General features: G+C 44.2%; 1 protein-coding gene across 1 annotated transcript; it reads right to left on the bottom strand.

The window, feature by feature from the left end:
* Positions 1–1,590: 1,590 nt before the first annotated feature.
* TCEA2 (transcription elongation factor A2) lies at positions 1,591–38,675 on the bottom strand. The gene is made up of 10 exons (XM_070940153.1): positions 38,502–38,675; positions 35,299–35,361; positions 32,519–32,624; positions 29,607–29,694; positions 19,254–19,387; positions 16,138–16,194; positions 13,463–13,617; positions 6,536–6,682; positions 5,841–5,912; positions 1,591–2,417 (listed from the first exon to the last, which is right to left on the bottom strand). The coding sequence occupies exons 1-10, from the start codon at positions 38,571–38,573 to the stop codon at positions 2,409–2,411; spliced, it is 903 nt and encodes a 300-aa protein (XP_070796254.1). The 5' UTR covers positions 38,574–38,675; the 3' UTR covers positions 1,591–2,408.
* Between the last annotated feature and the right edge of the window lie 33,414 nt (positions 38,676–72,089).

A 72,089-nucleotide genomic window follows, 5' to 3' on the forward strand; every position in this document is an offset into this window, starting at 1 on the left:
TCTATTATCAGTGTTTACATAATTCAGTGAGCCATAAGCTTACTACAGGTAGTCCTCGACTTACGACCGCAATCGAGCCCAAAATTCTGTGGCTAAGCGAGACAGATAAGCGAGTTTGACCCCATTTTACGACTTTTCTTGCCACAGTGGTTCAGGGAATCACTGCACTTTTTCAGTTAGTGACACGGTTGTTAAGTGAATCTGGCTTCCCCCATTGACGTTGCTTGTCAGGAGGTCGCAAAAGAGGATCACGTGACTTGGGGGACGCTGCAACCGTCATAAATATTAGTCAGTTGCCAAGCGGCCGAATTTTGATCACGTGACTGGGTATACGGCAGCGGTCGTAAGGGTGAAGTACAGTCATAAGTCACTTTTTCCAGGGTCGCTGTCATTTCGAACGGTCACTAAACAAATTGTTGTAAGTCAAGTATTGCCTGTACTATAAGGTAGATTGAGGCACACACACCAAGACCAACCATGGTTAAAACCAACCAAGGTTAGGGAAAGCATGCTGGGTAACCTGGCAAGATTTGAAAGGAGTGGTAGTTTAGGCAACAGAAAAGTGGACATCAACAGAAAAAGCTCTGCTTTTTTCCCCAATTTTAATGAAAAAATAATAATAATTGACTGGCACGGCGGGTGCGCTGCATCGAAAGCAGATGGCTCTGTTCTTTGTGAAGGAAGTTTATTGTTTTGCATTTGCGACTGTACATGGAACACACAAAATAAAATTTAAGGTGAAATAAAACGAGAGAGGGCCCGATTACGAGATGTGGCAGCAGAGGTACAAATCCCAAGTTCCTTTGGGCGAACCACCTTTCCCAAAACGTGAATTGATTTTTCAGGCTTTCATTTGCCTGGTAAACTTAGCTACCTTGGATGACCGGAGGAGAAGATCTAAAATGATATTTCTCAAAGTCGGCAAACGTTCTGACAGGTGGACTTCAACTCCCAGAATCCCCCAGCCAGCTATGCTGGCTGGGGAATTCTGGGAGTTGAAATCTACCTGTCTGGAAATTTGAGACACGCTGGTTTAAAATCATCTTTTCCAACCCTTTTCTGAGAACTTACACAGTATTTAAATACCACCAGCCTAAGCAAACTTCTCCTTTTTCCTTCCCTCACATCACCAGGAATTTTCATTTAACAAACTCAAAATACTTTTGTGTTAGTAACACTTAGAGGCTGCCGAAGAGGCCTGGGCATGCAGGCCAAATTATCCACTTCAAGTATAAAACGGCTCTCTTTTCATATTTCATATTTCATATTTTCATATTTGTGTGTATCTGCGTGAGTTCATTTTCCTATGTGGAAAATGGGAACTGGTACATAGGTGCGATTAGCATGTGGCAGTTGTATTCCTGGGACACACAAAAAAACGCAGTGAAGTGCGGGATTTCAGACACAACAGTCAAGATGGATGCAAGCTGAATTGTCTCTGTTTTACGCACGGCAGTTCTCCGAAGTCTGCAAGCTGCAAACTTACAAGGAGGCTGAAAGATTGCAAGAAATTCATATCTGCTTTTTTTTTTCCCCCGCCCTCCCACTCCATTGCAGAGAGTCTGCTGAAATTAAAGCTATTTTCCTACAAACACTTTTGAATTTTGATTTTTTCCCCTCCCCTCTCCTAGTTTTCTTTCAAAGCTCACATTTTTCACCTCGTGGCCAACTTTTCTAAGATTATTTGGCTTCACAACCCAGGCACGGAAGATTCTATATCATATATTTCAACCGATTTGAGAAGAAGAAAAAAACCAACACTTTTAACTCTTATTTCCTATTCTTTCCAGCCCCCTCAAAACAGAACGAAAGCAGGACGAGTAATAATACTTATTTCGGTAGAGGGGCAGGGAGGTCTCGGATCGAAAATTCCTCAGATCCCCACTTTGCACCAGCTTTCAAGCCGGGCAGGGTTTGTGCAATGGAAGCGATAAAATGTCATCCTGCGCAATAACAAAAGGAGCCTTGAACCCGGAATGAGGGAGTCGGGGTTAATACTGGTTGTAGCTTTTGAGAGTCGCACCCGGAGCCAAGGAGAGAGTCGCAAGAAGCTTCTGTACAACTTTGAGGCTCGAAGCCTGGCCGTTTTAAGAGAAAAGAAACGAAACAAGAACCAAAAAGAAAAGGAAATGAAAAGAAAAAAAAAGAAATTGCTGTCCCACATTCTCACAATAAGCTGGCTGGTCTCGGTAAACTTTCCATCCGGTGCCATCCCGGTGGCCTCCGTTCCCAGCCGCTGCTACTTCCTACAGGTGTGCAGGCAGCTGGGTCCTCCTGGATGATGTACAGAGCACAAAGCAAACTTGGCGACAAAACAGGACAAAAATCTGCTGGCGGTACTTGCGGGAGTCCGTGGCAGAACTTGCGGGGCCCTGAATCGGCTGTGGCTGCTCCCCTCGGAGACGTTTTCAGCAGAACTGTAAGGAGGAGGAAGGGGGTTTAGAGACAGAATCGGCTGTACTGGAAAGGCTCTTCTGCTGAATGGGAAGGGGGTGGGGGGTCCCCACAGATGCACCGAGCGGGTGTGGGGTTTTTTTTTTCCTTGTGGAATGCTGGGCTTGTAGTTCAGTTGTGGTGGTGAAGGACTGGTAAGAAAAGGATGGAATTCAGGATGGAGAGGGAAAGTTAGCCAGGAGGTAGTGACCGGATCCTTTCCTTCTTTCCTTTCCTTTCCTTTCCTTTCCTTTCCGTTCCTTTCCTTTCCTTTCCTTTCCTTTCCTTTCCTTTCCTTTCCTTTCCTTTCCTTTCCTTTCCTTTCCGTTCCGTTCCGTTCCGTTCCGTTCCGTTCCGTTCCGTTCTATTCCTTTCCTTTCCTTTCCTTTCCTTTCCTTTCCTTTCCTTTCCTTTCCTTTCCTTTCCTTTCCTTTCCTTTCCTTTCCTCCTTTTCTTTCTTTTCCTTTTCATCTTACTTTCCTTCTTTCCTTTCCTCCTTTTCTTTTCTTTCCTTTCCTTTCCTTCTTTCCTTTCCTCCTTTCCTTTCCTCCATTCCTTTCCTTTCCCCCTTTCCTTTCCTTTTCCTTCTTTCTTTTTCCTTTCCTTTCCTTCTTTCCTTTTTTTTTTTAAAAAAAAAAATTGATTTATATGCCGCCCTTCTCCGGAGACTCAGGGCGGCTTACAATGCGTTAAGCAATAGCCTTCATTCTTTTGTATATTTTATACAAAGTCAGCTTATTGCCCCCACAAACTGGGTCCTCATTTCACCTACCTTAGAAAGGATGGAAGGCTGAGTCAACCTTCAGCCTTGGAGAGATTCGAACCAGCAGTAAATTGCAGGCAGCTGTGTTAATAACAGGGTGCATTAAACCACTGTACCATCAAGGCTCCTTTCCTTTCCTTCTTTCCTTTTCTTTTCCTTTCTTTCCCTTCTATTTTGCTTCCTTCCCTTCCCTTCCATTCTCCCTTTATAACTTTATAATTCAAGGCAGTGAACATATTCAATACTCCTTCCTCTTCATCTCTCTCCCTCCCTCCTTCCTTTCCCCCCTCTCTTCTTTCCCTCCCTCTCTCTCCGTCTTCCTCCTTCCTTCCCTCCCTCCCTTTCTTTTATTCTCCCTTTATAATTCAAGGCTGTGAACCTATCCAATACTCCTTCCTCCTCCTATTTTCCCCACAACAAAACCCTGTGAGGTGAGTTGAACTGAAAGAGAGTGACTGACCCCAACTTAACCACCTGGCCTTTATGCCTAAGGAGAGACTAGAACTCACTGTCTCCTAGTAATTGTCTCAAAGTCAACCAGCCAGCTTTCATGCCTAAGGCGGGACTAGAACTCATCATCTCCTGGTGATTGGCCTAAAGTCACCCAATCAGCTTTCGTGCCTAAGGCAGGACTAGAATTCATCACCTCTTGGTGATTGGCCCAAAGTCACCCAGTTGGTTTCTATGCCCAAGGTGAGACTAGAATTCACCGTCTCCTAGTTTCTAGACCAACACCTTAATCACTGCACCAAACTGGTTCCATTAATGAAGCTCAATGACGTGTCCTTGGCTGAAATTACATATATGACATGCTGAGGCCATCCCAACAAAGTGATTCATAATTCTACCCATTTTAAAGGTAAAGGTTTCCCTCGCACATATGTGCTAGTCATTCCTGACTCTAGGGGGCGGTGCTCATCTCCGTTTCAAAGCCGAAGAGCCAGCGCTGTCCGAAGACATCTCCGTGGTCATGTGGCCGGCATGACTCAACGCCAAAGGCGCATGGAACGCTGTTACCTTCCCAACAAAGGTGGTCCCTATTTTTCTACTTGCATTTTTTACGGGCTTTCGAACTGCTAGGTTGGCAGAAGCTGGGACAAATAACGGGAGCTCACCGTTACGCGGCACTCGGGATTCGAACCGCTGAACTGCCGACCTTTTGATCGACAAGCTCAGTGTTTTAGCCACTGAGCCACCGTGTCCCTTTTTAGGAGCCCTCAAAATGTCACCAAGGAAGATCCAAGCATTTGAGTTAAAAGGTCCTATTGTAATACAACCGTTAGATACACCTGCCTGAAGATAATCAGCCAACTCTGGAGACTTTGGTTACTGGCATTGGTACATCAATACTGTGCAGTTTTCCCTCCATAAAAATTAAGGTGTGGCTTCTCCGTCACAGCTTCAGAGCAGGCTAACATTTACATGGACTTCTCGGATTCCTTTTTTAATCCGCTTTGTAAGATTGAAAAACGAAACTGACTGCCTAATTCAGTACAAGAATGGAATTGCTGCTGTTCTGACCCGGTTTCTGTGATCCGCGATCGCACGCTGCCTCCGCAATATCATGACAAACCCTCTGACGTGAACTCAAAGGATTCCTTGAATTAGGAATGCCGGCAGCCCCGGCAAAAAGTTTCTCTCACAGGCTAACAAGTCCGGCTGGCCGAAAGATGAATAGTTGTCTGCTACACCTATTCATCTCTCTAACCCTAACTCTGCCTTTTATCCCCAGAGCTGGGGTGAGGCCTCACTAGCAGTGGTGGCTCTTCTGTCCCAAGGACCAGCTCATAGATTTCCACTGCTCTCCTCTCCTCTTGTTGTGACTCCGACCCCCGAGGCCGACTTATCGGAGGGAGAAGGCTCCGAACAGGAAGGAGAGGAGTTGGCCAGGCCTCCCTCTCCAGGACCCTCCTCTCTGGCAATGCCTCAGGTGTCTCCCGAAGGAGAAGAGATCGGCCAGGAGCTAAATATCTCCTCGCAGTCGGACAGTGACGGAGATAAGTCTTGGCTGGATCCACGCCAGCGTCGGAGAGACAAGCGCACGCAGCAGAAAAGGAGGTGTGCCAGAGATTAAGCTGAGTCACTGGACCACACCCCACAGGGGATAAAAGGGGGTGAAGTGGCCATTCAGACTCTGTGACGGACAAAACTAAACTACTAGCGAGTCACACTGTATCTTTGAAACAACGTTATCTGCCTTGGATTTAATACGGACTGGACTTGACAATTCTTGAACTGTGTGTATCTTGTTTGGGTTTATCTGATGGAAGAACAACCCCTCCCTCTATGAGTAAAGTTCTTGGCAAGCAGCTACTGGGTTGCTGCCAATCCTCTTATCGAAAGAATTTGTTGTCTGCCAGTTTTATTTAACCCCTGGCTGGCTGTGTGCGTGTGTGAGACGGGGACAGAACACCTCTGCCTTCTGGACATCCGGGCATGAGGCACTGGACCAGCTGTTTCTCCTCTTCCTCATCAGCGAGAGGTTCTGCCTGTCTCTCTCTCTCTCTCTGCCAGCTCCATTCTCTCTTCCCCCTCAGAGCTCCCAGGTTGCCCTGATGCCCACCCTGACTCCCACACCTCCTCCTCCTCCTCTGATTTAGCTGCTGGAGGGGCCGGCGGCCAACAGGCCACAACAATTGCTTACCTTCCAGCGATTTCCACATTCGTTACATACCACAAAGGTTGTCATTGGCTCATCCGAACTGCGGGTTTGCACCTGTGGGAATCAAAGACAGGATAAGCCTCCGCCAGGTTGCCGATCTCCAAAACTGTCAAATCGTCATCTTTCCTCACCCCTTCCATGTATCACAACTACAGGTAGACCTCGACTCACAACAGTTCGTTTAATGACTGTTCAAAGTCACGTCGTCACTGGAAAAAGTGACTTACGGCCATTTTTCACAATGACGACCTTGGCAGCCACAATCATGTGATCAAAATTCAGACGCTTGGCAACAGGTTCATGTTTATGACCGTCGCAGTGTCCCAGGGTCATGTGATCAACTTTCGTGACCTTCTGATAAGTCACGTCAGTGGGGAAACCAGATTTACTTAACAACCGGGTTACTAACATATCAACTGTAGTGATTCACCTAACAACAACTTTGTGGCAAGAAAGGTCGTAAAACGGAGCATAATTCGCTTAACAAATGCCTCACTCAACAACAGAAATTTTGTGCTCCATTGTGGTCGTACGTCGAGGACTGCCAGTATTCCTGCCCCATTTAAGATTTTTCAATTCCATTTTTATGATTTTAACTTTTATAATGTTTTTTTAGCATTTGTAGATCGCCCAGGATCCCTCTGGGGAAGGGAGATTTGAACGGTTTTAAATCTCACCTGAGTGTAGGTGCAGTTCTTTTTCTTGCACTTGCCACAAGTGAAGAGGTCTGTCTGGGTCCCTCCGGTTTTGGCCATCTGATGCTCCCGGATGGCTTCCTTGGTCATGGCTTTGCGGATCTCTTTCAGTTCATTGCTGGCCATTTCCTGTCCAGGAAACAACGCAAAGGGTCACTTCACTACACGGCAGGCAAAAACAGGGCAGCAAGCTCCAAAGCTGGAAACACAGAAACCCTTTCAACATTTGCTTAATTCAACACAGGATTATGGGGCTGGAAGGGACCTTGGAGGTCATCTAGTCCAAACCTCTGCTCACGCAGGAGACCTCATGCCATCCTGGATAAGTGGCTGTCCAAACTCTTCTTAAATATCTTCAGTGATGCAGCACCCACAATTTCTGGAGGGAAATTGTTCCGCTGATTAATTGTTCTCACCGTCAGGAAATTTCTCCTTAGTTCTAGGTTGGATCTCTCTTTAACAAGCTTCCATCTACTGCTTCTTGTCCTGCCTTCAGGTGCTTTGGAGAGTAAGTCAATCCTCTCTTCTCTGTGATAGCCCTTCAAGTATAGTGGTACTTTGGTACTCATCCTTAATTGGTCCTGGGAGGCACAATGAGTACCAAAAATGAAGAGCACCAAACAAATTTAATCCATCAGAAATAATATAGTGAGCCCCAAGGCAGCTGACAGCGGTATATTGTAGCTTGTGAATTGAGTACCCGGACAAAATGTTCATGTCAAAATGCATTGAGTATCAAATTCAACAAGTTTCAAAGCTGTTGAGTACCACGGTACTGGAAGTCGGTTAACATGCCCCCCTTTAATCCTTCTCTAAGATAGGTTAAACCAGGGATCTCCAAACATGGCAACTTGAATAGAATAGACTTGAATAGAGAATAACAGTTGGAAGGGACCTTGGAGGTCTTCTAGTCCAACCCCCTGCTTAGGCAGGAAACCCTAAACCACTTCAGACAAATGGTTATCCAACATCTTTTTAAAAACTTCCAGTGTTGGAGCAGCCACAACTTCTGGAGGCAAGTTGTTCCACTGGTTAATTGTTCTCACTGCCAGAAAATTTCTCCTTAGTTCTAGGTTGCTTCTCTCCTTGATTAGTTTCCACCCATTGCTTCTTGTTCTACTCTCAGGTGCTTTGGAGAATAGCTTGACTCCCTCTTCTTTGTGGCAGCCCCTCAGATATTGGAACGCTGCTATCATGTCTCCCCTAGTCCTTCTTTTCATCAAACTAGACCAGTGTTTCCCAAACTTGACCCTTTGAAGATGTATGGACTTCAACTCCCAGAATTCCTCAACCAGGCATACTATTCCTCAACCAGGCATACTGGCTGGGGAATTCTGAGAGTTGAAGTCCATGCATCTTAAAATAGCCAAGTTTGGGAAACACTGAACTAGACATACTCAATTCCAGCAACTGTTCATCGTATGTTTTAGCCTCCAGTCCCCTAATCCTCTTTGTGGCTCTTCTCTGCACGCTTTCTAGAGTCTCCACATCTTTTTTACATCGTGGCGACCAAAACTGAATGCAATATTCCAAGTGTGGCCTTACCAAGGCCTTATAAAGTGGTATTAACACTTCACGTGATCTTGATTCTATCCCTCTGTTGATGCAGCCTAGAACTGTGTTGGCTTTTTTGGCAGCTGCAGCACACGGCCGGCTCTTCTGGACTTCAACTCCCAGAATTCCACAGCCAAATAGCAATAGCACTTAGACTTATATACCGCTTCACAGTGCTTTGCAGCCTTCTCTGGTTAGGTTATAATGGCAGCATCTTGCTCTCAGCAATCTGGGTCCTTATTTTACTGACCGCGGAAGGATGGAAGCCTGAGTCAATTTGTGAGCCAGTGAGGACTGAACTCCAGGCTGTGGGCAGAGTCAGCCTGCAATACTGCATTCTAATCATGGTGCCATCATGTTTTTAAACAAGAATGGAAATTAGTCCTCCCAACCTCCTCAGTCTCCAAGAGACCTCCAGTCCTCTGCTGAATTAGGCAGCCAGGGATTCTGGGAGTTGAAGTCCACAAGTCATAAAGACAACAAGTTTGGAGAGCCCTGGGCTAGACATACCTAGCTCCCATAAGTCGTACCTAAACGACTGGCCAGGATTGGCTTATCTCGGCCCCTGCAGGTCTGAATAACTGCAAAGATCATCAGATACTGACAAGAGTCACGCCTTCCAGTCATTTTACCCTTCTTATGGATGCTTTTAGGTATGTGGCTTTACTACATTGTATGGATTGTATTTTAACCACTCTTACTTTTTTTTTCATGTTTTATTTATTCTATTTATATAACATTCAATTTCCATCAAACAGTGTGCGATCTGGGTATAGTTATTTTTAAACAGTCATAATCCACATATTTGTTGTAGTATTCATCACAATAATATTGATAATATAACAATGTAATAACAGTACTTATCATCTTCTTTAACAACTCTCCACATTAACATTTCCTCTTTTTATGTCTCCTCCTTTCTAACTTCTGTTTCTATTGTCTAGCCATTGATAAAATATATCCCATATCAAAAAATATTCACTTTCGACTTCCTGTTTGCTGCTGGCCGCCGCCAGACGTTCCTTTGGGATCGTCAGCTTCCATAGCCTGTCAGAGCCGCCTTCACAACGGAACGGCGGCTCGAAAAAACTCCGTTCCCATGAGGAAACGGAGATAGAGCCGGCAGGGGTGGGTAGAACTCTCTGCAGAATCCCAAAAGTTTTTCTTTTACTTTTGGGATGGAGCGGATGAGATGCCCCATATCCCCAGCCGCTGCTCCGGGCTTTGGGAGACCTCTGCTAATGCAGAGCTAGGCGTCAAAAGCAAGCCTGCGAATTTGACAGATTACTCAAAGAAAATGTGAGCTGGACCTGTAATACTGAAGCGCAAGTATTTTACTTATCTTTTAAAAATTACTTAAGAGAATAGAGGAAGAGAAAGAGGAAAAAAGGTTTTTTTTAAAATGGCGTCTGCCGCGGCTGGAGAAGAGTTTGAGAGGGAAAGTTCTTCCGTTTTTTATTCTTACAATGTAGCGGAATAAATACCACTGGCTACATTTGTAGACAAAACTCCGCTCCTGTTTTTGTTTTTCTCTTTTTCCCCTGGAGGCCTGATTGTTGCTGGCTGGAAGTCTTTTGTCTTGTTTTTTTTTTTCTTCTAACAAAGCCTGCTTAGGCGGAAACATGGCACTGAGGCTTGTGAAGTCAGACAAAAAAATAGGTGGGGGGGATTCCCCCACTAAGAATTTAAAGGAACAAGTTTTAACTCTTCAGTCCCAGAAACCTGATTTTAATATAATAGAATTTCTCTTAGAGGAGATTGAAAGAAGGGATGAGATTGTGAATCAGCAACTTGAAAAATTTAAGCAGGAAACTAAGGAATTGGTGAAATCCAAGTTTGACTTTTTGCAGCAAAAAATTTTAAAAATGTCAGAATTCATGATTCGGTTGGAAATAAATGCTAATTTACTAGAGTCAAAAATGGATGAAATTCAAGACAAATTGGACAATAGAATTCAAAAAATTGAAAATGATTTGTTAAATATTCAGGATTATAGTTCAGAAGAAAAATTTAAAATGGATGCTGATCAAAAGTCTGGTAATGTAGAAACTCTGCAACAGAGGATTGAAAAAGAGGTTCTAAAGATACAATATAATTTTACAGAATATGCAATAAGACTTAGAGGTTTGCAGGAAAATAACAGAGATGACTTAAGGAAAATATCTTCTGAATTTCTAGCTGGGATTTTAAAGATTCAACCTGAGGAAGTGTTTTGTAGGATTGACAGAGCTTATCGAATAAACTCCTGGACTGCCAAGCAAAGGCAATTGCCTAGAGATGTGGTAATCTATTTTTCAGATAAAGAAATTAGGAATAAAATTGTGCAAAATTCCTTCAATTCTAATTTGCAATTGTATGGAAGAAAGATTTGGATTTACAAGGAACTCCCACCTAAGATATTAATGGAAAGGAAGAAATTTGGCTTTCTGGTGTCTGAGTTAAAAAGGAGAAATATTCAATTCCGGTGGGACGTCCCAGTTGGTATTATATTGAGATATCAAGGAGAAAGATACCAGTTAAATACTGTTGAAAGAGCGGAAGAATTTTATCAAAATAGGTTGAAAATGAATTTAACGTCTTCAGATATAATACAGGATAAGCAGAAGGAGCTGGAACTAAAGACAGAGACTGTACCAGATAAATTGCCTTTGGATTTATCGGATACCCCAGCTGGATTATCTACAAATTCGAGAGAAGTGCCATCTGATTTTAATGTGATGACTTATCAAGGCAAGGACAAGCATGGAAACCAATTAGAGGATATACAAGGGATAAAAAAGAAACGCGAGACACAAAAAATTAGGATGGAAGTCAAACCCACAAAAAGAAAACAAAAAAGAAATAGGTTGTGCAAAAATAGAAATTTCTAATCCAAGCAACAGTGAAGCCAGTGATTTTAAAATATGAATGATTATGTGAAAACATAGAGGAGGCGACACATTGGTCAATATCATCCTGAGGATAGTGGCAGATCTCTGCATTGCCGTAATTTTGGGACATGGAAAGAGCCTCAAATTGATGGTTTTGAATTATCTACTTTGAAACTTCTTTTTGTGTTGATAAATATATTATAATTATTTTGAATTATAAGGCAAGAGAATCACATTGGGACATGCAGAAGATCGGGTTGTTACCCAATACGATGATGGAAATTAATAATCCTGATGAAACCCACAATTATTATTATATGGAATATAATTATAATGTCACTCGGGTGGTTGTTTTTACTTTTATATATATAAGAAGATGTTTACTACTGATGGGGGCAGATATGATTGGAGACCTTGAATAAACTGTTGCATCAGCAAGCTATGTTACCCCATTATGGATGTTGGTTCTAACAATCCAGTGGAAAGACTTCAAGAAGATATTATATGGACTATAAATTTAAAGTTATTGTCTTTTCTTTTTTTATTTAGATATAATGGAATATATATATATATATATTTTTAAGTAGTGTGGGCAGTGAATTAAAGATATCAAGAATTGTTGTGTATGGTAAATTTGTAAGACAGTGGGTGAATAAGCTAGCTACAGATTGATTAGTTTAAGAAAAGGGATTTTTAAGTGATACATTTAGGGGAGTGGAGGAAATGGATAGAGTGGAATAAATGTTAAATTAGATTTTATGGTGAGCCCGCTTTGAAATGTTATTAAAGTAGGACTTATCGTATAGTTTTAAAGTGGAAGGTGGTTTTGAATTGTTGCAATAATGTATAGATATAAAACACTATTATGCTAAATTAGAAGTTATTTTATAATAGTTATAGTATAATGTGTTTGTTTTTTGTTTTGTTTTTTTCTCTTCTTCTTTTCTGAGATGTATGGATAAAGGGGGATTTATAATACTTTTAGTAAGTAAAGGTCAGTATTTTGAGGAGGGAGCAAGTAATCTGTTATGAATTAGGGTTTTTTTTTTGTTACGAAGAAGTCACAGGGGGGGAAGGGTGGGGAGGGGGGGGTTAGGGAGGGGGGGGGAGGGGGGGGAAAAAGGGGGAAAAAATTTGTATTTGAAAACTTTTTCAATAAAAAAAAAAAAAAAAAAAAATATTCACTTTCTTCTTTATCCTTAATAGGGAGTGTTAATCTATCCATTTCTGCACATTCTAATATTTTCTTAACTTCTCCTCTGACGGAATCTCATAGTTTTTCCATTGCTGTGTAAATACAATTCTAGTTGCAGTTAGTATATGTAAAACCAGATAGGTAATCCTTTTATCATATTTTTCTGGTAGAATGCCCAACAAAAATATCTCTGGTTTCAAGTCTATGAGTTGCTTTGTCATTTTTTCCAACCAAGTATGTATTTTTGTCCAATATTTTTTATCTTTTGGGCATGTCCACCACATATGGAAGTATGAACCAGATGGTTGATTACACTTCCAGTATTCAGTAGATCAATCTTTATACAAACCACTCTTACTTTTTTGCTAATGCAGATGCGATCACATCAGAAGTGGTGCAGATGGATTAAATAAATAAACAAATGGAAATGACTAATACAGTGTTTCTCAACCTTGGCAACCTTACGACTGGTCCTCGCCTTTATGACCATTGCAGCATCCCCACAGACACATGATCAAAATGCTTTAACAGGTGTGGATTCGAAGGGTTTGGCAATCAGTATATATTTAAAATAGCTACAGCCACTTGCGAACTTCCAAGGGGGCCAATGGGGAAAGGCACATTCTCTTTAATGACTACAGCAAAAAAAAATGGTCATAAACACTCATTGAACGTTTACACTGCAGACGTTCCGATTCCAATTGTGGTCATAAACAGGAGTTAGTTGAAAGATGGGCAAGTCTATAAATCTTTTAAATAAATCAATAAACAAATGCAGGGGCCTTTTTAAAAACAAAGTGGGCACCTCAGCCCTAGATACAGGTAGTCCTCGACTTACAACAGTCCATTTAGTGACCGTTCAAAGCTACGACAGCACTGAAAAAAGTGACTCAGCACCGTTTTTCACACTTACGACCGTTGCAGCATCCCCAGGGTCCCGTGATCAAAATTCCGGCGCTTGGCAACTGACTCGTATTTATGACGGTTGCAGTGTCTCCGGGTCATGTGATTCCCTTTTGCGACCTTCTGACAAGCCAAGTCAACGGGGGAAGCCAGATTCACTTAACAACCGGGTTACTAACTTAACCACTGCAGTGATTTACTTAACAACTGAGGCAAGGAAGGTTGTAAAATGGGGCAAAGCTCATTTAAGCCATGTTCTCACTTGACCACAGACATTTTGGGCTCAACTGTGGTTGTCAGTTGAGGACTACCTGTGCTTGCCCAGCAAAAGAGTCGAATGGATCCAATCCAGATGTTTTAGCCTTCCCAGGTCTCTCCCCGTCTCACCTCTGAGGTCATCACCGCGATTTGTTCAGGGGTGATCACTCCACACAAGACATTCTTTCGGAGGTCAGGGTTCTTGGAGTCCTTGAGGTTGGAGAGGCGGCTCCTGATCCGATTTTTGTACTTCAAATCTGTATTCTTCACATCTTGGAATATAAGTTCAGGTGCCATTAAGGACCATCAACACAGAGAAATGGGTATTTACTGTAGCTCCAAGCCAGAATCTTATCAACACATCAGGAATGTCTATGTAAAGGTAAAGGTAAAAGTTCCCCTCGCACATATGTGCCAGTCGTTTCAAAGCCAAAGAGCCAGTGCTGTCCGAAGACGTCTCCGTGGTCGTGTGGCTGGCATGACTCAACGCCAAAGGCGCACGGAACGCTGTTACCTTCCCACCAAAGGTGGTCCCTATTTTTCTACTTGCATTTTTTTTTAACGTGCTTTCGAACTGCTAGGTTGGCAGACGCTGGGACAAGTAACGGGAGCTCACCCCGTTACGCGGCAGCACTAGGGATTCGAACCATTGAACTGCTGACCTTTCGATCGACAAGCTCAGCATCTTAGCCACTGAGCCACCACGCCCAAAATTGTCTATGTACTCACACACTAAGAGAGGGTCTTCAAAGCTTCAGGATTGAGATAGGTATTTTATCAAGTCACCATAAATGAACAGAACACTGATGGATGGATGTCCAAAGGTGCTTTTTCAGGAGGCAACTGGACTTTCTGTTTTTTTTTCTTTGAAGACGTTTCGCTTCTCCTCCAAGAAGCTTCTTCAGCTCTGACTGGATGGTGGGGAATGGAAGGATTTATACTCCTTGTAGACAGCTGGTCATCTGCATCCTTTTAGAGGGTCGTTGAGGCCGCCTGGGGGTTTATCTGTGTCCTCAGGGTCACCTGAGTAGTGCAAATGGACGTGAAACCCTCTTGACTGCAGAATGTTTCTCTGCCCGGTGTCCCTTCATTGTTGAAGACAGGCACAGGCTGTTGGGGATGAGTCTGGGGTTGTCTGCATCTCCAGTGAGAGGCGAAACGTCTTCAAAGAAAAAAAACAAGAAAAGTCCAGTTGCCTCCTGAAAAAGCACCTTTTGGGACAACCATGACCTGGATGACTGAGAATCTCCATACACCTTTAACACCTGCTGGAGTTTTCACATGCATAATACCTTTACAGGCAGCAGGAAATATAATCCATGTGCCTAAGAAACTGAGCAAGACCAACAGAAGAGAATCATTTCTGGCGCAGGAGTAAATTGTGGGGTCCTTGGCGCTCGCTGAGCTGGGATGTTTTTGTTCTGCCCCAGCTACGGACCCCAAAGACCACGGCACACACAAACCTTAGTACAAACCTTAGTTTACTAATTTAAATCAGTCTTTTCTGAACAAAGGCTGTTAATTTAACTTCATTAACAGCCGACAAGAATTCAAAGAATAATAAATCAATTCTGAGGCACAATATTTCAGATAACTGTAATCTTACTGTGGTTGGCAGAATGCCCAGAAGCAATTTGCAGGAAAACTGATGAGAGAAACAAGAGCCAAATCAAACGTTTTCTGGAATCAAGACGCGAAGGAATTTGAACAAAGTTGAATCAGCTACTAACTGCACAGGCTGCTGACGGGCCACAACAGTTTTCTTGCAGACATTATGACCCAACTAGGTAACATCATCAGTGCTAGAAGGGAGTGTGGGGCGTGATGGGGGTGGGGAGGAGGAGGAGGCCTGTGGGATCCTCAGTGTCTCTTGAGCTGTATCTGAGGTTGATTTCTTGCAGTAATTTCATTACCCAACTAAGGTCATCAGCAGTATTAGAAGGGAATGGGCTCTCATTTTATGTACGTTCGGTTTCCTTATCCAGATAGAATTTGCTCTCTCATTTCCCCTTACTACTGTATTTCCCCAAAAATAAGACCAGGTCATATATTAATTTTTGCTCCGAATGATACATTAGGGCAAGGGTGTCAAACTCAAGGCCTGCAGGCCGGATCCGACTCATGGGGTGCTTCGATCTGGCCCACGGGGCTGCCCCGGAAACAGCGAAGGACTGGCCCGTGGTGCCTCTGCCAGAGAAAACGGAGCTCGCGAGGGCCGCAGACGGTCGTAGCGAGCTCCATTTTCACTGGCAGAGGGTTACCGGAAGTCATCGCAGCCAAAAACAGAGCTCGGGAGCCCATTTTCACTGGCAGAGTCAGGGCCACCATAGGCACCCCGGACATAAGTGACATCAAGCTGGCTATGCCCACCTTTTTTTGTCCCTTTTTCGAGGCTTTTTTTGCCCCATATTTGAGGATTTTTTCGGCCCGTTTTGGAGGCTTTTCTTGGCCCATTTTCAAAACTTTTTTCAGCCCGTTTTCAAGGCTTTTGGGGGGCTGTTTTTGAGGATTTTTGGCCCTTTTTCGAGGCTTTTTTCAGCCTGTTTTTGAAAACGGGCCAAAAAAAGCCTCAAAAATGGGCCGAAAAAAGGCCTGAAAAAGGCTGAAAAAAGGCCCGTAAACAGAGCGTGTGGAGGCAAAAAAAAAATGGCTGGTGGGTGGGTGGGGCTCCCGCAATATTCGGCCTATAAGACGCACAGACATTTTCACCCCCTTTTGGGAGACAAAAAGGCGCCTCTTATAGTCCGAAAAATACGGTATCTCTTCACTTTGGTTTACTGATACCACAAACAAGGAAAGGATATAGTCTTCAATCTGGCCAGCAAGTTGCTCGCAGTCGGCACCAATGGCCACGTAGTCATCTGTAAGAGAAAGGAGCATAATAGGAATATTTAAGAGTAGGTATTACAAGGAGTCCTCCATTTACAACAGTTCATTTAGCGACCGTTCAAAGTTACAACGGGATTGAAAAAAGTGACTTACGACCGTTTATCACGCATAGGACCACTGTAGCATGCCAATGGTCATGTAATCAAAATTCAGATGCTTGGCAACTGGTTCATATATGTGATGGCTGCAGCGTTCCGGGGTCCCTTTTTGCGACCTTCTGTTAGGTAAAGTCAATGGGGAAGCCGGATTCACTTAACAACCGAGTTACTATCTTAACAACTGCAATGATTCGCTTAAGAACTGTGCAGAGGTGGGTTTCAGCAGGTTCTGACCAGTTCTGGAGAACCGGTAGCGGAAATTTTGAGTAGTTCGGAGAACCGGTAAATACCACCTCTGACTGGCCCCGCCCCCATCTATTCTCTGCCTCCCGAGTCTCCCGAGTTGATCGGGAGGAAATGGGGATTTTGCAGTATCCTTCCCCTTGAGTGGGAAGGGAATGGAGATTTTATAGTATCCTTTCCCTGCCACACCCACCAAGCCACACCCACAGAACCGGTAGTAAATATTTTGAATGCCACCACCGGAACTGTGGTAAGAAAGGTCGTAAAATGGGGTGAAATCCCCCTGCCTCATTTAGCAGCATAAATTTTGAGCTCAGTTGTGGTCAACTAGTAAAATATTTTATATCAAATTGGCCAATGAGGCCATCTATCAAGCATCATTCCATTGGTTATAGCCAAAGAGAAAGCATTTTCCCAGCATCTGTTTTGTGTCTTCAAATTTGTACAACCAATAAACCTGGCATCTCTTGTCACTCAACTGTGAATCCTCCTCAGAGATGCCCAGCTGCAAAGCAAGGTATGGAATCCTTGGTGCTCTGTGAGCTTTGGCTGTTTTCTTGCAGATGTTTTATGACCCAACTAGGTAACATCATCAGTGCTAGAAGGGAGTGGGGCTTGCTCTCTTTATACCTACCGTATTTTTCAGAGTATAAGATGCTCCGGACTATAAGACGTATCTACTTTTTTTGGTGAGGAAAACAAGAAAAAGAAATCTGCCTCCCAGCAATTTTGCCTCGTTGCAGCAAACAGCAAATAGCCTGCTTTACTTTCATTTTCGTTTTCAGCATAGCTTGATTAGCACAAGAAAAAAAAAATCTGCTCCCAGTAATTTACCTTCTTGCAGCAAGCAGCAGAAGCCCACACAAAACAGCTGAGAGCAAAACAGCTGAGAGTCGGGAGGCCGATCCAATCAATTTGTGCTATTTTGGCTGTGCTGAAGCTGAAACGAGCTGTTTCTTCTTGCTGCTTGCTGCACGGAGGTAAACTGCTGGGAGGCAGAGGCCAAAGGATGGAGGCCAGTAGGTGGGCGGGGCTACATTCGGTGTATAAGACACACCTAAATGTTCACCCCCTTTTAGGGGGGAAAAAGGTCCGTCTTATACTCCGAAAAATATGGTATTTAGGTCATGAAACCTCTGCAAGATAACAACCAAACTCAGAGAGCATCAAGGACACCACTGAACTGCAAATATTCTATTGGTAAAGCAGGTGGTTGATACATATTTCTATACAAACGTTTAGGATGCAAACAATTAACTAATATTAAATTCGCTCTGAGAAGATCCTCCTTCCCCTGTCCTTACCACTGTTATAGAGGGACGATTGAAAGCATCCTGTCGTATTGTATTACTGGGTGGTTTGGAAGTGTTATTGTTTCGGACAGGAAGACTGTGCAGAGAGTGGTGAGGACAGCAGAAACAATGATTAGAAGTTCCTTCTGTCCAGGACATGGCATATAAGTGATGCTTGAGCAGGGTCCACAGTATTGTCAGGGATGCTACACATCCTCTCCATGAGCAGTTTTCTTTGTTACCTTCTGGGAGGTGGTGTCCAAAGCAAAACAACTAGATTCTGCAATAGCTTTATGCCATACCATATAGTATCAACCTTGTTAATTCTCAAGACTCTTATTTTCTATGTATTCTAAACTCCTCTGCTCGCAACAAAATACCTTAAGCTACCAGACTTGAAATTCTGGGCCTGGAAAACTTAGAACTACGCTGTCTTCAGGATGACCTAAGCATAGCTCATAAAATCATCTGCTACAATGTCCTTCCTGTCAATGACTACTTCAGCTTCAACCGCAACAATACACGAGCACACAATAGATACAAACTTAAGGTACTCCAAACTCGATTGCAGAAAATATGACTTCAGCAACAGAGTGGTCAATGCCTGGAATGCACTACCTGACTCTCTGGTTTCATCCCTAAACCCCCAAAATTTTAACCTAAGACTGTCTACTGTTGACCTCACCCCATTCCTCAGAGGTCTGTAAGGGGTGTGCATAAGAGCACCAGCGTGCTTACCATCCCTGTCCTAATGTTTCCTCTACTTGTATCTATTTTACATATTTAATTCATGCTTATAATTATATAAATTACCTAATATGTTCTTGACAAATAAATATAAATAAATGGTCTGTGATTAAGAGGGAAAGGGAGGGAGGGAGAGGGAGTGATGATCCTGAGAGAGAGACAGACAGACAGACATATCTATAGATATACAGATATAGGTACATATATATATGGGTGTGTGTGTATATGTGTATATATACAACATATGTGTATGTGTATATGTATATGAGTGGGTGGATGAGTGGATAAATGGATGGATGGAAAGATGATAGATAGATAGATAGATAGATAGATAGATAGATAGACAGACAGACAGACAGACAGACAGACAGACAGACAGACAGACAGACAGTTAATGATAGGTAGATTCTTTTGAGATCGGACATCAGAATTTCTTTTTTAACGCATGCCAGTGTGTACACAGAAAAAGTGACAATAGAGCTTATCTTATCTTATCTTATCTTATCTTATCTAGCAGGGACTAAGATGAACATTACATATACTGGTAGTTGTGTTCAGTGGCCTTTTTAGTACTAGGATAGAAGGAAAAAAATTGTTCACAGAAGGAAAAATCAGGAGAAATGAGCCACACTCATTTCTCCTGTGACTTACTGTCTGTCTGGAGAGCCGAAGTTAACATTTCTCGGCATTTGCCTCGAACTGTGTCGCACGAGATGGGCACCGGGGGGAAAGTAGTGATTTTGGGAGTGGTGGGAGTTTTTACGGACTCCTGCCTTTTGATGGAGCTGAAAGACAAAACCAACCAGTCAGAATTTTGAGGCATAATTCTGTATTTATAGAAGTTTCGAAGCCTCCCTATTTTACCTAGACAGTTATTTCTTCTTTCCAAGTCTTTGGAATATAGAAAATAATCTCCAAACCTTTCTTGCCGTGTTTCCCAGATCTGTGAATTGCATGATTAAACTCACTAAAAGAGTTTAGATGAATTCAAGAAAAGAGTTTTGAAAATTCAACTTAGACAGTGAAAATGTAATCAGGAGAACATTAAAGGATTCAGACAATTGAGCGTGATGATGCCCATATTTTTTTTTTTTACAAAATTGGCAAAAACAACTCGTGATTCACTTAACCGTGGCGAGAAAAGCCGAAATATAGGGCAAAACTCTTGCTTTTTTTTTTCCAAGAGGCAATTGGACTTTCTGGTTTTTTTCTTTTGAAGACGTTTCGCTTCTCATCCAAGAGGCTTCTTCAGCTCTGACTGGATGGTGGGGAATGGAAAGATTTATACTCCTTGCATACAGCTGGTCATTTGCATCCTTTAAGAGGGTCGTTGAGGCCGCCTGAGGATTTATCTGTGTCTTCAGGGTGAACTGAGTTGTTAAGAAAGTTGTTAAGGACTAGATTCAGCAGTCCATCTGCATTTAAAAGACAAAGGCCGCTCTTTTGAAGACAGCAAATTCCACGTATATTGGGCAGAGAGGACTGGTGGTTTGAAAGAGGGGTCAAAGAGGCCATCTATGTCAAAATTGAACAGCCCTCTCCCCACAGAGGGGGAGGGATACGACATCCAGGGGTGAAATGCTACTGGTTCGGACCAGTTCGTCCGAACCGGTAATAATGAAAGCTACCAGTTTGGGGAAACCAGTAGTAAAAAAAAATCCAACAGTCAACTGTGCCGCGTGATTTATATTCACTAGAAAGCAGGAAATCCTGTGAATCTAAATTGTGCAGCACAGCTGTTCCCCCCCCCTCGCTGTTCTACTTACCTTACAAAAGGCTTCTTAAGCCTCCTTTTTCAGCACTGCGCAGTAGTACGCGCATTTGGCACGCGCATTTGGCACGCACCGCACATGTGCACCAGGGGTGAAATGCTCCTGGTTCGGACCAGATTGCCCGATCCGGTAGCGATGGCAGCAGGTGGTTCGGAGAACCGGTAGCAAAAATCCCTGTGAGCCCCCGCCTCCCCATGCCCAGCTGAGCTGCATGATCATCAGAGGCTTTTTTTTTTTAAAGAAAAAAAAAAGCCTCTGATGATCGCGCGGCTCAGCTGGGATCGTCAGAGGCTTTTCAAAGCATTTTTTTCTGCGACCTCTTAGCCGAAGAGGTGGTTAAAAAAATGCTTTGAAAAGTTTCTGACGATCCCACCTGAGTTGCCTGATCGGCAAAGGCTTTTCAAAGCATTAGAAAAAATGCTTTGAAAAGTTAAAAAAAAAAAAAGTTGGCCACACCCACCCAATCACATTACCCCCTCCACCACCAAGCCACGCCCACAGAACCGGTGGTAACAAATTTTACATGCGCACACAGTGAATCAGTAGCAGACTTCGGAGCATTTCACCGCTGACGACATCATCTATCTCCAGTCTACAACACAATCCTTTCAGCAGTTCCAAGACCCCACACCCATTTGCACCACTCAGGTGACCCTGAGGACACAGATAAACCCCCAGGCGGCCTCAACGACCCTCAAAAAGGATGCTAAATTGTAAGATTTAATCAGCAGCTTCATCATCAAAATTCTTGACTTAAAGGTCGACATTCATTCAGATCAGGAACATTCATTTTTCCTGATAAAAAAAAAAATCTAGCAGTATCCTGTTCCAACAATGGTCACCACCATACAGGTAGTCCTTGACTTATGACTACGACGGAGCCCAAAATTGTCCTTGCTAAGCAAAAGGATTGCTAAATGAGTTTTACAAGCTTTTCTCCCAAGTTGTTAAGTGAATCACTGCAGTTGTGAAATGAGAAACACGGCTGTTAAGCGAATCTGGGTTCCCCACTGACTTTGCTTGCAAAAGGGGATCACAAGACACTGTAACCGTCCAAATGCCCGAATTTTGATCTTGTGGCCACGGGGATGCTGCAGTGGTCGTAAACTGTGAAAAACTTTCACAAGTAACTTTTTTTCATTGCCTTTGAATGGTCACTAAATGAACGGTTGTAAGTCCAGGACTACCTGTACTTCTGGGAAACCTTTAAGCAGGACAAGGCGGCTACTGCTCCTCTACAGGTGGCCTTGAGCCCGGAAACCAAGCAAAGCAACAGATCTTCTCCATAAAGCATTTCTTTAATTGAATTAGAGTAGAATAAGAGAGTTGGAAGGGACCTTGGAGGTCTTCTAGTCCACCCCACTGCTGAGGCAGGAAACCCTATACCAGGGCTCTGCAACCCTAAACACTCAAAGAGCCAGTTGGACCCGTTTCCCACAGAAAAGAAAAACACCGGGAGCCACAAAACCTGGGTGGGTGTGGCCAATTCGACGTCACTCACTTCCATCAGTCACATGACCCTCCCCAGCCACACCTACCCAGCCAGTCATTAGGGCAGAGAACCGGTTGTTAAAAAACACCGGGAACCACAAAACCCTTTTGACATCTCTCCCTCCCTCTCTCCCTCCTTCCCTCTCTCTCTGTATCTCTCTGTCTCTGCCCTCGCCGCTTCTCCATCCCCCACCGTCGCCCTTACCTTCTCAGGCTAGGGAGTGACTGAGAGGGGAGGATGAGGGGCAGGCCCAGCCAGTGGTGGGATCACCTGACAGGGAACCGCAGCAGAGGGCCCAAAGAGCCGCATGCAGCTCCGGAGCCGCAGGTTGCTGACACCCGCCCTATACCATTTCAGACAAATGGTTGTTCAAATCTCTTCTTTAAAAATTCTTTAATTCAATTCAGGGTGGATTTGATTTAAATCGAGTTGATTTAAATCACAATTTAAACCATGATTTAAATCACTAGTAAAAAGGCTTGATTTAAATCAACTCGATTTAAATCATAATATTTAAAGAGCGACTGTCATCTCTGCTACTCCTTTGACCCGCTGTTGACTCACCGATAGTCCCAGTGTTGCAGAATATACAGCCTCAGGCTACATAACTAAGCTCCATTTCATGCTGAATACACTAAATTATTTATGTATCTTAAATAGAAAACTATCTTACGATAGATTTTTACCCCAAAAGTTTTTTACTAAAATAAATTCGATAAAAATAAAAAAAAATCTGATTTTTTTTAATTTTTTTTAAAAAATCATTGATTTTTATCCACCCTGATTCAATTGCTTCACTTCACTATCTTAGACATAAGCTTTCCTTCATAAAGACACTTCAGAAGGACTACATTTTGAATGAACAAAAGAACAAGAAAAATTGTGGATCGTATAATCAAGGGAGCCAAAAAAAAAAATCCTTGTGATCAACAGTAAGCAACGTCATTGGATCAGTGGTAACTTTCGAACCAATATCTGGGCTATATGTACAGATTGCTTCCTCATGAAAAATGTTATGAAAAACAGGGGAGGCAGAGAGAAAGATCAGATATATATTGAATTGAAGATGTCACAAGGGTACAATTTTTTTTTATATGAAACTAAAAAAAAAAAAAAATCCATCGGAGATGATGAAGAGAGCACGTTTGGATCCCTGCAGATTTCCTCATATGTTTGTGAGCACGGGATCGCAGCTCCTGTTCATGTCAACAGATCCATAATGTCAAGTGTTCAGAAAAGAGATCATGAGGCATGTACAGCAGTGGTGGGATCCGGGGCGAACCGGTAGCGGTGGGGGTGGGAGGCCCCGTCCCCTCGCCTAGACGTTTCTGCGCATGCGCAGAACTGTTGCGAGCGTGCCCACCAGAGAACCAGTAGCAACGGGTTTTGCAACCCGTCCCAGATAGTCTTTGACTTACAACAGTTCACTTAGTGACCGTCCAAAGTTACGACGGCACTGAAAAAAGTGACTTATGACCGTTTTTCAGACTTACAACCGTTGCAGCATCCTCATGCTCACATGATTTACGTTCGGATGCTTGACCACTGACTCATATTTATGACAGTTGCAGTGTCCTGGGGTCACGTGATTCCCTTTTCCGACCTTCTGACAAGCCAAGTCAATGAGGAAGCCGGATTCACTTAACAACTTTGTGATTCATTTAACAAGTTCAGCAATTCACTTAACAACTGTGTGACTCATTTAACAAGTTCAGCAATTCACTTAACAGCTGTGTTACTGGCTGAACAACTGCAATGATTCGCTTAAGAACTGTGGCAAGAAAGGTCGTAAAATGGGGTGAAATTCCCTGTCTCACTTAGCAGCAGAAATTTTGAGCTCAATTGTGGTCATCTAGTAAAATACTTAGCAACCAGGTCACTAACTTAAGAACGGCAGTGATTCACTGAACAAATGTGGCAAGAAAAGTCGTAAAATGGGGCAAAACTCACTTAACAAATTTCTCACTTAGCAACATACATTTTGGGCTCAATTGTGGTCGTAAACTGAGGACTACCTGTCATGTCTAGAATAAACTTTATATAACATCAATACCAGTTGTCTTTAATTTATGACCACAACTGAAACCAGAATTTCCATTGCTAAACAAGACAGTGGTTAACGCATCCATTTTAAGATGTGTTTTGCCATGATTGCTAAGCCAATCACTGACGTTATTAAGTGAATCAGGCAGTCGTTAAGTGAATCCAGATTCCTCCATTGACTTTGCTTGCCGGAAGCCAGCTGGGAAGGTCACAAACGGGAATCACATAACCCGGGGACACTGCAACTGTTGTGAAGTGCCCACATTTTGATCACAGGTATTTGCCACTCACAGGTATTTGCCAGATCATGTGACTGTGGTGATACTGGGACAGTTGTAAGTGCAAGGACCAATCGTAAGTCAGTTTTAGTGCCGTTGTAACTTTGAATGATCACTAAATAAATAGTTGTAAGTTGAGAACTACCTGTATATCCAAACCTTTGCTTCTATCCAGCTCAGAGGTCTTCAAACTTGGCAGCTTTTAAGACTTGTGGACTTCAACTCCCAGAATTCTCCAGCCAGCTATGCTATGCTGGCTGGAGAATTCTGGGAGTTGAAGTCCACAAGTCTTAAAGCTGCCAAGTTTGAAGAGCCCTGATCTATCTTTTGTTATGTTGAAAGTGGTCTTTCCAACTACTCTGTCGTCAATTATATGGGTTCCATATGCTGTGACGGACAAGCTATTTATCTTATGATTCAAGCAGGGGTGAAATGCTACCGATTCTGCTGAACCGGTAGGAAAAAAAATGCTACCGGTTGAAGCGAACCGGTATTTCCAACGATCAGCTGTGCCACACAATTTATATTCGCTAGAAAACAGGAAATCCAGCTTTCTAGCAAATCTAAATCGCGTGGCACAGCTGTTTCTCTCCCCCTCGCTGTTCTACTTACCTTTGCAGGCTCAGAAAAGGCTTCTTAATCCCTTTTCAGAACTGCACAGTAGCGCATGTGCGCGAAGCACATGTTTGGCACGCAACCGGGCATGCACGCATGAAGCGAACCGGTAGCGGATGTCAGAGCATTTCACCCCTGGATTAGAGGCTCTTGGTTTTCCTAAAACAAGTAAGGAATGTGCCCCCCCCAAAAAACAGAACCTGGACAGTAGATACCTCAAAAGGCAAGGAAGGTGCATAAAAAGTATGAACCAACTATCATCATATATGGTGGACATGTAAAAAAATCAAGGCATTTTGGATAAAAATATGGTGGATTATGCAAAATATTCTTAAAAAGAAGATAAAGTTCACCCCACAGTTGTTTTTATTGGGTATAATTACAGATTGTACGGTTATAGAGACTAATTTGATTTTGAATTTAATAACCGCAGCCAGACTTTTGGTGGCACAGTACTGGAAGAAGGAAGATCTACCTACTATTGAAGAATGGACACTAAAAGTAGTGAATTTAGAGGAGATGGCTAAAATTTCAGCATATTTGAAGGATCACTCAAATGAAAGATATATATTGGAATGGAGAAGATGGATTGACTATATTCAAAATAAATATGGGACTCAAAAGTTTCAAATAGCTTATGAATGAAAAAAAAAGATATTTAAGGGAATTCTTATATTTAGTCAAGTAAAGGGGAGTTAAAGTGCAAGAGGGAGATAGGAGTCTATAGATAGTTTGCATATGTTAGCTTGTTTGTTAAATGCTCTACCCTGTATTTTGCTCTGGGAAGTCCGGGGGGGGGGGGGAGGGTTGGGTTGGGAGGGGGGAGGAGGGGTGGGAATTTCAATATTCAATTTTCAATAAAAAAAAAAAAGTACAAACCAACAGAGTGCAGCACAAACCTTGTGGAACTTAATTCACAGCTATCTCTATAATGTAATACAGAATAATCTGAGTAATTCCATCGGTAATGCCAATTAATTTGAGCATCGGGAGCATTTAATCCTTAGCAGATTCCATTTAAGTGGCTTATCCAGATAGTATTAGCTTCTTCATGTTTCAATAGCACTAGCGCTTAGACTTATATACCGCTTCACAGTGCTTCACGGCTCTCTCTAAGCAATTTAACAGAATCAGCATATTTTCCCCCAACAATCTGGGTCCTCATTTTACCGACCTCGGAAGGACGGAAGGCTGAGTCAACCTTGAGCCGGTCAGAATCGAACTGCCAAACTGCTGGCAGCCGGCAGTTAGCAGAAGTAGCCTGCAGTACTGCATTCTCACCACTGCGCCACAAGATATTTGTAAGTCAGAGAGGTTGCCACACAGAGGAAGGGGATCAGGAGGGCAAGGCAAGAAACAACGGATGGAAACTAATCAAGGAGAGAAGCAACCTGGAATTAAGGAGAAACTTCTTAACGGTGAGAACAATTAACCAGTGGAACTGCTTGCCACCAGAAGTTGTGGGTGCTTCATCACTGGAGGTTTTTAAAAGGAGACTGGACAGCCACTTGTCTGGAATGATATAGGATCTTCTGCTTGAGCAGGGGATCCCTTCCAGGTCTATTTTGATTGATTCATTGAATTGCCTTCTACACAACAACCGTAACCATTAAGTAAGAGCTCTGAGTAGCTTCAACACCCGCTGCGCAAAGAATCTTCTGAATCTTTAGCGCTGCAAATGCTTACATGGGTTGGGCTGATAAGGAACAGGTCACAGAGGGACTTATGACTTTTCACACTTATGACCTCTGCAGCACCCCCATGTTACATGGTCAAAATTCAGACGCTGGGCCACTGACTCATATTTATCACGGTTACCATGTTGATCAACTTTTGCGACCTTCTGACGAGCAAAGTCAATGGGGAAGCCAGATTCACTGAACAACTGTGCGACTAACTCAACAACTGCAATGATTCACTTAACAACGGTGGCAAGAAAGGTCGTAAAATGGGGCAAAACTCACTGGGGGATGGACTAGAAGACCTCCGAGGTCCCTTCCATCTCTTTCATTTGTACTCTGATTCAGGGGATCCTGAGGATATAGATAAATCTCCAAGTGGCCTCAATGACTCTGAGAGAGAGTGCTAACAACCAGATGACTGCAAAGAATATAAATCCTTCCATTCCCCACTATTCAGTCAGAACTGAAGAAGCTTCTTGGATGAGAAATGAAACGCCTTCAAGGAAGAACAAAGTTGCCTCTTGAAAAAGCACCATTGGATCAATAAAAATCATTCCTAACACCCAAACAGTACAATGGGTCATGCTTCTCTGTATTATTGAATATTTGGTATAGCAAGATATGGTTCAATGGGGAATTGAATTGAATTGAATACTTTATTTGGTGATCATGCACACAAGGAATTCGTCTCCAATGCAGCTCTTAGTGTACATGCAAAGCAACAGAATAATGACAATCATCATTATAATCATACCAATAAGAGGGGAGAGTAAGAAAGATAATAATAAGCATAAATAATCGTAATAATATAGCCATACTCCATGGCAAATATAAATGGACATTAGACAGCACTGTGAAAATTAAGTGTTCAGCAGAGTAATGGCCCAACCAACTGTCTAAACTCAATTACTTATTAGGTGTAGAATCTTTTTAACATCAAGTCTCTGTGTGTTTCTAACCAGAAAAAGCTTAAATCAACATCATGTTCTAGGGGAAATGACTAGGATTATTCCTCTGAATGGGAATCCCAAACTCCCCCCCCCCCAATTTGAGTGGTTGATTCACATGCAGAATTGTGTAAGAATTTATTTATTTATTTATTTATTTATTTATTTATTTATTTATTTATTTATTTATTTATTTTATTTTATTCGGCTTATATGCCACCCTATCTCACAATGGACTCAGGGCGGCTCACAACAATAAAACACAAGCCACAATAAAAATAAAGACTAAAATCTAAAAATTTTAAAATGAACCCATTAAATCCCTTAAAACCCTTAAAAAATCCTACGAAGAATCCTACGAAGGAATTTGGAATAAGGCTACATTGGTGCAGTTGGAGCGGAGAAATTGTAAGATTTAGGACAGGTGGCATGGCCAGTTGTTGTTGTTTTTTATCGCTGGCCAAAGGATAAAAGGATCCTTTGTGGCAGGGTGATACTACTTAAGTCAAAAGAAATGTATGTGCATAAACAGAAGGGTGGGTTAATAAAGGAAGAAAGAAAACTACAAATGAAATAAAAGCAACAAAATGAGAAATGGCCTTTATTAATAAAAGGAGGAGCGTGAGAAAGACGGGAGAAATGAAAGTGAATCAAATAATAAACAAGGATAAAAAGAAATGCACGAAGTCCACTGAGTTTTGCAGGTGTTTATTATTATTATTTTTTTCCATTTGTAACTGTAAGGTTCAGAAAAAGGACATTATAACCTGTTTGTCAAGGTGGAGCCACCATCGCTTCTTGGGAATCTTTGTCAGAAGAAAAGCAACATTTCGCCATTTGAATTGAGCTAAGTAGGGAAGCCACACTGATATTAATAATAACAGGCATCTGGCTAGAAAACTGGGAAGCTGTGAGTGTGAAGTTTCCGACTTGAAAACTTGGCAAGTTGACAGTGAGTTCTAGTCCTGCCCTGGCATGAAAGTCAACTGGGTGACTTTTGGCCAATCATAGGAAAACTGAATTCTAGTCCTGCCTTAGACATGAAAGCTGCTGGGTGACTTGGGGCCAAACTCCAGGAGATTGGGAGTTCTAGTCCCGCCGTAGACGTGAAAACTACAGGGTGACTTTGGGCCAAACACCAGGAGATTGGAAGTTCTAGTCCCATGTTAGACATGAAAGCTGCTGTGTGACTCTGGACCAATCACCAGGAGATTGGGAGTTCTAGTCCCTGTTCTGACCTAGTCTTCCTGAGTCAGTAAAACACACGAATAGTCCCAAAAACCTGTTTTATTTTAACAGCTGTGAATTCTGTTCATTCACAGATGAACAGAATAGTTCATCTGTGAACTCTTTATTATAGTTGTAAAGAGTCCTCCGGGATAAGGCACCTTTATCTCCCCTGACACGCTGCCAAAGACCTAATTGGCAAAGCCACACAGAGTCCAGAATCAAACAGAGCTTCATACTTTAAACTGCACAGAATTAACAACGTTGCTTCCTGCAAAGGCCCACGTGCCTTTGGTCCAATTTTAAGTCTTATGGGAGGGGCCAATCATCTCCAGGCCTTACTCCTGAGTCGTCCCTTTTCTTTTAACTGTTCTTGCCTTCTGGTAGCTCTGCGCATGTGCACACTGGTAACAGGCTCCCCCTGTTCCTCTGCCTCGCTGAGGTCCGACTCAGGAGACTCCGGAGGCAGAACGTACCTCCCAGATGGCCCTTTCTCTGCCTCTGACGCAGAGCCCTCGTCCGAGCCTTCCCCAGACTCCAGGATTGGCCCATGGTCCTCCCCAGCCTCCTCACTGTCCGACTCTGCTGCCAGCTCCGCAGGCTGCTGGCGGACCACAATAGTCCCATGTTAGGCATGAAAGCTGCTGGGTGACTTTGGGCCAATCACCAGGAGGTTGGGAGTTGTAGTCCTGCCTTAGGCATGAAAGCCAGCTGGGTGACCTTGGGCCAGTCTCTCTCTCTCTCTCTCTTTCACCCCAGCCCACCTCATAGGATTGTTGTTATTGGGAAAATAGGAGGAAGGAGGAGTATTGGCTAAGTTCACTGCTTTGAGTTGTTTATAAAACAAATAATAAAGGTGGGATATGAATTAAATAAACATTTGAAACAAAACCTGGGTGGGTTAAGGGGGCAACTGGTACAATACCACTATCTCTGGCTAAGGATTACCTTTGGTCTCTTGAATCACCCATCTCTTTTGAAGAAGAGGCTGGCAGAGAACTCTTCTTCTTCTCATCTCTCTTATCTTCGGAAGCATCTGAACAGAGTTAAGGAGGAAGAAGGACAAGCAGTAAAGAATGAAGTCGCCATAAGGAAGCCCATGGGTCTTGTGCCACTAGTGAGGTTCTAGGACGGCTCATTCTTTGGTCATAAGATCGTCTTCTGAGCCAGTTAGCCTCCAAAGCAGTAGATAACAGCATGGTCCAGGTTTCTATGTTAACACCTGAGGAGGCTTGGAAGAACATCTGTCATGACATGGACAATGATGGAGAGAGGATGTGATTTTCCTGGCAATTAAAAGACCGTGCAACATACCAGCTTTTGCCAGGAAATGAATCCAGTTCTAGCTACATCTTTTTCCTGGAAATTTTTGTTACTTCTCAAAAGAGAAGGGGAACATTCAGGGTTAAGGCTGTGTTCCTACATATCTATCTGTTCTGACCTAGGCTTCCTTAGAAAAGAGCCTTGATAGTACAGTGGTTTAGTGCACCCTGTTATTAACACAGCTGCCTGCAATTTCTGCTGGTTCGAATCTCTCCAAGGCTCAAGGTTGACTCAGCCTTCCATCCTTTCTAAGGTAGGTGAAATGAGGACCCAGTTTGTGGGGGCAATAAGCTGACTTTGTATAAAATATACAAAAGAATGAAGGCTATTGCTTAACGCATTGTAAGCCGCCCTGACTCTCCGGAGAAGGGCGGCATATAAATCAAATTAAAAAACAAACAAACAAAAAAACATAAAACACAATCTTAGTCCCAACAAGCCTCTCTAATTCATATGGCTGTGTATTATTGTCATTCCCAGTCCAAAAGGCTTCTCAAACAATCTTTCAGGGGACTGTTTATAAACCTTATCTCCCTTGGAATGCTGCCAGAGAACTAATTGCCACATGCAAGGCAAGGCCAAACTTAGCACAGAGTCAAACAGAACTTTCCAAAGCTTTAACCGATCAGATGAACTAATTGCTTCCTGCAAAAGCTCACGTCCCATTCGGTCCTCTTTTATGTCTTATGGGAGGGGCCAATCATCTCCAAGCCTTACTCCCAAGTCAACCCTGTTTCTTAATTGTTCCTGTCTCCTGGCAGCTCTGCGGATGTGCACACTGGGAACAGGCTCTGCTGTTCTTCTGCCTTGCTGATGTCAGACTCTGGAGGCAGCAAAGAACTACCAGATGGCCTTGGCCCCCTCTCTGCCTCTGACGTAGAGCCCTCGTCCGAGCCTTCCCCAGACTCCAGGACTGGCCCATCTTCCTCCCCAACCTCCTCACTGTCCAAATCTGCTGCCAGCTCTGCTGGCCGCTGGCAGGCCACAACACTATCTTGTCCTCTCTTTGGACTTTGAAGCCTGTTCATGTTTGATTGCTTCGACTTTTGGAAAGTGCGTAATTGTCATTGGTTTGTTTTTTATGACCCGCAGCGTTCAACGAAAATTGAACTCAATCTAATTTAGAAGCAAAATCGTAATAATAAGCATTTGAGGATCGATTCTCAAGATAGCAGCCATGAATCTCAGTACAGCTGATCCTCGACTTACAACAGTTCATTTAGTGACCAGTCAAAGTTACAACAGCATTGAAAAAAGGTGACTTGTGAACCGTTTTTCCTAAGTTTCGACAGTTGCAGCACTCCATGGTCACATGATCAAAAATCAGAGGCTTGGCAAATGGTTCATGTTTATGACGGTTGTGGTGCCCCCGGGTCATATGATCCACTTTTGTGACCTCCTGACAAGCAAAGTCAATGAGTTAGGGCAGGGGTCAGCAACCTGCGATTCTGGAGCCGCATGTGGCTCTTTCACCCCTCTGCTGCGGCTCCCTGTCACTCAAAATATGCGTCACAACCATCAATGTGTGACACCCACCGACACACGATAAACTTTGGGCTCCACTGTGGTCGTAACTCTAGGACTACCTGTATTCATGGACTTAGCAAGAAGGAAGTAGTAGAATTAGGAATTCATCAAGGTTCGTTAGGATTGGGGAATTCTGTTTCTCAATCTTGGCAACTTTCGGATTATGGGACTTCATTCCCCAGAATTCCCCAGCCAGTCTCGCATTAATCGTTGATGGTGGGGGAATTCTGGGAGTTGAAGTGCCACACATCTGAAAGTTGCCAAGGCTGAGAAAAATTGGTTTAATGGTTAAGAGGGACCTGCACTAATGACTCTAGCAGTTAAAAGTGGGCAGGCAGGAAGTCTGTACCTTCAGACTTGCAAGATTCTGTTAAGGTAGCCTTCCAATTAAGCAGGTTTAGTTCACCTGGTCAAGTTTTTTTATCTTAGTTTAAGCAGGAAGGCTGACAAAGTTTGACAAAAAAACCATTACCTAGAAATCATGGTATGATAAAACCTCTACAGACAGTCCTCGAGTTATGACCACAATTGAGCCCAAAATTTACGTTGCTAAGTGAAACATTTGGGAAGTGAGTTTGCCCCATTTCGCGGCTTTTCTTGCCACAGTTGTTAAGCCCGCTGTTGCATTTGTTAAGTGAGTAACACGGACGTTAAGCGAATCTGGCTTCCCCACGGACTTTGCTTGCCAGGAGGTCACAAAAGCGGATCTCGTGACACTGCAACCGTCATAAATATGAACCATTTGCCAAGCCTCTGAGTTTTGATCGTGTGACCATGGGGAGGCTGCAACCGGTCATAACTCTGAAAAACGGTCATAAGTCACACGTTTCAATGCCGTTGTAACTTTGAATGGTCACTAAATGAACTACCTGTACAGGGAAAAGAGAATGCAATTCCAGCCTTCATATTCTGCACGAACATGACATGGCTCAAAACCAAAAGTAGGTGTATCTTGATTTATTCCATAACATTTTTTTTTATTATTTGACTCACCTACACCTATTTCTTACCTAGCAGTTTCTTCCAAGCCTTGATAAGCGACTTGGAGAGTGCAATTACATCTTCATCTGTGCTTTGCTTCCGAAGGGCGTTCACAGACATCCCGATTCGGGTAGACTGCAAAATATTAAACGAAGAAGTGATTTGGCCCCAAAACTAGCAATGTTTCAATGAAGATTAAATTCTTCAAGACAAGGGAAGACTGCCAAAACTCTTAAGTTAAGATTTAGCCGCAGGCTATTTTTCTACATGGCGGTATTCTCAATATTAGGCAAAAATCAAGAACTCGGGAGCATCACCCTCAAAGTGACAGGAGAGAAGTTCAAAAGTAATGTTAGAAAGGCCTTTTCATGTGACATTTTTAACTACAGTAGTGGCCAAAATTGTGGAAACCTTTTGGGAAAAGTGCATTTTCTAAAACTAGCTAATAACACCACTTTTTTTGGGGGGGGGGGAGGAGTAGCATAAAATTATATATCAATGGAAAGATAATTTAATCAAGAATGTAAAGCAATAACTTTTATGAAGGATTTGCTATTATAATAGTAGTTACAGTATAAAGAAAAAACCAAGTCTTTGAGTTCTGCAGCTGTTATAATGTGAAACCAAGATTGAATGATGGCTTCTATTAACTGGGTTTTATTGCTCGGTCGCTTCTGACTAAGAAGTTTCTTTAGTTGGTTCCATAGATTTTCAATTGGGTGAAGGTCTGGGCTATTCCCAGGCCATTTCAGCAGTGGAATAGGATTATCTTGAAACTCCAAAAAAAGAAGTGATGTTATTAACCATCAAACCTCAAAAATACACTTTTCCCAAAAGGTTTCCACAATTTTGGCCACTACTGTACAGGTAGTCCTTGACTTACAACAGTTCATTTAATGACCGTTCAAAGTTGCAACAGCACTGAAAAAAAGTGACTTACGACTTTTGTTCATACTTACGACCATTGCATGGTCACATAATCAAAATTTGGATGCTTGGCAACTGGTTCATACTTATGACCGTTGCAGCATCCCAGAGTCATGCGATCACTTTTTGCAACTCTGACTAGCAAAGTCCATGGGGAAGCCAGATTCACTTAACAACCAGATTACTAATTTATCAATGGCAGTGGTTCACTTAACGACTGTGGCAAGAAAGGTCATAAAATGGGGCAAAATTCACTTAACCAACTCTCACCTTAGCCACCTAAATTTTGGGCTCAATTGTGGTCGTAAGTCGAGGACACAGAAAGAGTAGAGGAAGCTTGAAACCAACTTCCAGTGGAGGTAGTGAGTCAAACATAATTAACTGAGTTTAAATATCTTGGGATAAACACATGTCCGTCATCCAACGAAAAACAAAATACAATTTTAAAAAACCTCAAACGGAGTGGAGGATTAGGCCGCCTTCTGCTATCATTTTTCTTTTTTCCCGTGTTTCTGTTTGGCAATTTGCACTAAATTTCACAAAGCAACAACTTTACAACTGTTTACTTTAGAAATCTTACCTCTGTCCTATTTTTTTTTCTTACTGTGTACAGAATCTTGGCTTTCATTTTCATGCCATGGGACATCAAACCACAATCCGAAATGGGTTTTGAACATATTATATCAGGGGTGAAATGCTCCTGGTTTGGACCGGATCGCCCTATCCGGTAGCGATGGAGGCGGGTAGTTCGGAGAACCGGTAGCAAAAATCCCTGCCCACCCACCCCCTCCCATGCCCAGCTGAGCCGCGCAATCAAGAGGCTTTTTTTAAAAAAAAATTTAAAAGCATTTTTTCTACAACCTCTTCATCCGAAAAAATGCTTTTAAAAGTAAAAAAAAAAAAAAAGCCTCTGATGATCATGCGGCTCAGCTGGGATCATCAAAGGCTTTTAAAAGCATTTTTTCTACAACTTCTTCAGAGGTTGTAGAAAAAATGGTTTTAAAAGCCTCTGATGATCCCAGTTGAGTTGCTTGATCGGCAGAGGCTTTTTTTTCTTTTAAAAGCCTCTGACGATCCAAGCTGAGTTGCCTGATCGTCAGAGACTTTTAAAAGAAAAAAAGCCTCTGCTGATCAGGCAACTCAGCTGGGATCGTCAGAGCCTTTTGAAAGCATTTTTTTACAACCTCTTCGCTGAAGAGGTTGTAGAAAAAATGATTTTAAAAGAAAAAAAAAATGGCCACGCTCACCCAGTCACATTACCTGCCCTCACCAAGCCACGCCCACAGAACCGGTAGTAACAAATTTTAGATTTCACTACTGTATTATATTGATATTATATAGTGCAGTGAGGTATTTACGTAAAGCACAAAAAATGGACAGACAGTACAGATAGTCCTCAACTTACAATAGTTCACTAAGTGACCACTGAAAGTTACAACGGGACTGAAAAAAGTGACTTAGGACCATTTTTCAGACTTATGACCATTGCAGCATCCCCACGCTCACGTGATTTACATTCGGATGCTGGACCACTAACTCACATTTACGACATTTGCAGTGTCCCAGTGTCATGTTTTGCGACCTTCTGACAAGCTGGAGAAACCAGATTCACTTAACAATCGTGTTGCTAATTTAACGATGGCAGTGATTCCCTGAACAAACGTGGCGAGAAAAGTCGTAAAATGGGGCCAAGCTCACTTAACAAATTTCACACTTTGCAACATACATTTTGGGCTCAATTGGGGTCATAACTCGAGGACTATCTGTATAGATCTTCATTCATGATCAAGTATTAATCTTTTTCAAAGTATAACACCTAAAAATGTCTAGAGAAATTGAGAATACATTAGGAGGGAAAGAGATAGTCAATATCATGGTTTACCTGTAGTAAATGCAGGGTTATCGGCATACTTTTTAGTTCCTTCAGCAAGTCCATTGCCCCTTCCTCAAAAATAAAAGAAATTCCACAAGTTAAGAGACATCCAATATCAAATTGTTAAATCGTTTTGATGAGGTGACATCAATACCGTTTCCCCCAAAATAAGACATTCCCTGATAATAAGCCCAATCGGGCTTTTGAGCACATGGCAATAAGGCCAAGCGCTTATTTCAGGGTTCAAAAAAATATAAGACAGGGTCTTATTTTCGGGAAAACATGGTATAGAAAAGGGGCTCAAATTCACAAGTCTAAGCAGAAATAGAGGGCCGTTACCAATCAGAGAGGGGGATACAGTATAGGAATGGAAAAAGCTAGTTCGGTCAAAATATACGGTCTATCAATTGAAATAATATTATATGAAACAAAAGAAAAATGAAACTGTGGTTGCCTAACTTAACCTTTCAAATTAGATGAGATTGTAGGTTTCCAAAGACTTTTAATCAGTGTGGTCATTTGTGCTCTCTGAGCTTGGTTATTTGCATGCAGGCGTTTCATTACCCAACTAGATAACATCATCAGTGCTAGAAGGAAGTGGGATTTACGGAGTGGCGAAAGTGGAGGAGAAAAAGGATTATGGAGTCCTTGGTGATCTCTTGAGCTTAGTGGTTTTCTTGCAGACGTTTCATTACCCAACTAGGTAACATTATCAGTGCTACAAAAGAGCGGCATTTCCTCTCTTTTTATATACTAGTGGATTGCCCTGTCTGTAGTAGTGGAAGTGCTCCTGGTGGTTCCTTAAAAACAAACAAAAATGGTCCTTGATTTACAACCATTTGTTTCGCAGCGGTTTCAACAGCACTAAAAAAAGTGACTTATGACCTGTCCTCACACTTGCGACCATCACAGCATCCCCAAAGTCATGTGATCAAAACTCGGGCGCTTGGTCATATAGTCGGCGTTTGCGACCTCCCCAGTTGGCTTTCGGCAAGCAAAATCAAGTGGGGGAAGGGACCCAGCCTTGATTCACTTTGCAACTGCAGTGATTCGTTTACCAACGGTGGCAAAAAAAAGGCCACAAAATCAGGTGCAATTATTTAACAACCTCCTCGTTTCACAATTCTAGTCTCAAATATGATTATAAATCAAGGACTACCTATATTTTTTTGTGACCATCCCCCCCCCCCCCCCCCATGAATCTTACAGCCGTTGTTTTTTCTGGCAGTCTCCCACGCAAATATTAGCCAGATCCAGTCCTATTTCTCTTCTGAGACCAGTCAAAAGTTGGCTAGGCATTGCGACCTATTGTAGATTTCTCAGAAAGTTAGGGGTTTTTTTTTCCCCAAGAAATAAAATAGAGATAGTCCTCAACTTACAACAGCTCATTCGGTGACCGTTTGAAGTTACAACAGCTCTGAAAAAAGTGACTTGTGACCATTTTTCACACTTATGACCACTGTAGCATCACCATGATCGCAAGATTTACAATTCGGATGCTTGACAACTGACTCACATTTATGACAGTTGCAGTGTGCGGGGATCATGTCATCCCCCCCTTTGTGACCTTCTGACAAGCAAAATCAATGGGGAAGCCTGATTCACTTAACCATGTTACTAATCTAACGACTACAGTGATTTACTTAACAACTATTTTTTTTAAAAAAAAATTGATTTATATGCCGCCCTTCTCCAGAGACTCAGGGCGGTTTACAATGCGCTAAGCAATAGCCTTCATCCTTTTGTATATTTATACAAAGTCAGCTTATTGCCCCCACAAACTGGGTCCTCATTTCACCTACCTTAGAAAGGATGGAAGGCTGAGTCAACCTTGAGCCTGGGGAGATTCGAATTTACAGTAACTGCAGACAGTTGGATGTTAATTATAATGCATTAGTCTGCTGAGCTATCCACGCTCAGCCTATGGCAGGAAAATGTTGTAAAATGGGGCAAAACTCCCTTAAGGACCCAAATTGTTGGGGGCAATATGCCGACTCCGTAAACCGCTTAGAGAGGGCTGTAAAGAACCTTGGTAGTACAGGGGTTTAAGGCACCCTGTTATTAAGCTGGTTATTAAAACCAGCTGCCTGCAATTACTGCAGGGTTCGAATCTCGCCAAGGCTCAAGGTTGACTCAGCCTTCCATCCTTTCTAAGGTAGGTGAAATGAGGACTCAGTTGTGGGGGCAATAAGCTGACTTTGTATAAATATACAAAAGGATGAAGGCTATTGCTTAACGCATTGTAAGCTGCCCTGAGTCTCCGGAGAAGGGCGGCATATAAATCAAATTAAATAAAAAAATAAAAAAAATAAAGCACTGTGAAGCGGTATACAAGTCTAAATACCATTGCTATTGCTAACCAATTTCTCACTTAGCAACATAAATGTTGGGCTCAATTGTGGCCGTAAGTCGAGGACTGCCTCTACATGGATGTCTTCAGCAGCTTGTGGAAGTCTTTCTCTCTGCTTTCAGCAGGTGGCCACCCCATGTTAAGTTCCGATTGGCTCAAAACAATGAAGCCGGATCAGACAGGTTGTTCCCTGGATGGGAGACCACCAGGAAATCTCAGCCCAAATGTCAAAAACTTCCAAGGGGGAAAAAGGAATTTTTTAAGGACAAAGCATCATCCCCCGGAATCGAGATCAACTCAAAGGAATCTTGCAAAGAAGTGAGGATCCCAACACGGGCCAATGGGGGGGGTATCTTTTCCCTTAAAGCGTCCCACGGATTCACATACACACACACACACACACACCAAAAAAAAAAAGAACGCGGGCGGGCGCGAGAAGCTACGCTCGATGGAACAAGGACGGCGAAGGCGGGCAGCCAAAGCTGCGGCGGCCAGGGAGGGGGGCGTGGTTTCAAAGGGGCGGACGAAGCGCTAGAGCAGTGGGCGGGGCCACCAGCGCTTCACGGCAAGAGCGAGGGCGTGGCCAACGGCTAAAGTATTTAAATAGCGGCGAGGAGGCGGGGCCAAGGGGCTGTCCTGGGCGGGGCCCGTTCTCCAGGCGATGCGGCGCGGGCGTTGCCATGGCAGCGGCGAGGACGGACTTGGAGGGGGGGGGGTTTCTCTGAGAAACTGGAGACGGCCAAGCAACGGGAGTTTGTCGGAGGTGGAGGAGGAGGAGGCGGCGGTGGTGCAGGGCGGGCCTCCGGACGGGCTCCTCCGCGGGCCGGGAAGGCGGCGGGCTGCGCCGGCGCCCCCCACTCACCACGCTCTTCTTGGCGACCATCTTGTCGAGCCGCTTGGCGATGCGCAGGACCTCCTCCTCCTCCCCGCCCATGGCGCCGGCTCTCCGCTCCGCGCTTTGGCCCCGGGGAGGAGGGAGGCGAGGTAGCTCCGTCCCCGGGACGCTGCCGGCTGAGCCGCGGCGAAGAGCGGGCGAGCTGCCTTTCGGTGACCACGGCAACGCCTCTTCCGGTTTTTGGCCGCTCGCCCAAAGGCATGCTGGGAAACGAAGTTCGCTCTTCCCTGCGAGGCGCCCGCCTCTCCCAGAGGGCCGTGCGGCGCTGCACCTGTGCGTTCGCTTCGCAAAGCCTTTCGGGAACTGCAGTCCCGCATGAGGCAGTTTAGGCTTAGATATTGAGGAACGGACTCCGAATCCCAGCATGCTCGGCGGATTCTGCGGGGGCGGGGCTGGCGTTCTCCAGGTTTTTCCTTTGCGACCCCACCCTCTTTTTTTTTTTTTTTTGCAGAACGGACCGTTAGAGCCGTTAGCTTGGCCTGCAAAAGAATCTGTGGGCCTTTTAATTCCGCCTATGGCAGTGTTTCTCAACCTTGACAACTTGAAGATGAGTGGACTTCAACTCCCAGAATTCCCCAGCCAGCATAGTTGGGATTTGAATTCTGGGAGTTGAAGTCCATCTTCAAGTTGCCAAGGTTGAGAAACACTGGCCTTTTAAAGGGCCTCTTTCCTCTTTAAAATGTAAATTTTAATTTGTTTTTAAAATTATTGGGTGTTTTAAATTTGTCTCTGCCAAATTGTTTAATTAGGTTTTATTCTGTTTTTAAATTTTGTATTTATGTGTTTCTGTTCACCACCCTGAGTCCTTCGGGAGTAGGGTGGTATATAAATCCAATAAATGAAATAAATGAAAGATGCCAAGCTAGGCATGAGTTCTAATTCTGCCAGTTGGGGGACCATTCTGTTAAGTCAGCATTGCCTACTACTGACTACAGCTAGTCCTCAATTTACAACCCAACTGATCCCAACATATCTGTGTTGCCAAATGAGACATTTTACCACTTGTTTTCGAGTGCAGCTCAGAATCTGATCAGTCCAACAAAACTCTGAACACGAGGCAACTGATAATCCGTTTTATTTCTGATCGGAAAGCAAAACTGGGCGACCTTTTATCTCCCACCTTAAACAGAGCAGGCAGAGAGAGAGCAAAAGCCGAAGACGCTTTTTCACGAACTTTTTATAGTTTGCACAGCTTGCACAGATCGTCATAGAGTTAGAAACGTAACTTCATATCCATTAGTTCCTGCAAGCCTCATCATTTTCTCAGCGCTCTGAAAACAAAAGGACCTCGGAAGGAGAAAATAATACATTTTCTGGTATATAGCGCAGAGCTTTGTTTAGGGGGTGCTATCTCACATGAGTTACAACAGGCAGAATTCACATTTTGCATTTCACGACAAGTTACTTAGCTAGGCTGCTTGGCAGCCTGGAGGCTTTATCTATGCAGATATCTATGCATTAGGTCACAATGGAGCTTCTCTCAGCAGCAAGAAATATCCAAAGTTGAGTTAGGTATGCTCTGTGCATGCTCTAATCCTTTCACACCTTTCTTGTCGCGGTTGTTAAATGAATTGCTGCAGTTTTAAGTGAATCTGGCTTCCCCATTGAACTTTGCTTGTTAGAAGGTCGCAAAAGGGGATCACATGACCTTGGGACACTGCGACTGTCATAAATCTGAGTCAGTTGCCAAGCATCTGAATTTTGATCATGTGACCATAGGGATGCTGCAAAGGTAAGTGTGAAAAATGGTTATGTCACTTTTCAGTGCCATTGTAACTTCGAATGGCCACTAAACGAGCTGTTGTAAGTCGAGGACTCCCTGTAGACAGATGTTCTCTATGACGATGTGTCCCTAACCTGTATCCTTCAAATCTTCCAACGGTCCATCGTCACTATGGCAACTGAGTTTATCCACCTGGTCATCCTCTTCTCTTCTCTTGCAACTTCTCCAGAACTGGATCTTCACAAAATGTGTCCAGAGTAGGATAAGGAGAGAATGCCAGAGACCAAGAAAACGGCAAAAAATGTCACAAATTGCAGTCATGTAACCACAGGATCCTGCCAATGTTCATGGTAATGGATTGGTTGGACTGCACCATCCAATCCTGAGCTGTAAATATTCTATTGTTTCATCTCTGTTATACCACAGTGTAATCCAGAATATGAACTGTTACTCACACCACGTCAGAATTACTCTTTGATTTTCCTAGCAGGGCATTAAAGGTCTCTTCTGATGCTTCATCTTCGAGAGCTTGGAGAACCAACGTGTACAAAGTTAGCACCCACCCCTCCTAGAAAAATAAGGTATTTTGAGAAATACTTAAAAAAGGCAGAATATTATATTTTCCCTAAAGGAGAAACATGTTTCTAAAGACAGAAACTCAGACCTCAGCTCTCTGCCCCAAGTAAAAACTAAGGGGCCAACTTTTAGAAATGCAGTTTTGGTAATCCATTCAAGACAGGTTATTCTGAACAAAGGTAGGATTAGCCTACCTCAGCCATAACAAGCCCCTTCATTGGATCAGCAGCTACAAAGTTAGCTGTGACCCCTACAGCAACCAATAGAATACATGCTCTTGCTACAGGAACAGGAAGCTCAATCAAAGCTCAAAGAGGGCTTTAAATAATCCTCATTCTCCACTCCATTTGGTCAGCTGCCCAGGACCTCAAACCCATATGGTTCTGCTTCATCAATAAACCATCTTTCCAATCAGCCTCCATGTTTCCAGTGTTTTCTCCCTGCTTGGAACTGAACCAGATGGATATTTTTTCCAACAAACGAGGGACACACAATAAGTCACATGGAATCATTTGACCCAAAACCTTTGTTACAACTCATGCTAGGCAGCAACGAAGGCTCAGTCAAACTACCCCACCCGATCCTCAGGAAATAACCCAACCTTTCTCAGCAACCCATCAGCTTCCATTAATCATCTGGGTGGGCGAGTCTGTCCCTTTGGGGTAGAAGGACATTGGCAAGCCAAAAAGCCATCAAGTTGTGACTCAGCCCACAACAGACGACTGACAAGCATATCCTCTGGTATCAGATCACATCACAACAGCCTGATCATGTCCTTTGACTTTGAAACTTCAGTTGGTCTCTTTCATTAGCTTGGGATGAGAAGAAGACAACTTTGGACTATCAAGGACTGGGATGGTTGACTCATGATGTTATCACAGTAAATTAGAAATTTGGAACAGATTTTAGTCCAACGAAAAGGATTAGGGATGACATGATAGTGTTGGAAGAAATCTTCTTCTAGGTTCTGCTCCAAGTGGGGAAACAGACACTGGAAACTGGAGGCTGCTTGGAAAGATGGTTTAATGGTGGACAGGATCACATGGCTTGAGTTCCTGAACAGAAAAGGGGCAGATACAGCGAGTTTTTCAGGTTTTATGCTCTCTCTGGCTTTGAACTTCCTGGGGCCCAGAAAGAGTACTCTGATTGGTTGTCAGACTCCCAGGGGGTGGGGGTCTTAGCTAGCCGATGGTCACATGTGCTTCCCAGGTCACATGTGGTGAGTTTCTGCTGATATTGTGTAGAGAGCTAATCCTATCTTTGCTGGATCTTTGGCAATTCCTACTATGGCTCTGCCTGAAGGAGGCAGATCTTTGTTATGTAGAATAAACTGGCCCAGGCCTTAATGGCCCATTGACAAAGAGTTGGGGGCAGGAAGGTGGGAGCTGCTTTGTCTGTAAAATATGCTTCTCCATTTCTCATCCAGGGAAATATAATATTCTGCCTTTTTCATATTTCCTAAAATATTTCACTCTTCCAGGAAAGGGGTGGGTGCTAACTTCCTACAATAGTATACCAATATTTGAGGGGCTGTCACAGAGAAGAAGGGTTCGAGCTATTCTCCAAAGCACCAGAAGACAGGACAAAAAGTAACAGACGGAGACTTCTCAAAGAAAGAGGCAACCTAGGACTAAGAAGAGATTTCCCGACAGAACAATTAATCAGTGGATCACTGTGCCTTAATCACTAGGCCTTTGGAACTTTTGGGTGCTCCATCACTGAAGGTTTTTAAACAAAGATTGGACAGCCATTTCCCAAAATGGAGAATGGATCTCCTGCTTGAGCAGGAGAAGACCTCCAAGGTCCCTTCTAACTCTGTTATTCTTTTAAGTACAAATGAAATGATCAAGTCCTGACTCAAAAACAGAAACTGTGAGAGAAACCTGGGCGTTCTAGTAGACGATTGATCACTTAAATATGAGCCAACAGTGTGCAGCAGCTGCCAAAAAAAGCTAATACTATCATTGGTTGTATAAACAGAGGCATAGAGTCAAGATCATATGAGGTAATAATACCACTTTATAAAACTTGAAGGGCTGCCACAAAGGAGAGGGGTACAACTTATTTTCCAAAGCAACAGAAGGCAAGACAAGAAACAACAGATGGAAACTAATGAAAGGGAAAAGCAACCTGGAATTAAGAAGAAACCTCCTTCCTAACAGTGAGAGCAATTAACCCGTGGAACAGCTTGCCTTCAGAAGTTGTGGGTGCTTCATCACTGGAAGTTTTTAAGAAGAGACATAGAATAATTTTATTGTCACTTTGAAGAGACTGGACAGCCACTTTTCTGAAATGGTATAGAGTAGTCTTCTGACAGGGTTGGACTAGAAGACCTCCAAGGTCCCTTCTATTCTGATTGAAAGTCCAAGCTTTCATTTCCTGGAGGGAGCATCAGGACCTGGGAAATGCCCGCAGGTGGCACTGTTGTGACATTCAAAAAATATCCAGTCAGCTGCTGAATTCAGCTGTTAATCCTTCAGCACTGGCTGGGTCCTAACTGCCCTGGAGCGCAGCTATAAGAGTTGTATTTTGCCCAAAGTCTGTATACTGTTACATTTGGGCAATTCCTTGAATGGTAGAGTGGGTTTAATGGTTCCATTCTTGCTCCTTGTTTGTTTGTTTTTTTTACTGGAATTTGTCTGTCTGTCTCTCAGCTCAGGGTATGGAAGAAAGGAGGAGAGCAGGGGTGAAATCCAGCAGGTTCTGACAGGTTCTGGAGAACCGGTAACAGAAATTTTGAGCAGTTCGGAGAACCGGCAAATATCTCCTCTGGCTGATCCCAGAGTGGGGTGAGAATGGAGATTTTGCAATATTCTTCCCCCAGGAGTGGGGAGGGAATGGGGATTTTGCAGTATCCTTCCCCTAGGAGTGGGGAGGGAATGGGGATTTTGCAGTATCCTTCCCCCAGGAGTGGGGAGGGGATGGGGATTTTGCAGTATCCTTCCCCTGCCACCCCCACCAAGTCACGCCCACCAAGCCACACCACGCCCACCAAGCCACACCATGCCCACCAAGCCACGTCCACAGAACCAGTAGTAAAAAAATTTGGATTTCACCACTGGCCCAGAGTCATAAAACTAATTTTTGGAAGAACTCAAAAAAATGGATGGCAGGTTATCAAGCCATTGATCCTTTCTGATGAGACCAAGCCCCATTGTAGCTGTCATAAACATCTCTCGCTGAGTGTAAAAAGCACACTCACGAGAGATCCCTGGATCCCAGGGTCGTAAAACAATACTGCGCTTCGGAACGGTCCTTGATCAAATCACAATAACTTAGCGCATCAAGAGCGCAGCTGAAGAAATGGTGCACTGCTGAATTAGGCTGTTGTGTCGTTGCCAGCCCCCCAAAATGCTTTGCCAATGGAGAGGTTGACTCCAGATCTCGGACAGGCCAAAGTGATGGGAGGAGCAGAAGAGAGCTGACTGCAGGTGTCACTTGTTATTTAGTATTTATTAGTTTGTCAAACATGTACAACATAGCAGGTATAAATATAAACATGGATATGAACGAAAGAAATGAATACAAATAAATGGGGACGGTAGGACAGGGACGGTAGGCACGCTGGTGCGCTTATGCATACCGCCTTTACGGGCCTCTTAGGAATGGGGTGAGGTCCACGGTAGACAGTTTAAGGTTGAAGCTGTGAGGGTTCGAGGATGTAACAACGGAGTCGAGTAGAGCATTCCAGGCATTGACCACTCTGTTGCTGAACTCATATTTTCTGCAATCGAGTTTGGAGCACTTTACCTTGAGTTTGTATCTATTGTGTGTGCGTGTATTATTGAGGTTGAAGCTGAAGAAGTCGTTGACACGTAAGATGTTGTAGCAGATAATTTTGTGTACTGTGCTTGGATCATACCTCAGGCGGTACAGTTCCAGATTGTCCAAGCCCAAAATTTCAAACCTGGTGGCATAGGGAATTCTATTGTGAGTAAAGGAGTGGAATACTCTTCTCGTGAAATACCTCTGGGCCCGCTCAATCATATTAATGTCCGATAGACAGTGCGGATTCCAAGCAGATGAGCTGTATTCGAGAATTGGTCTGGCAAAGGTTTTGCATGCCCTAGCTAGCAATACAATGTTACCGGAGAAGAAGCTTCGCAAAATTAGGTTAACAATTCTTAATGCCTTTTTGGCAATGCTGTTACAGTGGGCTCTGAGCAAAGCTGGCTGAGGAATTGTGGGAGTTGAAGTCCACAAGTCTTAAAACTTGCCAAGGTTGGAGACCCCTGATCTACAATACAGTTAGTCCTTGACTTAACAACCAATCCCTTGAATTTACGACAGACCTCAAAAAGGGCACTTATGACCCAGATCTGAAGTTCCCTCTACAGTCATGTGACTGCTGTTCAGGCACTGGTCAACATGCATTTAGGGCCGTTTGCAGCATGCCACAATCATGTGTTCTCATTTTTACAACAGTTTTGCTGAACTCCGGCAGTTAATTTCCAGTGTACCACGGGTGGGTTCTACTTACCTTTACTACTGGTTTGCAGTGGGGCCCCGGACGCGCACGAGTGAAGCGAGCGCAGAAGCTTCTGCACATGTGCAGAAGTGTTTTGATGATGTTGGGTCGGTGGGCGGGGCCTCCCACCGGTTTTACTACCGGTTCTATAGAACCGGTGCGAACTGGGGGCAACCCACCACTGAACCGTACCCATCGCAAGCCATTGCTTCGTTTAACGATCGCGCCGTTTGCTTAACCGCCAGCGATTGACTTAAACAACCACACTGATTTGCTTAACAACCGATGCCAAAAAAAAAAACATCTAAATTATTTTACGACCATTACAACTTAGAAGCTTAAAAGGCCAGCTCCATTACAGTCGTGACTCAAGGACTTTTACGACCATATCCTCCAGACACTTCTGGACAAGCAGGAAAGATGAGTCAGTTTGATCTAGTGGCTGAGGGACTAGGCTAGAAGGGAGGAGACTGTGAGTTCTAGTCCCACCTTAAGCGTGAAAATCATCTGGGTGACTTTGGTTGAATCTCCAGGCGACAGTGAGTTCTAGTCCCGCCTTAGGCATGAAAGCCTACTGGATGACTGTGGGCCAATCACCAGGAGACGGTGAGTTCTAGTCCCGCCTTAGGCATGAAAGCCTACTGGATGACTGTGGGCCAATCACCAGGAGACGGTGAGTTCTAGTCCCGCCTTAGGCATGAAAGCCTACTGGATGACTGTGGGCCAATCACCAGGAGACGGTGAGTTCTAGTCCCGCCTTAGGCATGAAAGCCTACTGGATGACTGTGGGCCAATCACCAGGAGACGGTGAGTTCTAGTCCCGCCTTAGGCATGAAAGCCTACTGGATGACTGTGAGCCAATCACCAGGAGACAGTGAGTTCTAGTCCCGCCTTAGGCATGAAAGCCTACTGGGTGACTTTGGGCCAATCATTGGGACATGGTTCTAGTCACACTTTAAGCACCAAAGCTGGCTCAGTGACTGGACCATAGCAATAGCACCAGAGGTGATATTCAGCCAGTTCAGACCGGTTCAAGTGAACTGGTAGTGGAAATCGCGGGTGGGCCCCTCACCCGACCCAGCTCTATGCCTTCTTATTTAGGCATGTTTTTGAGGCCGGGCCAGGGGTGGGTTCTACTTAACTTTACTACCAACGGGATTGCACGCATGTGCGAGCAAAGCTCTCTCATGCGCAGATCGCTGATGACGACATCCGGGGCAGTGGGTGGGGCCTCCCACCTCCCGCCGGTTTTACTACCGGTTCTTGCAAACCGGTCCAAACTGGGGGCAACCCAACACTGGGCCGGGTGAATGCATGGAAGGCACGTGTGCATGGCGAACCAGTAGTAACAAAATGTGAAATCTACCGCTGAATAGCACTTAGACTTATATACCACGTCACAGTGCTTTACAGCCCTCTCTAAGCAGTTTACAGAGTCATTTTACTGACCTCGGAAGGATGGAAGGCTGAGTCAACCTTCAGCCTGGTGAGAATCAAACTGCCAAATTGCAGGCAGCCGGCAGGAAACAGAAGTAAAGCCTGCAGTACTGCACTCTAACAGGGGTGGGTTCTAAACGGCTTTACTACCGGTTCTCTTCGGTTGCGCGCGATCGCCATGCGCATGCTTGCCTGCGCGCCAAACTTGCGCTTTGCGTAAGCGCGTTGCGAATCTGCCCAGCTGAGGTGCGGCAATCCGCTCTGCCGCACCTCTCAGCTGGGCGAAAAAAGAAGAAATATAAGGTCAGCATAACGCGGGGGTGGGTGGGAGGGCCCAGTTCTTGAAGACAAAGAACCGGTTCGGTGACATCATATCATCACCGCTACCGGCTCTCTCGAACCGGGCCGAACCGGGCCGAACCCACCACTGCACTCTAACCACTGCGCCACCACGGCTCAATCACCAGGAGGCTCTTGAGTTCTACTTCCACTTTAGGCATGAAAGCCAGCTGGGTGACTTTGGGCCAATATCCAGGGGATGGTGAGTTCTAGTCCTGCCTTAGGCGTGAAAGCCAGTTGGGTAACTTTGGGTTAGTCTCTCCCTCACAGTCCAATCCACCTCACAGGTTTGTTGTTGTGAGTTATTTGTAAAATAATAATAATAATAATAAAGGTGGTATAAAATAAATACATTCTCAGCACTTTCCCGCACTCCAATTTGGTAGGAGGAGAGTAAGGGGGAAAACCAGCAAAGGATCGACCTGCCCTTTGGCAAACCTGCCATTCAGACTGCCGGCTTTTGTTTAACTTATTTGAAAAATCCAAAGAAGTACCTGTGATTTATGTTCCCAGCATCCCAAAGGTCCAAAGGCTTTATTAGTGTTGCGCTGAATGGAAGGTGTTCCCGGGGCGTTCCCTGAATCGGGATAGAACAGGAACCAACGGGAAAGAAAGGAACAATTTAAAAAGGAAGGAAGGAAAGTGTATGCAGAGCCCTGCATAAAAAGGCCAAACGAAATCAAATGAAATGGCTGGCTCTCACCTTGTTTCCTGGCATCCTATGCCAACTGAGGCCGGTGCCAAATTCCCTTCCTCTGCCGATTCCCCGACAGAATTGCTTTGCACCGCTGAATTTCTAAATAGATTTATTTGGATAGAAAGTGCTTTCGACTCAGTAGGGCTTCTTTCCTTTCCTTAAAAATATTTTTTTTTATGAAAGTTGATTGTAAAAGATACAAATACAAATAGAAGCCAAAGTTCGGGAAGTTAAAGAAAAAAAGGCAACTTATGTCTGTTTTTTCACCTTTCACATGATCAAAATTGATGATGCTTGGCCACCGGCTCGTATTTATGACGGTTGCAGAGCCCCAGAATCATGCGATGAAATTTGGGCTCAATTGCAGTCGAGGTCTACCTGTATTTCCGTTCCTTCTCCGAATGGAGTGGCTGCATGGGATCAAGTGGCTGGTGATGCGAGGATCTTTCCAACTTGGATGGACGTTTTTTTCCAATTTGCCCTCCCGGCTCTTCCAGGAGGGCTGGTCAGCCTGTGGAGTCTTTCAGACATGTGGTAGCAGCTGAGATGGCGTCGCTAGGACGCACCTCCTGAATAGCAAAGCTGCCTGCCAACAATCCCAAGGGGGGGGAGGAATGGGGGGGGGGAGAGGGCGGGAGGAAACCCCACCTCTGCAGGAGCCGACCCATTGCAGCCGCAGCAGGAATTCCCAAGGGGAGGAGAACAAGCGTTGACGGGAACAGGCGCTCCTGAACTTTTGCTTCTCACCCAGCCAACAGTTTTTCTCTTTGAGTGTGTATGTGTGTGTGTGTGTGTGTGAGAGAGAGAGAGAGAGCATTCACAACATCCATGGGTGTCCTTCGCTCGCTCTCTTCCTTTCCATACCATTTTAGCCCATGAGCGTTGGACTACTGCAATTCGCGCTGCGTGGGGCTGCCCTTGGAGACTATTCGGAAGCTACAACTGGCACCCCATGCAGCAGCGTGGCCCACGTAACGCCAATGTTGCGCGAGCTGCCCTAGTTGCCAGACAGCTTCGGAGTCCCAGTCAAGTTGTGAGTTACGACAGATAGTCCTTGACTTAACAACAGTTCGTTTTGTGACCTTTTGAAGTGACAACGGCCCTGAAAAAAAGGGGTCCTGTGACTGTTTTTCACACTTACGACCGTTGTAGTATCCCCATAGTCTGTTGATCAAATTCAGACACCTGGCTCGTTTTTATGACGAGTGATCCCCTTTTGCGACCGTCTGACAAAGTCAATGGGGAAGCCAGATTCAGTTAACAACGCTATTACTAATTTAACAACTGCAGTCATTCACTTAACCACCATGGCAAGGGGCAATGAGTTCTAGTCCCACCTTACTAATGAAAGCCGGGTGGCTGATTTTGTGCCAATCACCTGGAGAATGTGAGTTATAGTTTCGCCGTAAGCATGAAAGGTGCAAATAATTTCCACAAGCGGAATGCATTCTTCCATATCGCATTCACAAAAATATGCATTTTTGTAGAGATTTCCCCCCAGCTTGCAGTGAGCTGGATTGGCTGGGGGCTGGGGATGGGTGTGTGTATGGGGGGGGGGGATCAAACAGGCATATGAAGATCTCATTACAGTGATCCAGTGTGTTCCACACAAGGGACCCACCCGTTTCCATTTTTGCTTCTGCCTCCGTTTCCCAGAAAAGCATGAGACCATGGTGGATCCTTTAGAATTTGGCAGGGGGCAAAATTCTGAGTGGGCACCCATTCAATGGCAGTAGAATAGGAACAATGTGGTATGAGGGTGTGTTGTCGCCGGGGTGCGATGGGGGGTATATTATTTTTATTTTTTATTTTATTTTTATTTTATATTGTGCTTTTATTTCCTATAAGCTGCCTTGAGTCACCATGAGGCAGCAATATAAATTTTCCAAATAAATGAATAGGATTGGGATTGGGATTGGATTGGATTGGATTGGATTGGATTGGATTGGATTGGATTGGATTGGATTGGATTGGATTGGATTGGATTGGATTGGATTGGATTGGATTGGATTGGAGCCGAACAGAGTAGAGTAGAGTAGAGTAGAGTAGAGTAGAGTAGAGTAGAGAGTAGAGTAGAGCAGGATGGGATAGAGTAGAGTAGAGTAGGGTGGAGTAGAGTAGAGTAGAGTAGAGTAGAGTAGAGTAGAGTAGAGTAGAGTAGAATAGAGGGTAGGGTAGAGTATAGAGTAGAGTAGAGCAGGATGGGATAGAGTAGAGTAGAGTAGGGTGGAGTAGAGTAGAGTAGAGTAGAGTAGAGTAGAGTAGAGTAGAGTGTAGAGTAGAGAGTAGAGTAGAGCAGGATGGGATAGAGTAGAGTAGAGTAGGGTGGAGTAGAGTAGAGTAGAGTAGAGTAGAGTAGAGTAGAGAGTAGAGTAGAGCAGGATGGGATAGAGTAGAGTAGAGTAGGGTGGAGTAGAGTAGAGTAGAGTAGAGTAGAGTAGAGTAGAGTAGAGTAGAGTAGAGTAGAATAGAGTGTAGAGTAGAGAGTAGAGTAGAGCAGGATGGGATAGAGTAGAGTAGAGTAGGGTGGAGTAGAGTAGAGTAGAGTAGAGGGTGGGGTAGAATAGAGAGTAGAGTAGAGCAGGATGGGATAGAGTAGAGTAGAGTAGGGTGGAGTAGAGTAGAGTAGAGTAGAGTAGAGGGTGGGGTAGAATAGAGAGTAGAGTAGAGCAGGATGGGATAGAGTAGAGTAGAGTAGGGTGGAGTAGAATAGAGGGTAGGGTAGAGAGTAGAGTAGAGCAGGATGGGATAGAGTAGAGTAGGGTAGAGTAGAGTAGGGTAGAGTAGAGTAGAATAGAGTAGAGTAGAATAGAGGGGTAGGGTAGAGTAGAGAGTAGAGCAGAGCAGGATGGGATAGAGTAGAGTAGAGTAGGGTAGGGTGGAGTAGAGTAGAGTAGAGTAGAGGGTGGGGTAGAGTGGAGAGGAGAGTAGGGTGGGGTAGAGTAGAGTAGAGTGTAGAACAGTGGTGGGTTCTACTGGTTCACCCTGAATTGGGTGAACTGGTAGCGGCGGCAACGGGAGGCTCCGCCCACCCGCCCGGATGTCTCTGCGCATGCGTCGCGTGAGCGAGCGCCCACGAGCGAACCTGTAGCGACGGGATTTGAAACCTACTACTGGTGTAGAGTAGAGTAGAGTAGAGTAGAGTAGAGTAGAGTAGAGTAGAGTAGAGTAGAGTAGCATAGCATTGCTGGCTGGGGAATTCTGGGAGTTGTAGTCCCCACATCTTAAACTGAGAAACTCTGGTATAAGTCCTTGTGTCTCCTTTACTGATTCAGCATCCAGAAAAGTGTAAACTCTCCGGCCAGCTGAAGTTTCCCTTCTGCTTTGCTGCACTTGTGAAAACGGTCAGCCTCCCCAGCGGGCTCTTCCCTTCCCTTCCCTCCCCTCCCCTTCCTCTCCTCCCCAGCTTTCTCTTCTCTGCTCCTTTGGCGTCCTTGACCCAGAGAAGTCCGGTGTTTGCATCTTTTTCCTTCTGGTTTTTGCAAAAACCTTCCTCCAGTGGCGCCACTGCAAAGCTGGCTGTGGGAAGTCCAGGCCTCCCAAATTCTCACCAGAGATTTTTTTTTTTTCTCCCCCATTCAGGCTTCCTAAATCATCCCGCCCCTGTTCTCCCCCAAACCACCAAAGCTGGCACAGCCCCAATCAGAATAGAGCCGGAAGGGACCTTAGAGATCTTCTAGGCCAACCCTCTGCTCAGGCAGGAGCCCCTCTGCAATCTGAGACCCCACGCGCACGTATTTCCACGCCACCAGCAAAGCAAGAAGAGAAATTTGCAAGGAGGCCCATCTAATGAGTGTTCAGATTTTGAGGTTCCATCTGATTTTGTCCTTCTCCAAACATTTCTGTAGATCGCCGTTTTTTAAAAAAGTTGAACCCTTTAAAATTTCCATCCATCTTAAAACGGCCAACTTGGAAAAACACTGCCGTAGATTTTTATTTTTTTTTAAAGACCTTTTGCACAGTCACAAACCAGGACAGAATTTTTCTTTGTTAAAGTTTATTATAAATTTAAAATATAGAAATGAAGAAAGGTTAGAGAAGGGTGCAAAGGAAAGAAAGAATGAGAAAGAGAGAAGGAAGGAAAGAAGAAAGAAAAGAAAGAGAGAGAGAGAGAGAGAGAGAGAGAGAGAGAGAGAGAGAAGAAAGAAAGAAAGAAAGAAAGAAAGAAAGAAAGAAAGAAAGAAAGAAAGAAAGAAAGAAAGAAAGAAAAAGAAAGATGGATAGGCAGAGGGAGGGAGAGAGAGAGGAAGGAAGAGAAAGAAAAAAGAAGAGAAGAGAAGAGGAAAAGAAAGAGAGGGAGGAAAAGAGAAAGAGAGGAAAAGAGGGAGATAAAGAGATGGAAAGGAAGGAAGGAGTGGTTTTGCATTTTTCAGTACAATAGAAGCCAAAATAAAAATAATAATAATTAGAACTTCAGCCTTTTGCTTCACTTTTCTTGACATTTCAAGGCACTTCTATAACAACAAAATTCATTCTAGTCACAAAATCTAAAATCAAAGTTTCATTCGATTTGGGGGGAATTCTGGGAGTTGAAGTCCACACTTCTTAAAGTTGCTGAGGTAGAGAAATACTGGTCTAGATTTTGCCCTGTGATGCTGGCTGGGGAATTCTGGGAGTTGAAGTCCACCCATCTTCAAGTTCCCAAGGTCAGGAAACCCTCAACTAGATGATCTCCTAAATCCCTTCCCGTTTAGGGTTGTCAGGTCTGCTTCCAAAAAATAGCGGACAAGCGGGGGGGGGGGGGGGGGCTTAAGTAGTAAATTTTTTTTAAAAAAATTACAATTAAATTATATATTTTCTTACAAACATTTTAACACGCCATTTTAGGTCAGTCGACACAAGCTACAATACATTTTAAAAATGTGAACTGTACATAATTTTATAATATATTTTTATTTTAATCTCATCATTAATTTTTTCGGAGAATCGAGTTCAATGGATATTTGATCTTTGTCTCATTCTAACTTATGAAAAAAAAGACAAAACGCGATTCTCCTATCCTTATTCTCTTAGACTGTACAGCTTTAGATTACGTACCATTTCATCATAAAGCTTTTGAATAAAAAAAAAGTCCATATTTTGTGAAAAAAAAATAGTGAACATAATGTGAAAAAAGCGGACTGTCCGCTCAAATAGTGGACACCTGGCAACCTTATTCCCGTTCCTTCTGGGATTCTACGTTCACAGCCTTCTGTCTGGGCTGCTGAACTGCAGAAAAAACAATGGCTACCAACCTGCCTTCCATTGAGGACCTGTATACTGCACGAGTCAAAAAGAGGGCTGTGAAAGTATCTTCAGACCCCTCGCATCCTGGACATAAAACTGTTTCAGCTCCTACCCTCAAAACGACGCTATAGAGCACTGCACACCAGAACAACTAGACACACGAACATTTTTTTCCCAAATGCCATCACTCTGCTAAACAACTAATTCCCTCAACACTGTCAAACTATTTACTAAGTCTGCACTACTATTAATCTTCTCATCGTTCCCACCACCCATCTCCTTCCACTTATGACTGTATGACTGTAACTTTGTTGCTTTGTATCCTTATGATTTATATTAATATTGTTTCCTGATTGCTTATTTGCACCCTATGACTATCATTAAGTGTTGTACCTTATGATTCTTGACGAAGGTATCTTCTCTTTTTATGTACACTGAGAGCCTATGCACCAAGACAAATTCCTTGTGTGTCCAATCACACTTGGCCAATAAAAAATTCTATTCTATTCTATTCTGATTGAGGGCCAATCTCACTTCGCCTGATGCAAACGACTTAGAAATCCAACCGCTTCCCTCCTTGACCTTCACAATTCCCAGAAACGCTGGCCTTTTTGTTCAGAAATCCCAAGGGAGATATGCCAGCCAGCCGGCATCAATACGAAGAAAAACGGCTTTCCACTGTAGAACTAAAGGAAGCTTACGGTAGTCCCTCAAGGGGCTTCCCCCAGCAGGGACAAAATGGGCAAGGCAAATTGGACTTGCAAAGGGAGAGAAATGATTGTTTCATAAGAATGACGGGAAGGATCAGCCCGCTGGCTAGGAAATTACCGCTCCGGCAAGGTTTCGGCTGACCGTTTTTTCCTCGTCAGTCTCCCTCCGAAGGAAGTTCTCCAAAGCAGGGGCAGATTCAAAGTGAAATTCAATGTAGAAAAAAAAAACAAGGTTTTTACACTTAGGTAAATGAACAGGTACATATTGAGTGAAACTTGGCTCAACAGCAGTAACTGTGAGAGGAATCTTGGAGTCCTAGTGGACAATCACTTAAATCTGAGCCAGCCGTGTGCAGCAGCTGCCAAAAAAGCCAACACAGTTCTGGGCTGCATCAACAGAGAGATAGAATCAAGATCATGTGAAGTGTTAATACCACTTTATAATGCCTTGGTAAGGCCACACTTTTAGAATACCGCATCCAGTTTTGGTCACCACGATGTAAAAAAGATGTTGAGACTCTAGAAAGAGTGCAGAAAAGAGCAACAAGGATGATTAGGAGACTGGAGGATAAAACATACGAAGAACAGTTGCAGGAACTGGATATGTCTACTTTAATGAAAAGAAGGACTAGGGTTGACATGATAGCTGTTAAGGATATTGTTGTTGTGTTACCAACCAGCAGAGTGTAGAGCACAGAGAAACGTTGCTGAGAGCAAGGAATAAGAGATGTGCAAACTGGTTTATCAAAAGTTTACTTTATAGTGAAAAAACAGTCTCATAATCTTTAAACAAATCCAAGTCTTTGCCAGTTAAATCAGTCCAGTGATACAAAAACTCTTCTTACCACACAAACAGTAGTTGGTTAGAATAACGAACAAACAAGAGCCTTAGTAGTACAGTGGTCTAAGGCACCCTGTTATTAAGCTGGTTATTAAAACCAGCTGCCTGCAATTACTGCAGGTTCGAATCTCGCCAAGGCTCAAGGTTGACTCAGCCTTCCATCCTTTCTAAGGTAGGTAAATTGAGGACCCAGTTGTGGGGGCAATAAGCTGACTTTGTATAAATATACAAAAGGATGAAGGCTATTGCTGAGCACATTGTAAGCCGCCCTGGGTCTCCGGAGAAGGGCAGCATATAAATCAAATTTTTTTAAAAAAAAAACCTCACTCTGGTTCACAAACCACGATGGTAGCAGATCCATCCAACGATGATAGCACAATGGATAGCACTCCTCACACTATGGTAGCTTATCATCAACTGAATACTTTACAATACCTTTCTTAAATACATTCACAACCAGTGATTATCTAATTACAGCATGACTCAGCATTACAATGAATCAGCAGGAAAACTTTAAAGTCACACAATACATATTCATATTAAAGTCACAGAACACATATATTCCCTGGACAACTTGTTAGGCCCAAACCATATCCTAACAATAGCAGTGGTCCGATATTTGAGGGGCTGCCACAAAGAAGAGGGGGGGTCAAGCTATTTTCCAAAACACCTGAAGGCAAGACAAGGAGTAATGGATGGAAACTGAACAAAGAGAGAAGCAGCCTAGAACTAAGGAGAACTTTTCTGACAGTAATAACAATCAGCCAGTGGAAAAACTTGCCTCCAGAAATTGTGGGTGTTCCAATACTGAAGGCTTTTAAAAAGGGACTGGATAACCATTTGTGTAAAATGGTATAGGGCTGTGATGGCGAATCTATGGCACGCGTGCCACAAGTGGCACGCGGAGCCATTTCTGAGGACATGCCCTAGATTAGCTCCACCACGCATGTGTGTGTGCCTCCCGCCGGCCAGCTGATTTTTGGGTCTCTGCCACACATGCGGGAGAGGCGCGCGCATGCCCATGCCGCCCCTCCCCTCCCAGGAGTCTCCACGCAGCCCATTTTGGGTGCCAGGTAAGTACAGGGCTCGCGTGGAGGCTCTATGAGGGTGAAAACCGGGCCTACCAGAAGTCCGGAAATGGCCATTTCTGGCCTCTGGAGGCTTCAGGGAAGCCTGCTAGTGTTCTGTCCCCGTCTCACATACGCACACAAACAGACAGCCGGGGGTTAAATAAACTGGCAGACAACCAATTCTTCTGATAAGACGCTTGGCAGCAACCCAGTAGCTGCTTGCCAAGAACTTTTACTCAATAAACAAAATACCCACAGTCAAGAATTGTCCAGTCCGTAAAATAAATCCAAGGCCAATAATGTTGTTTCCAAAGATGCAATGTGACTCGATAGTAGTTAGTTTTGTCCGTCACAGAGTCTGAATGGCCACCTCACCCCCTTTTATACCCTGTGGGGTGTAGTCCAGTGACTCAGCCTAATCTCTGGCACGCCTTTTCTTCTGTTGCGCGCGCTTATCTCTGCGACGCTGCCGAAGATCCAGCCAAGATTCATTACCCTCATCACTGTCCACCTGTGGCTGCGTGGACGTGCTTGGCCCTGGCCCTATCTTTTGCCCTTCGGCGGACACCAAAGGCATTGCCAGAGAGGAGGGTCCTGGAGAGAGAGGCCTTGCCAACTCCTCTCCTTCATTCTCGGAGTCCTCTCCTGCCGATGACACAGGCTCAGGTAACAGAGCCACAACAGCTAGGCCCAAACGGGGTGTGTGAGGGTCATGCTTGCATGTGCATGGGGGCGTGGGTGTATGCGCAGGGGGTGGGGCAGTGCAGGGTGGGTCACGCGTGCATGCACGGGGGCGGGGTATTGTATTATGGGTGTGGGCACACGCACATGCGACCCCTCCGCGCTCCCCCCTGCTTTTGGCATGCGACTAGTAGACCTCCAAGATTCCTTCCAGCTGAGGTAGATTTAAGTGGATAGGGTTATTCTATTGGCCTGCCTTGGAATTAAAAGCCATTTAAAGGAAGAGGGTTTTGGTCAAGCCCAGCTGCTTTAATGTAGTGGTGAAGGCCTCAGGCTAGAAACTGGGAGTTTGGGAGTTCTAGTGCTTCCTTAGGCATGAAAGCTGGTTGGGTGGCTTTGGGCCAAACACCAGGAGACTGTGAGTTCTAGTTTTCGCCTTAGGACTGAAAGCTGGCTAGAGGACTTTGAGCAAATCGCCAGGAGTTGGCAAATTCTAATCCTGCCTCAGGCATGAAAACCAACTGGGTTATTGTGAGGATGTTGCGACGGTCATAAATGCAAGGATCTGTGGTCCATCGCTTTTTTCAGTGCTGTTTTAACTTTAAATGGTCGCTAAGTGAATGATTGGAAGCTGAGAACTACCTGAAATCATAAACTGTTCTAATCCTCAGATCCGAAAATTTTTTTTTAATTTCTTTCAGTTTTCAGCAAAAAGAAAAAAGAAAAATCCAGAAGTTTCTTAGTAGAAACAAAGCAAGACAAAATATTTTCTTTGACCAGAATAATCACTTTCATCCTCTCGGCCAATTCCAATTCAAGTCCACTCTTCCATTGTGTGAATTTGTGTTTCCATCTCTGTGCAAACAAAAAGTCCTGTTGCTGTTGTTCCCTGAGAATACAAAAATCCCATGTTTTCTTTCAATCTGTTGATCCATCGAACCTAAATGGAATTATACATTTATTTTAGCTAATTCTTAAAAGTCCATATGTGGTCCAATGTTTCTTAGCTTCCTTACATGTCCACCAAACATGGTAGAAAGTGCCTTCCCATCGGTTACATTTCCAACATATATTTGATACTCCCTTATACATCTTTGAGGGACACGGTGGCTCAGTGGATAAGACGCTGGGCTTGTCGATCGAAAGGTCGGCAGTTCAGCGGTTCGAATCCCTAGCGCTGCGTAACGGGGTGAGCTCCCGTGACTTGTCCCGGCTTCTGCCAACCTAGCAGTTCGAAAGCAGGTAAAAAAAGCAAGTAGAAAAATAGGGACCACTTTGGTGGGAAGGTAACAGCATTCCGTGCGCCTTTGGCGTTGAGTCATGCCGGCCACATGACCACGGAGACGTCTTCGGACAGCGCTGGCTCTTCGGCTTTGAAACGGAGATGAGCACCGCCCCCTAGAGTTGGGAACAACTAGCACATATGTGCAAGGGGAGCTTTTACCTTTATACATCTTTGACAATTTATCAGAGTTGCTATCAAGATAAATTTCAAGGAAAATACTAAGAGCCAGTTTCTAATGAAGGGATCTCTCTCTAGTGCTTGTCTTTTGTGTATGTGTGTTTAGAAAACCCCCCAACCCTGAATAATCACATTCTTGTCCTTTCTTCTTCCTTCTTTCATTAGAAAACTTACTTTCAGCAATCTCTAGCCCAGTGTTTCTCAACTTGCAAATTTTAAGAAGCGTGGACTTCAATTCCCAGAATTCTGTCCCCAGCTGGATGAGGAATTCTGGGAGTTGAAGTCCACATGTACTGATTGGTGAATTCTAGGAGTGAATGTTGTTCACATGTGCTGGCTGAGGGATTCTGGGAGTTGAAGTCCACACATTGGGGGGGGTTGGTTTACATATGCTGGCTGGGGAATTCTGGGAGTGGATGTTCACTTGTGCTGGCTGGGGCTTTCTGGGAGTTGAAGTCCACATGTGCTGGCTGGGGCATTCTGGGAGTTGAAGTCCACATCTGGCTGGAGAATTCTGGGAGTTGAAGTCCACATCTGCTGGCTGGGGCATTCTGGGAGTTGAAGTCCACATGTGTTGACTGGAGAATTCTGGGAGTGGATGTTCACACGTGCTGGCAGAGGAATTCTGGGAGTTGAAGTCCACAAAACTTCAAGTTGCTAAGGTTGGAAAACACTGTCCTAGCTATTCAGAATTAGACATCAGCCCCACAATTATTCCAATAAAACCTAGCTAGCAGCACCCTAAGCAGGCCTTCTGGTCTATCTCTCATATCATTTCCCTCGTATCCCTCGTATCATCATCACAGCTCAAAATCAGAAAAAAATGCAATTTCTTGACTTCCTCGTACAGCCCTAAATATTGTTTATGACCATAACCGGCTATATTCCGCTATCGAGAATATATAGCAAATTATGTGTCGTCATCTGGCAGACTTGAGCTTATTTTCAGACTTGATTTATGCAGTGAACATCTGTCCCCCTCCCCCCCATTATTTTTTTTGGCCTCCTCAAGATCTTTCTGGCGCTTCACCTCTGAAATGTCAAAACCCATCATTCTGAAAATCGCATGGAACCTCACGCGCATGGCCAATTCCAGCCTGATTATAATTACCTGGCTTTTCCAGAAATCTTGTCTTCCTTCTATTCCCACCACCTCCATTCCGGAAAGGGAGCCAGCTGGCAGGCCTGAGGACTAGCACCTTGGCAAATCCAATGGCTTCTCTGCGTGGCTGGCAACAGCGATTTCTTTGAAGCGCCTACCAACAATCACAACCCTTCCACCACTTTATGCAGCAAAAAAAAAAAGAAACGCCTGTTGCCTTTGCAATCCGGGCCCCAAACATCTCTCAAAGGAAAAGTTTTCCTTTGGGAAAACTATACCACCTCCCCCCACCCCAAAAAATAAAGCAAGCTCCAGAAATCTGCCATCTCCTCTTGTTTGATTTTGACAGCATCTTCCTGGCTCGGAGAGGCCTGCGGTGCGCCTCGCTCGAGCCAACTGCGGCACACGGGCTCCTTCTCCCATCATTGTTGATCCGACAATAGTCTGTTTGTATTTTTCCTTCCCAGAAAGGCTGCCAACAACACATCTGTCTCCAGCTGATAGCGCGAAGCTTTGGAAAAGCTCACGCTCCATCTGATAAGCCGGCAGGATTTCGTCTCCTTCACCTCTAGCACACCCACCGGGCCGGGGAGGGGCAGGGGCAGCGAGATGTCGGCCTTAATTTATTAACTTATTGATTGATTTCTTCTTCGGCTTGCTGAAACACACACACACACACACACACACACACACACACAAGCAAGCACACACAAAGAGGAGAATCATCGGTAGGGGCCTTTTGGAGTTTCGGGATTACATTTGGCATCACATAAAAAGATGAGGAATGTGGAAGGCAGGAACGGACATCCAGGTGCATGTAAAATTGTAGGCATGGCTGAAGATAAGTTATAAGATATGAGATGATAAGAGGAGAGAGGAGAGGAGAAGAGAGAAGAAGAGAAGAGAGAGAAGAGAAGAGAGGGAAGAGAGGGGGAGAGAGAAGAGAGAGAAGAGAGGGAAGAGAGGGGGAGAGAGAAGAGAAAGAAGAGAAGAGAGAAGAGAAAGAAGAGAAGAGAGAAGAAGAGAAGAGAGAAGAGAGAGAAGAGAGAAAAGAGAGAAGAGAAGAGAGAAGAGAAGAGAGAAGAGAGAAATAAGAGAGAGAAGAGAAAAGAGAAGAAGAGAGAGAAGAGAGAGAGAAGAGAAGAGAGTGAAGAGAGAGGGGGAGAGAGAAGAGAGGGAAGGGGAGAGAGGGAGAGAGAAGAGAGGGAAGAGAAAGAAGGGAAGAGAGAAGAGAAGAGAGAGAAGAGAAGAGAGAAGAAGAGAAGAGAGAGAAGAGAAAAGAGAAGAGAGAAGAGAAGAAAGAGAGAAGAGAAGCAACCTTTATTGTCACTTTTTTCATGAACACACTGGCCCACATTTAAAAAATGAATTTCTGATGCCTGCTCTCAAAAGAAAATAAATATATAGTTTTCTGCCTGAGCAGCAGATTGGACTAGAAGACCTCCAAGGTCCCTTCCAATTCGGATGTTGTTGTTATGCACACACACACACACACACACACACACACACACACACACACGTATTAATCACAGTCCATTTAGAATATATAGCGGGGAAAAAGAGTCTTGAGAGCTAACAAGGTTGCATCGGAAAAACTGAAATGCAAAGTGTAAAAAATTCTATGGTTGGATTCATTCATTCATTCACTCACTCATATTTCATATTTCTTTTTTACCTTCAAACATTTTTTATTAGGTTATAAAGTATTATAAAATGCAAAATACAAAAATTAAATTAAAGAGCAAGGGGGAAAGGGGGAGAGAAAAGTGAGGAAGGGTAGGGAAAAAGAAACAAGAAACTGGACTTTCTTGTCTTTTCTTTTGAAGACGTTTCGCTTCTCATCCAAGAAGCTTCCTCAGCTCTGACTGGATGGAGGGGAATGGAAGGGTTTATACTCCTTGCAGACAGCTGGTCATTTGCATCATTTTAGAGGGCTGTTGAAGCATAGAGCCTTGGTGGCGCAGCAGACTAAAGTGCTGTTAAAGTAGCACTTAGCTGCCAGCTGCCTGCAATTACTGCGAGTTCAAATCTCACCAGGCTCAAGGTTGACTCAGCCTTCCATCCTTCCGAGGTAGGTAAAATGAGGACCCGGATTGTGGGGGCAATAAACTGACTTTGTATAAAAAAGATTGGGGGGGGCGAAAGCCCTACTAAGCAGGTATATACCAAAGTATGAAGGCTATTGCTTAACGCATTGTAAGCCGCCTGAGTCTCCGGAGGAGGGCGGCATATAAATCGAACCAATAAATAAATAAATAAAATAAAAATGATGAGGATGAGAATTGAAACATCTTAAAAAGAAAAAAACCAGTAAGTCCAGTTGCCTCCTGAAAAAGCACCTTTGGGACAACCTGGATGACTGAGAATCTCTACAGACTTTTAGCTATACAATTTGGGATGAATATCCTTGGAATGGTGTGGGAGTAGGAATGGATTTCCAGAGGGAAAATTGCAAACTATTGGGAACCATGATTTGCACCACTCAGGTGACCCTGAGGACACAGCTAAACCTCCCAAGTGCTTCAACGACCCTCTAAAAGGATGCAAATGACCAGCTGTCTGCAAGGAGTATAAATCATTCCATTTCCCCATCATCCTGTCAGAGTTGAAGAAGCTTCTTCTTCTTTTTTTTAACTTGATTTATATGCCGCCCTTCTCCGGAGACTCAAGGCGGCTTACAATGTATTAAGCAACAGCCTTCATATTTTTGTATATTTATACAAAGTCAGCTTATTGCCCCCACAAACTGGGTCCTCATTTCACCTACCTTAGAAAGGATGGAAGGCTGAGTCAACCTTGAGCCTGGGGAGATTCGAACTTGCAGTAATTGCAGACAGCTGAATGTTAATAATAGGCTATTAGCCACCTGCGCCACCAGGCCCCTTCTTGGATGAGAAGCGAAATGTCTTCAAAAGAAAAAAAAAAAACTTCTTCACAGCAGGATTTGCATGACAATTCAGAAACAGACTAGAAACGGATGTAGAGAGAAACAAGAAGCCATGGCTTGTTTGATCAAAAGCAGGCTTATTTTTCTTGTATTTTTTTTTAGCTGCTTTCTCCTTAGCTCTGTGCAGCTTGGGTCGTATAGGTAGTCTAGAATAGAATAGAATAGAATAGAATAGAATAGAATAGAATAGAATAGAATAGAATAGAATAGAATAGAATAGAATAGAATAGAATAGAATAACAGAGTTGGAAGGGACCTTGGAGGTCTTCTAGTCCAACTCCCTGCTTAGGCAGGAAACCCTACACCACTTCAGACCAATGGTTATCTAATCTCTTCTTAAGAACCTCCGGTGTTGGAGCATTCACAACTTCTGGAGGCAGGTTGTTCCACTGATTCATTGTTCTCACTGTCAGGAAATTTCTTAGTTCTAAGTTGCTTCTCTCCTTGATGAGTTTCCACCCATTGCTTCTTGTCCTACCCTCAGGTGCTTTGGAGAATAGCTGGACTCCCTCTTCTTTGTGGCAGCCCCTACTTACGTTTTTTTATTTAGTGACCATTTAAAGTTACGACGGCAGTGAAAAGGTAATTTACGACTAGCAAGGACACATGACCATTGCGGCAATCCTCACAATCGTACGTTCAAAATTTGGGCACTTGACAACTGGCCGTGCAAGGCTGCGTGTAGTGGGAGCTTCATCACTGGAGAAGAGATTGGACGGCTATTTGTCAGAAATGGTGTAGGGTCTCCTGCTTGGGCAGAGGGTTGGACTAGATGACCTACAAGGTCCCTTCCAACTCCGTTAATCTAATCTAATCTATTGGGTGTCTCTGTGTGGGTGTACGCCGCATTTGATTGCAAGCATATTTTCCACTAGGGATGGATGACTCTGTCAAATCTGTTTTCTGCCGGTTTCTCATTTAGCAATTATGTCAATTTTGGGTTACTTGCAATTAAGTTTGTATATTTTTCAACTCCACACGAGCAGTTAGGTAAGCATAATATTCGATGGGTGCACTTTTCTCCAAACCGATACGTTTTTTTTCCTTTGCAGTTTTTGCAAGTGTTTCCCCAAATGTCAGGCGCTTAGATAGTTCGCCATTTCGAATTGACCAAATACCAGGTAGTTCTCGACTTACGACCACACAATTGAGCCCAAAATGTTTGTTGCTAAGTTAGAAATTTGTTTAGGGGCGGTTCTCACTTGCCACATTTGACGACTTTTCTTGCCGCAGTTGTTAAGTGAATCACTGCTGTTGCTAAATGAGTCACACTGTTGTTAAGTAATGTGGCTTCTCCCATTGGCTTTGCTTGTCAGAAGGTCGCAAACGGGGATCACGTGACCCCGCGACCATCATAAATACGAATCATTCGCCAAGTGCCTGAATTTTGATCACGCAACCGTGAGGATGTTGTAAGGGTCGCAAGTATGAAAAACGGTCATAAATCACTTTTTCTAGCGCCGCTGTAACTGCGAACAGTCACTAAACGAACTGTTGTAAGTCGAAGACTATAGATAGATAGATAGATAGATAGATAGATAGATAGATAGATAGATAGATGTTCTTACTTCTTCATAGGATTTATGTGTGTTTTTCCTCTAGCCAGGTTTTTCCTACGTAACCAAGGTTTTTCTGCAGCCCTAGCTCAGTAGAATCACATCCACTCGATTCTGGGCTTTTTTCTTTCTGGCAGCCAGCAAGTACCTGCTGCCAGGTGAGAGACTTATATGATTCTGATTCTACTGATGTGATTCTTCTGAGCTAGGGCTGCAGAAAAACCTTGGTTACGTAGGAAAAACCTGGCTAGAGGAAAAACACACACACACACACACACACACACACACACACACACACACATATATATATATATATATATATATATATATATATATATATATATATATATAGTGTTTTTCTATCGAGGCACCTGGTCTACCTGTGGGAGGGAGCATACTGCTTCCCTTTCGCCTTTCAGCTCCAATCCAGGAGCCGTCAAGCAGTCGCATTCACGACGAACCATTTTTATGCCAAATTTATATTTTGCTGATAAAGAAATAAAGGGAGACTAGTATAGATCTATTTCAAGCTATTTAGCTCTCATCAATTAGCCATACCCCTACCCAAGTTCGAATCCAAGTAAAAGTATGGCTAGCTGATGAGAGCTAAATAGCTTGAAATAGATCTATACTTGTCTCCCTTTATTTCTTTATCAGCGAAATATAAATTTTATTTACATATATATATATATAAAGTGTTTTTCTATCGAGATAATCCAGGAGCTGAAAGGCGAAAGGAATGCAGTATGCTCCCTCCCACATGCTGGAATAGACCAGGTGTCTCGATAGAAAAACACTTAATTTCTCCCCTGGCTCAAGCTGATGAAGGGAGGAGAACTTGTGGCTCAGAGGTTAATACAACTGCAGCTCAAGTTCGAATCCAAGTAAGGGTATGGCTAGCTGATGAGAGCTAAATAGCTTGAAATAGATCTATACTAGTCTCCCTTTATTTCTTCATCAGCAAAATATAAATTTGATATATATTTATATATATAATTTACAGTCTCTCCGTGACAGAGATGGGCAGCATCTAAGCGAAATCGATAAAAAAATAAATCAATAAAACAGGACCTGTGAGGGAGCCGAGTGCGGGTCGCGCCAAACTCCTTGCCCCTCCCCAGCCTTCTGAGTGCCCTGTGGGAACTTGGCCGTTCAAACAGAGGTGGGCGCGATCGTGCGGTGATGCCAAGGTTCACACCCAGCCTTTGGTTAAAAAGGAAAAGTGCTTTCACTGTTTGAATTTTTCTCCAAAGTCTCATCGTGCCAAGAGCCAAAAATAAAAGGAAAACGTCCTCGGTTTCAAAGCAATCCCACCCTTTTCTTTAAAAAAAAAAAGAAAAAAGAAAAGAAAAAATCTTGTTTCTCCAGAACCAGGAAAGCCACGGTCCATCAAAAAGGCCCTGACACACATCCTGTCCTTCTCCCAGAAGGTTATTTATAAAGAAGCTGCAAAAGTGAAGTGAAGAGCGCCACGTTCTCCAGCCAGGCGCCAACCGATCAGCTCCTCGCCCCACCAGGCTGCCCAACGGGTGGGAAACTCGTTGGCATCTTCACATTTTCCCTTCTCACGTGCTCACAAATGTTTGGAGCTAGCACACGGTCTTGCAATCAGTGGTGGGTTCTTCCCGGTTTAGCCCGGTTCCGCCGAGCCGGTAGCGGTGACGATATGACATCACCGAACTGGTTCTCCCCCCCCCGTGTTATTCTGACCTTTCATTTGGCCCCACCCCCAATCTATTGCTGCCTCCTGAGTCCCAGCTGATGGGCTATAAGGAAAAACTGTTTAAACTCTTGCCGCAGGGCTTCAATAATAATAATAATAATAATTTTATTTAAATTAATTAATAATCTTATTTCTATAATTTTATTTCTATAAAGGGCCGCCCTACAGCTGATCAGTGGTAAAAGGCAGTTTGGTGGTAGACCGGTCCCTGCAAAAATAAATGGGTAGACCGGTGCCTGCAAAAATACATGAGTAGACCAGTGCCTGCAAAAATAAATGGGTAGACCGGTACAGCTCTGCAAGCAGTTAAAAGCCTGATAGACCAGTACCTCCGCTAAATCCTGGTGGCGCAGCTGGCTAATAGCCTGTTATTAACATTCAGCTGCCTGCAATTACTGCAAGTTCGAATCTCACCAGGCTCAAGGTTGACTCAGCCTTCCATCCTTTCTAAGGTAGGTAAATTGAGGACCCAGTTTATGGGGGCAATAAGCTGACTGTATAAATATACAAAAGTATGAAGGCTATTGCTTAACGCATTGTAAGCCGCCCTGAGTTTCCGGAGAAGGGCGGCATATAAATCAAATTTAAATATTAAAAAAAAAATCCTAAAGAATTGTCACATGACCATCAAGCCACGCCCACAAAATAAGCCACGCCCACAGAACTGGTAGTAAAAAAATTTAGAACCCACCCCTGCTTCCAACCCATCACCTCCTTTCGGCGCCCTTCGCCCCAAAAGGGCCATTGATATTGGGGCTGCTAGAGATAGAATGAATTGGGGGGGGAGGGAGAGAGGCGTTAGGACCACCCAGGAACCCCTAATCTGCATGAATCCAGACGAGAACTGCAGATCTCACAACACGGAGAGCATCAACAACATTGCCCCGGATTTTAGATGCGTAGTGATAGGTGGTAAAAATGTGTGATCGCAGATATCAGTTGCTTTAATTCCATGTTTGAATTTTTTTGAAAAAAAATCTTTTCCATTAACTATTTGAAGGGAGGGAGGAAAGAAGGGGGAGAGAGAGAAGGGTGGGAGGGAGGAAGAGAGGAGGGAGGGAGGGAGGGGAAGAGGAGGGAGGGAGGGAGAAAGAGAGAAGGGAGGGAAAGAGAGAGAAAAGAAGGCAGGCAGGCAGCAAGAAGGAAGGAAAGAAGGCAGGCAGGCAGGGAGGGAGAGAGGGAGGGAGGGGAAGAGGGAAGGGAGAGAAGGAAGGAAGGAAGGAAAGAGGAAGAGGGAGGGAGGGAGGAAGGAAGAAAGGAAGGAATCTTTGTCTATCATCTATTTATTTTATCTATCTATCATCATCTATCATCTATCTATCATCTATCAATCATCTATCTATCTATCTATCTATCTATCTATCATGTCTCATCTCTCTCTATGTCTATGTCACTGTCACAATCTCTCACTGTTTCTGTTCTTCTTTCCAGGTTTGCCTCTATGTCTATGTCTGTCTGTCTGTCTGTCTATCTATCATCTATGAGAATGCAATCGTGCATTCTAACTCTGCTCACTGCCAGCAGTTCGATCCTGACCGGCTCAAGGTTGACTCAGCCTTCCATCCTTCCAAGGTGGGTAAAATGAGGACCCAGATTGCTGCAGGGGCAAAAGGCTGACTCTGTAAACCGCTTAGAGAAGGCTGCAAAGCTCTGTGAAGCGGTATATACGTCTAAGTGCTATTGCTATTGGCTTCCCATTGAAGTCAGTCCTTCCACCTGCTCCCAAGTTACACATACAGCCGCTCCTTTAACGTACCGATAACTCACTCCCGCGTGCATTGATTCTCACGTTCAGGAAATTCACCCTAGCTCGGTAGGGAATTGAATGACTTTTCAGGAAGTTGCTTATTCATGGCAGTTGAAGCCGAATTCTTCGCTGCAGCCGCAGAGATGGCTTCGGCTATTATGATCCTAGGGCATCCTTTCATTCTCACAATATCCCCGGCATTCCGCCAGTTTTTGCTAAGCCTTCATATTTCAGGCTTCCCAAATGATCTCAGCTTCCTCCGTTGAACATGTGTTTGGCCGCTTGTCCTCCATGACACTGGAAGGATGAAAAGACCTGGCTGGGAGAGACCAAGATCTTCTGGGACTTTGGGTGGACGCTTTATGAGTAGGATACCCCCAAAGCAAACCGCCGGCCAGACCTACTGGCAACTTAAGTCCTCCAAGTTTTCATCACAAAGGGCTTTATTTCCAGCGAAGGAAGCTTGTCGAGTCATCCAGTGGTGAGGTCAGGGCTGAAATGTCCTGACATTGTGTATATATCCTGAATGACCCTTGGGCGATACTGACCACCAGAGAGACTCTCTTGCTAACTGGAAAGGGACCAATGCTCTTCGTGGAATCGATTTGGCAAAAGGACAAAGGTGATACAGACGGCACCCAAAACAATTTTCCCGAGAGAATTTTGTTCCTTTCGTTGGCAGGGGCGGGCTTCAAAAACTTTAGCAAAGGATTCTCGGCCCGGTTGCTACGTGGGCATGGCCATGGTGGGCGTGGCCTAGTCGGCCTCCTGACCATGGGGGGGGGGGCGTTTTTTGCCCTCCCTGGGCTCCGGAGGCTTTTCTTGAGCCTCTGGGAGGGCGAAAACGGCCTCCCTAGGCTCTGGAGGCCCTCTGGAGGGCTGAACTTCCCGAACTTCCGGTAGGCCCGTTTTTCACCTTCCCCGAGCCTCCATGCATGCCCTGCAGTTGCCTGCATCCAAAACGGGCCATGTGGGGACTCCTGGGAGTGGCGGGGTTCTTCGTAACTTGTGAATTGTCTCTTTTGACTGGTGTGTAATGTGATTTTTCTATATGTAACACTGGCAGGGCAAGCTACTTTATATAAACAGGCAGCAAAGACCGCACTCACTACTAGCACTGATGATGTGATCGAGTTGGGTGATGAAACGTCGGCAAGCCAATAACCACGTTCAGAAAGCACTCAGGGCTCCAGAGAATGAGAACCCCAGATAAGCAGGGATTAACACCAGACAAACAATCAAGCAGAAAACAATACCCCAATCAAGGTTCTGTCAAGGAAAAAACCACACTTCCAACACTGGCAAGGGAAGCTACTGTATATGCGCCCCTACCTGGACCGTGATGCCCTACGCACAGTCACCCATGCGCTCGTCGCCTCCCGGATCGACTACTGCAATGGTCTCTACATGGGGCTGCCCGTGAAGACCACTCGGAGGCTTCAGCTGGTGCAGAATGTGGCCGTGCGGGTAGTAATGGGAGTGTCCTGACACTCTCATGTTACACCTCTCCTGTGGGACCTGCATTGGCTACCGGTTGCCCTCCAGGTGAGATTCAAGATGCTGGTAATTACCTACAAAGCCCTACATGGCTTAGGCCCGGGGTATCTGGCAGACCATCTGCGGCCAGCGACAGCTCCCCATCGCCCGGTGCGTTCCCACAGGGAGGGCCTCCTTGGGGTGCCATCGGCCAGACAATGTCGGCTGGTGACCCCTATTTATTTATTTTATTTATTTATTTTATTTTTATTTATTTAAATTTTTATACCGCCCTTCTCCCAAAGGACTAGGGAGCGGGCCTTCCTTGTGGGTGCACCTACCCTATGGAATCAGCTCCCCTTGGAGCTCCGGGTGGCCCCTAACCTTCGCTCTTTCAGATGTGACCTTAAAACATGGTTATTTCGCCTGGCTGGTTTGGACTGAAGGGGTTTTAAAGGGGATTTTAATGGTCTTTTTATAATCTTATTGGGTATTTTTAACATTGATTTCGCTTGTATATATATATATATATATGTTTTTCTTCTAGCCAGGTTTTCCCTACGTAGCCAAGGTTTTTTTGTAGTTCCTTGGCTACGTAGGGAAAACCTGGCTAGAAGAAAAACACACATAAACCCTACGAAGAAGTAAGAAAATATATATATATATATATATATATATATATATATATATATATATATATATATATATATATGTAGGTCTTTGGTTATTCGGGTTTTCTCCCACGTAAAATATGAGGTTTCTTGACAACATTTCGACGAAGTCTCATTCGTCATCTTCAGGCTGGTGTCTTCGGCTTCGTGCTTCTAGGAGCACGAAGCCGAAGACACCAGCCTGAAGATGACGAATGAGACTTTGTCGAAACGTTGCCAAGAAACCTCATATTTTACGCAGGAGAAAACCCGAATAACCAAAGACCTACATACAAACACCCGCGAAAACCTCAGAAAACATATATGTATATATATATATATAAACAGGGAGCAAACCCCACTCCTTTCTACCACTGATGATGTTACCTAGTTGGGTCATGGAACGTCTGCACGAAAACCACTAAGCTCAGAGACTCCACAGTTCAACCCTGGGTTGCTGAGATATCTCTTCTTTAAGAACATCCTTCAACAGAAGGTTGGAGGACACAAAGAGTCCTTGTGAGGCAACCTCCATTCTCCTTTCCCAGCTCCAGAAGAAACTCATTTAAACCAGGAACGTGAAAGTCCGGTTAGTCTGAAGAATAAATTCTATGTAAGTGGAACCCCTACCAAACGCATTTCTCTTGCCAGCCAAGGGACTCTGTTCGGGCTCTTGGCAAGCCAGCTGCATTGCGTCGAGGCAATTCCTTAATGCTGAAACCGAGCAAAAAAGCAAACACCCCACCGAAAGACCAAAAAAAGAAGAAGAAGAAAATAAAACATGCTTCTGGGCATCTGGAAATGGTTGGCGGGAGCTCAGGATTGTCCTCTGGAAAGGAAGGGCTGTCACTGCAAGTAAATCTTGACTCGAGCGGGGTAATAAACAGCACGGGACGGTCCAGAAAGCAGCAGGGGGCAAATCTGAGCAGAGTCCAAAATCTCCCACAGTGATGGAGAAGGATGTTCAGAGGGGCTCCTCCATCCATGTGGGAAAAGAGAGGGGAAGAGGAAGAGGGAAGGAAATAGGAAAGGAAAAAGGAAAGGAAGGAAGGAAGGAAGAAGGAAGGGAATAGGAAAGTATATAGGGAAGGGAAGGGAACGAAAGGAAAGGAAGGAGAGAAAAAGAAAGGGAGGGGAAGGGAATAGGAAAGGATATAAGGAAGGAAAAGAAATGGGGAAGGAAAGGAAGGAGGGAAGGAGGAAGGGAATAGGAAAGGATATAAGGAAGGGAAGGAAATAGGGAAGGAGGAAGGGCAGGGAGTAGGAAAGGATATAAGGAAGGGGAGGAAATAGGGAAGGAAAGGAAGAAGGGAAGGAGGAAGGGCAGGGAGTAGGAAAGGATATAAGGAAGGGGAGGAAATAGGAAAGGTAAAGGAAATAGAGAAGGAAAGGAAATAGGGAAGGAAATAGAGACGAAAAAGAAATGGGAAATAGGAAAGGAAATAGGGAAGGAAAGGAAGGAGGGAAGGAGGAAGGGAATAGGAAAGGATATAAGGAAGGGAAGGAAATAGGGAAGGAGGAAGGGCAGGGAGTAGAAAAGGATATAAGGAAGGGGAGGAAATAGGGAAGGAAAGGAAGAAGGGAAGGAGGAAGGGCAGGGAGTAGGAAAGGATATAAGGAAGGGGAGGAAATAGGAAAGGTAAAGGAAATAGAGAAGGAAAGGAAATAGGGAAGGAAATAGAGACGAAAAAGAAATGGGAAATAGGAAAGGAAATAGGGAAGGAAAGGAAGGAGGGAAGGAGGAAGGGAATAGGAAAGGATATAAGGAAGGGAAGGAAATAGGGAAGGAGGAAGGGCAGGGAGTAGAAAAGGATATAAGGAAGGGGAGGAAATAGGGAAGGAAAGGAAGAAGGGAAGGAGGAAGGGCAGGGAGTAGGAAAGGATATAAGGAAGGGGAGGAAATAGGAAAGGTAAAGGAAATAGAGAAGGAAAGGAAATAGGGAAGGAAAGGAAGGAGGGAAGGAGGAAGGGAATAGGAAAGGATATAAGGAAGGGAAGGAAATAGGGAAGGAGGAAGGGCAGAGAGTAGGAAAGGATATAAGGAAGGGGAGGAAATAGGAAAGGTAAAGGAAATAGGGAAGGAAAGGAAATAGGGAAGGAAATAGAGAAGAAAAAGAAATAAGGAAGGGGAAGGGAGAAGGAATTGGCCCTATTCCTCAAAAATTAATCAACCAGGTTTTGGGACTCTAGTGAAAAGCACGCCCCCTCAAATGTGCGTGAAGTACACACTTGCCAATTTCTTCATTCACTTAACAACTGCATGATTCACTTAACAACAGCAGTGATTCGCTTAAGAACAGTGGCAAAAAAGGTCACAAAAGTGGGCATGACTCACTAAACAACCGTCTTGCTTAGGAAAAAGGAATTCGGTTCCCAATTGTGGTTGTAAGGGGTTAAGGAGAAACTTTCTAACAGTGAGAACAATCAACCAGTGGAACGACTTGCCTCCAGAAGTTCTGGGTGCTCCAACACTGGAGGTTTTTAAGAAGAGACTGGACAGCCATTTGTCTGAACTGCTATAGGTATAGGGTCTCCTGTTGAACAAGGGGTTGGACTAGAAGATCTCAAGTAGTCCTACAGTTCAGTTAGTAACCACCAAACCAGTGGTGAAATCCAGATTTTTTTTACTACCGGTTCTGTGGGCATGGCTTGGTGGGGCGTGGTTGGCTTGGTGGGCGTGGCTTGGTGGGCGTGGCAGGGGAAGGATACTGCAAAATCCTCATTCCCAACCCACTCTGGAGCCAGCCAGAGGTGGTATTTGCCGGTTCTCCAAACTACTCAAAATTTCCGCCACCGGTTCTCCAGAACCTGTCAGAACCTGCTGGATTTCACCCCTGGTTCAAACTTACAACCTCACTGAAAGTGACTTATGACCGTTTTTCTCACTTATGACCATTGCAGCCTCCCTGTGGTCATGTGATCGAAATTCAGCCCCTTGACAACTGACTTACATTTATGACGGTTATTACAGTGTCCTGGGGGTCGTGTGATCCCTGTTTGCGACCTTCTGGCAAGCAAAGCCCCCTACATGGGGCTGCCCTTGAAGACCACCCGGAGGCTTCAGCGGGTGCAGAATGCGGCCACGCGGGTAGTGATGGGAGTGTCCTGACACGCTCATGTTACA

This window comes from Pituophis catenifer, unplaced genomic scaffold (genome assembly GCF_029215685.1).
Source record: "Pituophis catenifer annectens isolate HBS135680 unplaced genomic scaffold, rPitCat1.0.hap2 SCAF_3, whole genome shotgun sequence".
In the NCBI taxonomy this organism is placed as follows: domain Eukaryota; kingdom Metazoa; phylum Chordata; class Lepidosauria; order Squamata; family Colubridae; genus Pituophis; species Pituophis catenifer.

Bases quoted from the DNA above. Each gene is read 5' to 3' on its own strand.
- TCEA2 (XM_070940153.1), bottom strand. From the start codon at position 38,573: ATGGGCGGGGAGGAGGAGGAGGTCCTGCGCATCGCCAAGCGGCTCGAC. The intron at 35,362-38,501 runs GTGAGTGGGGGG...TTTATTTTTGAG, and splicing joins TGGTCGCCAAGAAGAGCGTG to GAAGGGGCAATGGACTTGCT. The intron at 16,195-19,253 runs GTAAGTCACAGG...TTTCTCTTACAG, and splicing joins TTCGGCTCTCCAGACAGACA to ATGACTACGTGGCCATTGGT.